Raw genomic sequence first — 72,089 nt, 5'->3', positions numbered from 1 at the left:
ATGTGAGGTCGAGGTTGTTAGGCAGCCCCCTGTGTTTACCCGTTCTTCCAGCTCAGCTGCATCCAGTCCTGTGAGGAGTCAGGTGAGCCGCTGACCACTGCAGCCTCACACGGGATGCCTCCCAAAGCAGTCACTCCAGTAGGAATGAGACACAAGGCACAAGACTATGGGGGAGGGAACTAGAATGGACAGGCTTTTGTCTTGCTTGATTTGGCTTTTGAGAGTGTCTCATATACACCCCGTAATATATTTCATTTGTTTCTCCTAAAATTTATGGAGAATATTTTAAAAATTATTGATGATTCCCTTTAAGGAGTAAGGGCATTGGGGACTTTTACACGGAGCTTAATTGTTTTATTTCTCCAGTTCCAAATCCCAAAACTTTAAGAATACACACGGGGAAAGAAGAATAGAGAAAATCGGGCAGGGGCCTGGAGAGACGGCTCAGCAGTTTAGAGCACTGGCTGCTCTTGCAGAGGACCCAGGTTCAATTCCTAGCACCCACATGGCAGCTCGCAACCATCTGTAACACCTGTTCCAGGCCATCTGATGCCCTCTCTGGCCTCTGCAGACAGGGAACAAATACAAGCAGACACATATACACATAAGTAAATGAAGAAAAAGGCGGTGGGCCGGGCGTTGGTGGCACACACCTTTAATCCCAGCACTCGGGAGGCAGAGGCAGGTGGATCTCTGTGAGTTCGAGGCCAGCCTGGTCTACAGAGCGAGTTCCAGGACAGCCTCCAAAGCAATACAGAGAAATCCTGTCTTGGAAAAAAAAGGCAGTGGGATAAGTGTAAATAAGTAAGAATCTAATGAACACCACACATTATTCTCTCCTCCTCTTGGTGTGAGCCTAGCCTTTAATGGCAGAGCCATCTCTCTAGCCAAGCTCCCACCCCATTTTAAGAATCTTTTTGAGACAGATGCTCAATCCTCCTGCCCCAGCCTGCCCAGTGGAATGACAGGTGTGTGTCCCCACTGTGAGCCTTTTGTATAATGTTGACATCCTTCTAAGTTTCAGGTTGTTTTGGAGCAAAAGGTGGTGGCCTTAGGTGATTGAAAGCACGTCATTTTTGAACAGTGCTTAAAGTGAGCAATTACAATAAATTTACCTGGACCTTACTTGCAAACCTGAGAAATATGGAGCCCGCCGGCTTTGAAAGACTCTCTTGTCCAGTTTGAGCACCGTGTGACAGTGTGTTCACTCACAGCTCCTACCAAAACATAAAACTAAGCAAATTCTTCCTTTATTTATTTTGCTGCATATATGCGGGCACTTAAGGGCCAACTCCCTGATTTTTTTTCTGAACACAGTATCTTCTATAATTATATATGGAATGACTCTGTTGTAAAGCTCATTTGTTTTAAGTCCAGCTATGATTACTAAATATGCAGAGCTGTTCACCCACCACCGCAATCCAGTTCTGAATCATTTCATCCCCTGGAAGCATTCCTTGGGCCCATTTTCAACACACTCTTAGTCTCTGTGCAGATCTTCAGACACACTGATCTGGACATTTTACAGGAGAGGAATCTTGGCTGGTGTGTGTGTTTTTATCTGGATCCTTTCACCTAATGGAAAGTTTCTGAGGTCCATCACCCCTGCTCTCTCTGGGATATGAAGTTACTCAGAGAATAAGCAAATAGCTCATAATTAGCCCTGGCAATGAAGAAAGTGACCCCCAAAACTTCATAGCAAACTTCTCACAAGTAAGCCTCCTCACCCAGAAGTCAGCCTGAGGAATTTTCTTACCCAGTTCTCCCAACAAATCCACACACACAAAATCAGGGTACTTTCTGGAACACCCCCGCCCCCAGAATGTGGGAGGCTGCCACTGCTCTCATTTTTAAAGAGAGATGAAGAAAACGTCCCGATGTGAAGATACCAGACTCGTGGGAATAATTTTGGAAGTTGCATTTGTTAGAATTATAAAGCAACTTGCAAACATGTGAATTTTCACTCTGGTAATCTGAGGATGACACTTGATATATATGTGATAATATCTCATAGCAATCAACATCTTCAGAGACTGGGTTTCTGGGATGAAAAATCAGACGCCAAGGCAGAGAGACGGAATTGGCGTCTCTGTAATAAAAATAAAACGTGGTAGCCAGGACCTGACCCAAGTGCTTGGGGGAATCTCTCCAGGCTTTTACTGAAAGTCAAGTGACTCAGTTGAGACGCATCCCGTGACAATATAAATAGGCTACAAATGTGAGTGACAAGGGACTCGAGACACACCTCATGAAAGTATCATACAAGTCATACTGTATTTGCCATAGTTTTGTAGTAATTTGGAGCATCAGGTTGATTAAAAAGGGGGGAAAAAGCACATTAAGTTCAAATGTCTCATGGATAAAATTTCCTTGCCGGTTCTGATAACTTGAAAATGAATTTGCAATGTAATGTAAACCCTTTCCTTACAATGAGAAAAGTGTGCTTACCTATAAACACACGTGTGAACATACAATTTTACTTTCCAGGGAACATGTTACACTGCAGCGGGAGAGGAGTCTTCTGCCAGTCTGTGTTGCCATGGCTACTGAGGGCAGAGGTTGAGCTGAGCTGGGAGCTGAAGGGGCTGAGGGCAAGGCTCACACCCATTCATTGGCTCTTGGTTTAATCTCATCTTCTACCAGCAGGGGGCTCAGACTGAGCAGTATCTTCCATGACAACCGTGAGGTTTCCCCATCCTGACCTTGTCCTCCAGGCATCTGTTTTTGTTGCCTGGCTTTGTCTGCACGAAGCCACTCTTTTGGGCATGTGCAGTCAGTCCTGTGATGTCCTATGCACATCACAGGCAACCGGGCCTTAGTTGCATCAGTGTGACATCCCAATGACAGAGACATTTCTGTGGTCTGCCACTTCGTTTATTTACTTATTTTGAGGCAGGGTCTCATGCATCCCAGGTTAGGCCTCCAACTTACCATGTAGCTGTCAATGACTCCGAACACCCCCCACTCTCTCCCCCTGCAGTTACAAGGGTGTGCCACCATGCTAGGATTGTGCTGGGCAGTGCTAGGGATTGAGGCCATGATCTTTGTGCACACTGGGCAAACACTCTACCAGCTGAGCTCCCAGTCCTCAAAAGGATCTATTTGGGTGAAAAGATCCAGCAGAGAGAGCTCTACCGTCCGGTGCTGCAGCTTTCAGGGACATAAGCAAATTCTAACCAGATCTAACTTTTGCTCATCTGTACCCCACAAAGCACAGAGATCAATGGTAGAGAGGGGATTAGCTAAACTAAATTCAACAATATTTCCCTCAGTACTCAAGGGTTTACATGATTGACATCCCTCTGGATTATAGACTTCTCAGGTGGAAATCAGAAGCCAGGGCAGATCAATATCTCAAGTTCAAGTCAGTTACGTTCAGCCCAACTCCAACCCAACCATGTGGCCATGGTCACTTTCCTCCACATGTGACATAATTCCTGGAGACAGAAGCAATGGGCTTATTGGCACCCGTGGTGGGCCTTGCCCCACCCCATGACAGGTGCCCTGGAGGATGAACGACCCTGCCAAATGGGCCTTGTCTCCATGACAACTGGCTCCCTTCTCCACAGAAGCAGAAGCAGGATGGGGAAGTAACACCAGTGTGAATAAAGCCAGGATGCATGGTCGCCAGGGACTTCTGAGGGACCTTGGGGGGGGCAGGGAATCTCTTCATCAACCTTTCCCCCTGCTGAGGATGTCACAGGGGCTCATTTAATTCCCGAGGCAGTCAAGTTGCCAACGAGGAACAGCCATCCCACTGGCTGTGTTTAGTTTTCTCTCTTTGCCCCTTCCTTGTACATTGAAAATGTGCAGTGTTCCGAGTCACCACCGTGGCCACTGTGACTTCAGACATGTGTGTGTGTGTGTGTGTGTGTGTGTGTGTTTGCAAAAGTACATGTGGATACACACACCCAGAGAGAGAGAGAGAGACAGAGAGACAGAGAGACAGAGACAGAGAGGCAGAGACAGAGAGACACAGAGTGAGGTACTAGAATCATTAACATTAGGAAACAGCACCATTTTCAGCAAGAGAGAAAAAACCGATCTGAAAGAAATCTGTCAGCTGCCTTCTCCCAAAAGTCCAGGGAGAAATCTGGACAGGCCTGTATGTTAGCATCAGCTTGCCAGAGCACTCATTTCCAACAACCCTCTCTTCTATGTGATGTCCCAGGAAGTGGTATAATAGTAATGGTAGAAATCATAGCAATGATCAATATTATGTTACTAAAAGAGAGTACTGTTTTAGGACAGTCCTTGCTTTTCTATTTTGAATTTAATGAATTGACAGCAACTGCTTGAAGCACAGTGTTGAGATTGGATTCTGGGACCATGGTGGAGATAGGGAGAAAGGTGCCGTGATTGATTAATGATGTCTGCCTTGGGAAGCAATCACACAATGTATTCATTTCCTGTGTGTTACATTGTTGATAAGGATAGGCTATGATGAGGCACATGAGAGGACTAGAACACTGTGCTGCTTAGAACAGGGATTCAGGAAAAACATGAAGAAGAAGAAGAAGAAGAAGAAGAAGAAGAAGAAGAAGAAGAAGAAGAAGAAGAAGAAGAAGAAGAAGAAGAAGAAGAGGAGGAGGAGGAGGAGGAGGAGGAGGAGGAGGAGGAGGAGGAGGAGGAGGAAGAGGAGGAGGAAGAGGAGGAGGAAGAGGAGGAGGAGGAGGAGGAGGAAGAAGAAGAAGAAGAAGAAGAAGAAGAAGAAGAAGAAGAAGAAGAAGAAGAAGAAGAAGAAGAAGAAGAAGAAGGTAGAGTGTGTGCTGTGGTGGAAGGAAGAACTTGAAAGGCCAAGTTGAAAGAAGAGAGATGCTCAGAAGGGAAGGGTATGACCGAGACATGGAGGGATAAGCGTGAGGGACAGCTAGTGCTTAGGACCTGCCTGGCACTGGGAAGGCAGAGTGGGGATTCGCTGGGAAGCAGCTTGGAAGGGAAGCAGAGGGTTTGCACGTTGACTGAAAATGGAAGCAATAGAGAGGTATTTGTTATTTTCCATTCAGTGGCTATACATAATGGGCGTTTCTCAAGGATCATTCTAGAAAATGACACATAGAGACGCCGCCTGACTGTTGCAAACAGTGTAGTGATATCAGGGGGTAGAATGAGCTAGCCTTGGCTTACCAGTTGATTTTAAAAGTCATTAATTTTGGGGCCCCATGCCAAGTGAGATACTGTAGGTACTGCCAAAGCTACCCAGCAATCTTACTCGGTGGGTAGAGGACGATAGCACACTTTGCTTACCTAGGAAAATCACTTCGCTCTCATTTCTTCTGTGAAGAAATCAGGCTGCCTGCTGCCTTCCAAGGACTCAGCAAATGACCCTGTCTGTGTCTCATTGTCCAATAGCAATAATAAGTATTCCTGCGAAATGAACGTTCCAGCAGGTCACTGTCTTCAGATTTACAGAATCTAGGACTCCAATGGGCTGCAGATATCAGCAGTCCAAGTCAGCCCAGCAGACAGAGCACCCACTAACTGTGCTGGTGCAAGACCTCTGATCTGCCCCCCCCCAAAGATTCCTGTGTAACCTTAGGCTTCCAAACACAGCCTCTGTCAGTGGGCAACGGTCTGGCTACTGCGGCTTTAGTATCTTTTCCAAATGAATCCTTTTCCTTGACTCAGCAACTTGTTCTCAAGGCATCGATTTTTTTTGTATATTGAGCAATAGATGTGGGTTCTTGGTTACCACACTAGGGAACCAAATTTCTCCAAAAATGTCCTTGGTTTTGTGCTATCTTTGGAAAAGAAAAACAAGTGAAATTTATGTTTTCTCAGAGTCATTGTGTTGTAATTTAAGAAAAGCAGCATGTCAGAGAAAGACACCGTGTGACAGGGTTCAAGCAGAGGGTTTTTATTTTATTTTTTTAATTAGGGAAAAGAATCATGAAAAGGGGAAAGGGAAGGGGGAGACTGGCCTCTGGAGACAGGAACAGCAGGAGAGAGGAGAAAGGGAGGAGAGAGAGAGAGGGAGAGAGGGGTACAGATAGAGGGAGGGAGGGAGGAGGGAGGAAAGGAGGGAGGGAGGGAGACAGATGGGAGGTGGGCAGGGCCCCTTTAAAAGGGAACATAGTGAATATGCACAGGAGGTGCTCTTGGTGTCTGCAGCTGAGGGCATGTCCTGTCAGAACCCCAAGACAGGATAGTATGGATGTCTGAATCATAACACACTGTTCTCTTCTCTGCTTTAAAAGTTGAAACATACAAAAGACATGGAGAGGAGTTTCTTGAACTTTTCCCACTTGTGGCCCCCTTCCACTCTAGAGATTCCAAAATTATTATTTTTAAGTGTGTGTGTGTGTGTGTGTGTGTGTCCATGTGCACATGATTGCAGGAGTCAGCAGAGTCCAGAAAAGGGCATTGGATCTCTGGAGCTGGAGTACAGGCAGATGAGGCTTCTGGGACACAAACTTGGGTCCTCTAAAGAGCAGTGCTGAGACACCTCTCCAGCCCACTCCTTAGAAGTTTATATGTGATGCCAGGCATATAAATAAATGGTTACTGATAATTTGTTCTGAGGTGATTTTGCATACATAATGTCACTTTAGAGATGGAAGCAAATGTGGATGATGAGGTGAACGCGCTTGTTTGGTTTTACACAAAGAATCACATCTTGGCTGAATACTTGCTAGTTCAAGACATAGAGCCTCCCCAGTGATCTTCAGAGTTTAGCTATGTTTTGATTGTATGGCCATCAATGAGAATCGGAACCTTCCCGAATGGGTATTTGCATGTTTTCCTGAAAGCACACTGTTGCTTTCAAAGGACGCATTGCGTGTCACCTCAGGGTGCATCAGGATGGAGTCTGGTGATTTTCACTTACTTTCCTCCCCACTTTTTCTTTGTACTGGGTTCTCTCTCTCTCTCTCTCTGTGTGTGTGTGTGTGTGTGTGTGTGTGTGTGTGTGTGTAAAGGTCAGAGGACAACTTTTAAGTCAGTTCTCTCCTTCCACTATATGGATACAAGGATCAAACCCAGGTCCCCAGGCTTGTCAGTGAGTGCCTTAACCCGTGGGACTGTCTTGTTGGCCCCCATTGTTTTTTCAATATTTCCATGTATTTTCTATAATTACTGGAGCGGTAGGGCAAGAGAAGCCATGCGGGTCAGAAACCAGAGAAGAGTAGAGAAACGGAGGGAGAGGGAAGAGACAGAGACAGAGAGACAGACAGACTGAGCCAAATAAAAGGAGAGAAGGAAAAAGACCGGACTAAAGGCACTCCTCAACTTCAGTAATTATGTGGGTGCAATTATTATCTGCATATATGCGCCAAGAACCTTTAAAGTAGACAAAAGTATTCCTAGTTAAAGGTCCAATGTAGAGAGATGCCTTTTCCTTGCCAGCCGCTTTGGTTCCCCGCCCTCCCCCCCGCCGTCAGTTGCCTGGGCTCTGCTGCGTTGTAGTCCCCAAATAACACACAAGATGTTGTATTAATTATGAAGTTGTTAGCCTTGCTTGTTTCTTACTGGCTAGCTCTGACTTAAGTATTTACCCCATATTGTTAATCTAAGTATTTCTCTTAGCAGAGAAAGGGGGTCCAGACTTCTTCCCCTATGACAGCTACAGCTACGTGTTGACTCCCTGTGTTTCTCCTTCCCAGAATCCTCCTGGACTGCTAGTCCCACCTATCTTGCTTCCCTATTGGTCAACAGTGCTTTATTGACATATACACAGGACTTCCCCATCAGTCCAATAGATCATGTGACTAGCTGTCATTAGTCAGGAAAAATGCTCTTTTAACACACCATAGAAAGAGAAATAATACTAGAATATACAAAGAATACCAGTAGACCAACTGCAACCAGAGGAGACAGTGGTAACCCAGCCTATGGATTGGAAATCTACAGGAGCACAAACGGAAGAGACAATAAACAGATCTTAAAATGGGTGATCTCACTATCAACCAAATGCAAATTAAAACAAACTTTTGTGTTTCCTTAGAGTGGGAAATATTTCCACATTAAACAATGTAAATGTTGGCGAGGTCTCTCATGGAGAGGGTGACTCTGTAAACCGAATCTGGTTTGGATTGACCCCTCCCCTGCCTTTTTATACAGGGCAATTTGCCAAACCTTTTAAAAGTATGCTTGGTTTCTGGGCCTGCAGTATCATGTCTTGGTGTCTACCCAAGAGCAACAGGGCCACATGTGTGTGGAAGATAGGCATAAAACTGTTCCCTGGAGGATTTTTATACAATAGTTTTTTTTTTAATCCAAATTTCCTTATTGTTGTGAATGTTGTCAATTAGCAAGCCATCTCTGGCTGTCTCCTTCAGGGAACTGTTTACCTTAAGAAAACCACTGGGTAAAATCTCCAAGAGAGATTGCGACCATGACCAGTTTCCATCACTTACCCCTTTAGTGGAAATCCAGGGACGTCAAGCTGGTGCTGCCACCCCTGCGGGCTAGTGTTCATGGTACTGTGAGGAGAAGGTAACCACCAACCCAGACACAAATGCTGCCATCTGCAATGGTGACCGGGTGCTGTTCACGCCACACGGGTGCCATAGGGGTGCAAAAGCTGTGAGAGTAGCCACTATTCGACTGGATCTGAGGCCTCCTCCACTGGAGGGAACCCGTGCCTGATACCACGTAGGCGGCCAAGACCCTGAGACTAAATAGTCCAGGGGCCCAGGGGAGAGCCAGATGCTGTTCTGCTAAAGGAACGTACAAAAAAAAAAATGACTCCTAAGGGCATCTAGCCGTACTCATTGATCAGAGAAGCTTCCTCCTGCAGCAAACGGAAACAGACACAAAGAGTTCGCCACTGGACAAGGCGTAGAGAGTGAGAGACCTTGGGATGCTCAGTCCTAAGTGGGATGTCCCATCAGTTCCCTCCAGTCAAGAATCATGTGGAGGAGGAGGAGAAAGTTTGTGAGAGCCGGAGGGGACAGAGAACACCGAGGAAACAGTGTCTTGGCCACAGAGAGATTGACGCACACACAGTAACTCACAGAGACTGTGATAGCACACACAGGGTCAGCAAAGGTCCAAGCCTGATGGGGGTTCCAAAGGTAAGAGGGAGGAGTGCACAGGATCTCGCACCCCTAACCCAGAAGTTACCTCCAACTGACTTCTTGAAAAGAAAAAAAAAACCTAGTTGTTCCTCTGGAGTCTCACTAGCTATACACACCCCGCTGAAGGGCAGACCCCTTTGCACAGCAGTAGATGGACAACACAGAGCAAACTCAATGGAACCTTTGGAGATTTTTTTAAAATCCCGTATTGCTTTGTTTGGGCATACTTTACTTGTACATTATTGTTTCTGTTTTTGTGTTTTTATGGTGTATGCGTATGTGTTTCTCTGGCTTTTTGCTTTATTTTGTTGCTTGTCCTTTAAAGAGGGAGAGAGAGAGAGAAGACGTGCAGTTGGAAGGATAGGGAGATGGAAACAATCAGGAAGGAAATGAGGGAGGGGAAACTGTGATCGGAACATATGGCCTGAAAAAAAATCATTTTCACGAAGAAAAAAAAATCATACAGCAGCCTTATTTTGTCTGCTATAGTGTTTGGTGATTTAAAAAAATCAGCCTTCAGGTGTAATTTATACACACCAAAGGATATTCTTTTCCCTTCTTCCTTTCCATCAGTTTCCCTCCTTACATAAAGGCACGCATGCGCATGATTGCACACGCTCATGCTCATGTGCACGCTCATGCATACACTCATGCTTATGCACGCAGGGCCCCCTCCTAACAGTAAAGACGAGATCGGGCGCGTTCAGGATGGTATGGCCGTAGTCCTATCAGTAAAGAAAGCCAACCCATAGTTGACACTATACATGGAGGTGCTGAGGGTTCTTGTAATTTCCTAACCTCTCCTACCTCTCCATTCCCAGCATTGTCCTGGGGAGGAGGAGAGCCAGGGTACAGACCTGGTGAAGACACTTGCTGCCCCCGCCTGCCCCCTGCTTTGTGCACCAGGGTGCGCAGTGTTGGCCAGCATCTCTTTCTCTGAGCCCGATTTGTCTGGCGCCTCCTCTCGTGGCCAGACCCTGAGACTGTGGCTGTTGCTGAAAGTGCTTATGTGTTTATATGACCACAGGTATGTGCCCTCAGTGACAGCACCGCTTGGTGTTGTACATTCTGCCAGGCAGAGGAACGTGGAGGAGGGCAGTGGGAGCAGGGAAGGCAGAGGAATGTCCATCCGATGGAGAATCCCTGGAATATAGAGCAGGGTTTTGGGGGAACAAGGTGGACAAGCTCTTTGGGCATGACACGCTAAGTTTAGCTGTGATGTTTCAGGAATGTGTGGAGAAGGCCTGGGTGGCCAGGAAGGAGCTGCCACTCTTCGACTTCAGCAATGCATTTTCTGAGTGTGGCGAGACCCTCTGCACAGCCACAGGCTCAGAGCAGGTGGGACAGCAACTTCTGTGCCTGCCAGGAGAATTTTGTGCCTTGAGTACAAAATATATATTAGAAACATGGGCTAATAATTAAGTCAGAGCTAGCCATTAGGAAACCATAGCAAACGGCTAAAGTTTCATAATTAATATAGCGTCTCGTGTGTTATTTGGGAGCTGAGACAGTGTAGGGACCCAGGCAGCTGTCGGGAAAGAATATACATTGTATCCTCTGGTAACTAACATGCTTCCTCCAGGCTGCGGCAGGAGGACAACCATGAGGAGCCAATGGACATAGGGGCCTCGTTCAGCCACAGGCCTGAGGTATGCGCCGTGGAGTGCTTCCCTTTGGTGGTTTTCGTGCTTGCAAAACGAGGACAGGAATCTCTTTGTCGAAGACAAAGAGGATGGTGTGAAACGCTGACCCTTCTAGAAGCCTGCGGGTAGATGACGTGGTCTGTACTTAAACAACGTCAAAATCATGAACGTTGCTAGTTGGGGAACTGTTAGTGACGTTACCCGAACCACAAAAAGGGCTCTGCCAGAAGCTTTCTGCAATGACTGCTTTCTAAACGAGAGCACACCACCGAGCCAGTGAAGGAAAACCCATCATGGTGTTGCTGAGTGGAAAGAAATGTGAGGGGGCCTCTCTCTCTCTCTCTCTCTCTCTCTCTCTCTCTCTCTCTCTCTCTCTCTCTCCCCCTCCCTCCCTCCCGCCCTCTCTCTCTCTCTCTCTCTCTGTGCCACTCCTGGTGTAGCTCTGCTGGCAGAGCAACCAGAATTTTTGAAGCAATATTGTTGATGAAGCAGGGAACAACAAAAGCTTCCCTAGATGTCTCAAGCCAAGAGACAAAGGATAAAGGCACTGGAAAGAGACGGTGAGGGTTGTGCAGTTGGCTCCTGGAGGAGACAATCCCCTGATGAGGGAGGGTTAGGCCAAGACGCCTTCCCCCTCTTCCCATTGCACAGCTCATGGTACCCATGTCTGCAGACCACTCCAAGAGGAGAAGGAAGAAAGTCTCTGCCTAAGGCCCCACCCTGCTCCTTTCCATGGCTCCCATTGGCTAAAACCAAAGGGACAACAGCCAGGGCCACACCTCTGACGGAGGGCCCACCTGAGTCACCAGAGGAGGCTGGGAAAGGAGAGAACAATGGGGATGTGTGTGATGATTTGAAAGAAAATGGCCCCCAAAGAGAGTGGCACGCGTAGGCGGTTCAACTTTGTTGGGGGTAGGGGTGTCCTTGTTGGAGGAAGTGTGTCACTGTGTGTGTGTGGGGGGGTGGGCCTTGAGGTCTCCTTTGCTCACGATGCACTCAGTGTGGGTGCCAGCTCACTTCCTGCTGCCGGTGGATCAGGATGCAGAGCTCCTTCTCCAGCACCGCGTCTGTCTGCATGGCACCGTGTCCCACCATGATGGCAACGGGCTAAACCTCTGAAACTGTGAGCCAGCCCCAGTTAAATGTTTTTCCTTTACGAGAGTTGCCATGGTCATGGTGTCTCTTCACAGCAATAGAAACCCTAACTAAGACAATGCTTGCCTAAATTATTCCCATTCTGAGAGCCCCATGTTGGTCATAAGACCAGGCACAGGATGAGGATGCAGATGCCTCAGATGTAGGAGTTTTGTTCTGGGCTCATTTACAAGGACTTGAAACAACAGAATTGGGAAAATACTGTGCAGTTAAAGCACGTTCTAAGATTGGTGATCTTGCTATCATTGTTTTAAGGTTTCAGGTTCAAATTCAGGTCTGTGCAAGACATTGTGCTGTTTCACTTGCTTAGAACTGCACGTCTCTAGAGAGACCTGCTGGGTTCTCTGAGCGTCTTGTTGAATAAATTGCAACATTGTAACCAAAAGAGATATGCATTCTTAAAACCTTCCCCAACATCAACCATTGCTTTCTTTATAGACCTTGACAACAAGAGATGCCCACATTATATTTAGATATTATGTGTCTATCATCAGTCAGTCATCTATCTACCTATCCATCTTCCTTCCTTTATCTATTTTTTTTTGAGACTAGGTATCACATAGTTTAAACTAGCCTTGAACTCTGAGGATGTAGCTGAGGGTGACCTTGAACTTCCGACTCAAGTTCCTACCTCTCAAATGCTAGGATTGCTAACCTGAGGCACCAGGGTAAAATCTGGGAGAGACTCCAGGGTTTTGTGTGTGCTAGGCAACTCTACCAACTCTACCAACTCTAGGCAAGCTACATTACCCGTCCTCTGTCATCACCTCTTAAATATAAGTTAAAGAATCTGAGGCCATATTTCTAAAACTGTATAATGGAGGAATGGTTAATTGTATTCCTTCTTAAATCTACTAATGAGTTGTTGGGGTTTGCTTCAAATGATCTTGGAGTCATGTTCAGAGAAATATATTCCACACTATTTTATTACCAATGTAATTTTCTCATAATTTAATTGGCTATGCCTAATTTTTAAAATATGTCTAACTTAGAGCCTGTGTTGGCACAGGCATCAAGAATTGCTTCAATGTCCACAAGGAGGGGGCAGATTGAGCAGAGGGGGGTTGGGACATAGCTGGGTCTCCTGCTGAGGCTGCCCCCCTGGAAAGCCAGGTTTTAGCTGCCTGCTGAGCCCAGGCATTCCAAGGGCCCTTGAGAAGTTACCCAACCTGCTGCTGTGTCAGACACACCTCAAGAACAGCCACACAGCTGCTGGAGATGAGGGCAGCAGCGTGAGCTTTCCTGAACTCTATGTTCGCCAGAGCTGCAGTCCGGTGTGGCTCTGTGCCTGTGACTGAGCCTTTCCCAGGCTTGTTAAACAATACCAGATTTAAGTAATACGCAGAAGGCAAAGGCAGGCTTCTTAGCCTCCACTGATGAGCAAGGATGTATCCCAGTCTTCACCTGCACCATAGTTTCTGTGGATCTGAATTTTAATTTTGACAGTGTCTAATCCATGCTTTAAATTGCCTTATTTAAAAAACTGCCGGGCGGTGGTGACGCATGCCTTTAATCCCAGCACTAGGGAGGCAGAGGCACGCATATTGCTTTGAGTTCAAGGCCGGGCTGGACCAACAGCCTCCAAAACAATACAGAGAAACCCTGTCTCATAAAACAAAACAAAACAAAGCAAAATAAAAAACATACAATTATGTTGTGATATACACTTCACATGTCAGATAATGCAAATGCTTTAAACATACAGTTTGATGAGCTTTAGTAAGCTTATAAACCGAGATCCCTTTGGAAAAATCCCCTCTTCTTCCTCCTCCTTCTCCTCCTCCTCTCCACTTTTGACGGGAGAAGTGTCCAGCACATGGGATGATCATATGTCCCCAACCAAGCCACACTGACTGCCTGTGTGGTTCTCCCATCTTCAGTTGCCTCCTTTCCCCTTTGACCCTGCTAGCTGCACACCTTTCACGCCACAAAAACAGTGTTAGCCCTGCATTTCCCAGGGAAGCTTTGCTACTCAGCAGCTAAGGGCAGGAGGAGTCAGCCTAACTTCGGGACACAGGGGCAGGACGCAGGGACGGACACTGGAGGAGATGGCTTCTCAGAATTCACAAAGCTTGTTTATTTTGCTAATTTAATAGTTAAATCATTTTTCTTAGTTTCTTATCTTATTTCTTTTGTCTGGCTTTGTTTTTTGTTTGTTTTTTAAAGAACCGAGTGCTCTAACTGCTCACATGCATTTTAGAGGAATTGTTGACTACATACAAAAAGTGAAAAATGTCTTACTATTAAGTCCCCAATAGGTCACTGTGGTTGCTGTAAATCTCAAAGGAAGGATCTATTAACTAAACGCTGTAGCCAGCTCTGTCCGATTTAAGGCTTTCATTACCTCCTGCATGAGGTGTAATGGGTTTATCAAACTATTTTCTTCCACAAAGGTCTTGACTTCACCTCCTCTAAGTCAGTTGCAAGTTGAGATGGCTCAACAGTCTTACCTGAGTGAGTTTAATTCTGCAGGGATAATTACTCGGCTTTCCACTCAAGCTCCACCATGAACTGTGGCTTTGGGAAGTGTTGTCAGAGCTCTCTGCACACACCAGCAAGGGGAGAGCGCCCACAGAGGAGAACACCTGGCGGTTATGTGGCTCCTGGTGATCGAAGGTCTACGAACTTCCCTGCCAGTGATCTGAGGCTGTTTTTGTGAAACATGGCTGGTTTAGCACTGCAAATCCTCCTACTCAGAGGTTGGGAGAATAGAGAGGGGCAGCAGCCATCACCTGGCCCAGATCACTTTCTAATGTAGCTTTAGGTCTAAGCATGCTTCTTGATAAACTGCATGTTTTACACCTGGATTTTTTAAAAAATGAAAATAAATGTTCAAGTTCTTAACATATCCAGGTCACTAAAAATGCCAAGTATAGTAAAACAGAAAGTTTAAAACAAAACAAAACAACCCCCCAAACAAAAATGAACAGTCAAAAAAATCACAAAGCATAAAGAGATGACCACTCACAATTTACCTGGGGTAACATTTTAGTTATTAAACTGGACAGACTGTGCCCGTTGAATACAGTCTCTCATGAGTGCTAACTTTTATATTATCTCCCAGTATCAGCACAGATCTTTCATCAGGTGAGAAAAGACCTTACACAGAGACCTCAGAATGTGGATTTTAACATCATCGATGGGCTTTTTATTTTAATTTAATTTATTTTATTTTTTGCTGTTTTTTTTCCTTGGCCTTGAACGCACTATGTAGATGAGGCTGACCTGGACTTCATAGAGGTTCACCTGCCTCTGCTAGCACTAAATGCATGCACCACCATGACTGGCCGTAGGTGGATTCTGAAGCTAATCGTAGACTTAACTCTGTTTCTTCTCAGTATGCCTGTTATAAACATAGTTGAGATAGCACAGCTCATATTGTGTGCAACTTGAACCAATAGTTTGTGGCTTTGTGGTTTTGTTGTCATTTGAGATTGAACCTATGTTAAGCAAGTGTTCTACAATTAAGTTGTATTCCTAGCCCCTTTAAAACAGACAGACAGATAAATAAATGTATGCAAATGTGTAGAGAGCTGTGAAGTGCCGCACCCTTAAGATGGTGCTGGCTTCTGCCTTTTGCTAGCCCGACAGCAGGTGCTCTCTGTGATAAACAACTCCTTATTTGGTCAAGGCTGGATATCAGGCTTGCTTCCTCATATGTGGACCTATCTGCTGTCGCCACATGGCTTACCGGGGTTGGCCGCCCAAGGGCCTTTTTAAGCTGTGGGCGGGCACTCCCTGGGGTCAGAAGATTTGTTCAAGGTCCTGAATAAACTGCTTGTGAGAAGGAAAAAAAAATAAAATAAAATTGAATACCACCCAAAGGGCCAAGAAAAAAAAATAATACCCTTTGTTTCACTTTTACTCCGTCCACTTTGACGTGGCTCTACTACTTTCCCTTTAGTCCCGTCCGCTTTGACGCGGCTCTGCTGCTTTGCTTTCCAAGCTGTGGGCGGGCACTCCCTGGGGTCAGAAGATTTGTTCAAGGTCCTGAATAAACTGCTTGTGAGAGGATTCCTGAGTCGCGTCTTCCTTGCTGGTCGAGGTGGTCGTGACAATTGGTGGCCCGTACGAAGAAAGGAATTCAGAACTCACAGCGGTCAGGGGGTGCACCAGTAAGTCCCCAGGTAAGGCGGGGATCCGCGAAAAGAGCGGGATTATTGTTCTCACCCGTAGAGAAGGGGAGAACGGTCAGCAGAGCCGCGTCAAAGCGGACGGGAAAGCAAAGCAGCAGAGCCGCATCAAAGCGGACGGGATAAAAATGAAAGTAGAGCCGCGTCAAAGCGGACGGAGTAAAAGTGAAACAGAGGGTTGTATGGATTATTATTTTCTTGGCCCTTTGGGTGGTATTCAATTTTATTTTTTGGGTTTTCTTTTCACTGTTTGTTATTAAAACATGGGTAATTCCACATCCCGCCCAATTTTTCTGGCACTCAACGAGTTGCTGCGATCAAAGAATCTTAGATTAAAAAAGGGACCACGACAAGAGCGGGGCAAAAAAAGGACTGGGACAAGAGCTGTTGGTTTACTCCTCTCTGTAGGTAAAGAGAGAGCAGGACAAATGGTTCGTGGAGCAGCGAACCAAAAGTAAAAACATTGTTAGCTTGGCTAGCAGGGAACCCAAAGTAAAAGCTAAAAAGAAACATTAGAAGCTTAAAAGAAACATTGTTAGTTTGGCTAGCAGGAACCAAAAGTAAAAACATTGTTAGTTTGGCTATGGGCGCTTCTCATTTGCACCCAATTTTTTGGCTCTAAATGAGCTGCTTCGTTCTAAGAATTTAAGATTTTTGGAAGTTAGGGAGACATGGGACTGAGGAACAATATGGAAAATACACAAACATTCTGGATACTGTATACTATTGTGTTTTTCAGTTTTTTGATTGCTCAGGAAGGAACAACTGCTAAAGTACACTTGATGATAAATGCTGCTGAATTATTTCAAATGCTCAGAGGTGGTGTTCGGCCTGTCTGGAGACTAGTAAAAAGTTCCCTTGAGGATCAGAAATGTAGTGAGGCAGTTAAAAAGGGGAGAAATGCTTTAGAACAATTACAAGAGGAGAGATCAGAGCAGACAAACGGTGAAAAGGGAGGAAAACAGAAAAGAAAGATGTACTCAGCTCTAGAAGACTCAGAGTCTACGGACTCCGAGGAGAATGAGGAGGAACTCCAAACTATTATCATGATCCCCATGGTATGAACAGTGCCCCCTTCCAGCAATGAAAAGGTAGATTTACAAACATGCAGACAGGATATCCAGGACAGGTGTTTGAACAGGTGGATCAGATAGCCATTAAGGCTTGGAAAATCACTGCCAAATTAAGGAGAAGTGAGTGGCAATCTTGGCACCTGGAGGCTGCAAATGGAAAATGCAAGGATTATATGTGTTCCTGTTCAGTATGCCAATTTTACAAAAGCTACAAATTTGTCCAAGTATTTGTCCAGTTTTCTTTTACAGAATTGGTCACTTAAATTTGAAGATACTTTAAAGGAGTTGAGGCTGGCAGTGGTCCATGTGAATTCCACCAGAGTGGACCTTTCCTTTGCATCGGGATTATCGTCCTGGCTGACTTCTACAATGAACCATCTTAAGGAGTGGGTGGGTATAGGAGCATTAACAGGTCTCTTGGTGTTGGTCTCCCTGGTTTGCTTGTGGTTTCTATATAAGGTTAGAGTCACACAAAAAGACACAATGCAGCCATGATCATTCAGGCCTTTACTGCTATTGAAGCAGGACAGTCCCCCACAGGCATGGTTAGCCACCTTAAAAACTAATTAAATATGCTCAGGATGCGAGGCAGAGCACTGCACTCTGAGTCAGCTAATAATGACCCAGAGAAGAGCATGTCTGATTGCATGCGGGTTGGTACCCAAGAGTCCCGCCTCTGGAAAAAAGGGTATTGGACGGGTCTGATGTTTGTTGAGTGGATGACACCAAACAAAAATCAGTACAATGTCCCTGTCATTGTCAGAGATCAGACCTCTACTCTTGCCTGTTGCATTTTAAACAAAAAAGGGGGAACTGTAGAGAGCTGTGAAGTGCCGCACCCTTAAGATGGTGCTGGCTTCTGCCTTTTGCTAGCCCGACAGCAGGTGCTCTCTGTGATAAACAACTCCTTATTTGGTCAAGGCTGGATATCAGGCTTGCTTCCTCATATGTGGACCTATCTGCTGTCGCCACATGGCTTACCGGGGTTGGCCGCCCAAGGGCCTTTTTAAGCTGTGGGTGGGCACTCCCTGGGGTCAGAAGATTTGTTCAAGGTCCTGAATAAACTGCTTGTGAGAAGGATTCCTGAGTCGCGTCTTCCTTGCTGGTCGAGGTGGTCGTGACACAAATGTTTCCCTTCCTGTTGTTCTTATCATCTCAACAGGCTTTCTAGCTCTCATTAGCCAACCTGTCACTCTGTCAGTCTTTCCAGTATGGTGACTTCCCATGAGCACCATTTGTAATGGGTTCATTTTCCTCATAAAAATCTTAATAAAACGGGTCTGGACTGACTTGTCAGGACCTAACTAGGTGAGTTTGGCTGCCTGGCCCTTGGTATTTTAGAACATTGTTCACTGGGGGGCTGCCTACTAGAGAATTAAAGTTGTCTTCAACAGTTTTTTACTTCCTGCGGAAGCCAGGACTGACCAGACATGTGTGAGAGATGCATCACCTTGTCTTTCTGTCTCCCCTACCAACTCTCTTCTCTGGTTACCTCAAAACAAACAAACAGACAAACAAAAAACAAAAACCAAAACAAAACAAAAAAACAAGTACTCAGCATGGAATGGAGCCAACAAGCCAGTACTTTGATAGTATCCAGTTGTATGTGTTTTCAGTCGTAACCACTGCTGACATTTAAAGGCATGTTCTCCATCTTTGTCTTTGCTTTCCAAGTCTTACCTATGTATGCACTTGCTACATACATCATCTTGCATAAAGGAAGGGTTGGATCCCGCTTCTCTTCTTAAAAGTTCTACCATCAGCACCATGTACGTCAACAAATAAGTAGAACGCATCCTTTGATGGCCTCTTCACAGCCATGTCTATGAAAAAAAAGTGTAACTGTCAGTGTCATGCCTGGTTTTTGCCAGCGTGGTACCAACCTACCTGGGAAGAGGGACTCTCAGCCAAGGAATTGCCTTGGTCTGCTTTGCCTGCGGGGCATTTTCTCCATGACAGTTAATACAGGAGGGCCCCGCCCACTGTGGGTGGTGCCATTCCTGGGCTGATGAGAAATACAAGAGCAGGGAGCAAGCCAGCAAGCAGCTCTCCTCATGGTCTCCTCTTCCGTTCCCGCCTCCTTAGCTTCTGACTGTGGCCTGTCAGCAAATCAACCCTTTTCCTTGCCAAGTTGTCTTTGCTTGGCGTTTTATCGGTGGCAAGGAGCCATCCACTCAGCATATACTTGTGTGAACACATTAGTAAGGCGCCATGTGTGATGGACATATGTCAATTAAAATTCAAATGAAAGGAAAAACATGACGGGAAAGGAAGACATAAAACCAAGAGGCAAGATAATTGTTCTGGAATGAAGGCCGGAGCATGGGAACAAGGGAATGTCTTGACTGTCACAGTCAGAACTTAAAATTAAACAGATTAAAATGACCCGATAAGAAGTGTGAGCCTTCTTCATGTTTGGACCACACATTTGTGTAAATTAAATGATGATGAATGGAGGAAAATTTGAAGTTTTCCCCAGAAGTTTCCAGCAGTCGACATTTCCCTTGCTGGAACAGGAGAGTTCAGTTTCATTGCTTCTGAAATCATCACCTTTGAATATCTCACCATAATCATTTTTTTGTCACTCAGAGAATCGGTGATGCAATGTGCAATTTCCTTCTATGCCTGTGCCTTCTGACTTTGTCCTTTGGTGTTGTGTTAGGGGGTTTCTAGTTCCCCTGCCTGTTTTCTCTGCTGCCTCCACACGCCCAGTTCAGGACAGGGGGAGAGCTGTCCAAGCCTGGGCCGTCAGTAGAAGTTCTGACCCCTCTCGTCTTTGCTCCCATCCACTTGCAGGCAGAGGGACCCGCAGTCTTGAGTTGCTGGCCCAGCTCACCTTCCTCCATGCATGGTCTGCTAGACAGGGAGGGGAGGGACTTCCTTCTGTCTGTCTGCTCCACTGCCTGGTGGAAACATGGGTTACTAGAGAGCATTATTAGTGAGTTACAACTAAGTTGTTCAAGCACTTTTAAAATTAGAACCTTCCCCTAGTGACTTTTTAAAATATCATGTCCCCTGCCCATTACTACTACTTATATAGATGATATTCTTTTTTTGAAGTTTTTAAAAAATTTAAATTAGCAACAAGCTTGCTTCACATGTCAATCCCAGCTTCCTCTCCCTCCCCTCCTCCCCCACACCCCCAACAGTCCCTCTAGCCCCCCACTTAATCCCCACTCTGTTCCCCAGGGAGGGTGAGGCCCTCCATGGGGGATATCCAGAGTCTGTCATTTCATCCAGGGCAGGGCCTAGGCCCTCCCCCAAGTGTCCAGGCTGAGAGAGCATCCCTCATTGTGAGAGGGGCACCCAAAGTTAATTTATATGCCAGGGATAAATACTGATCTACTACCCAAGGCCCTACAGATTGTCCATGCCTCCTCACTGACACCCACATTCAGGGGGTCCAGTTCAGTCCCATGATGGCCTCTCAGCCATCAGTCTGGGGTCCATGAGCTCCTCCTTGTTGAGATCAGCTGTTTCTGTGGATTTTACCAGCCCATTCTTGACCCCTTTGCTCATCATTCCTCCCGCTCCGTCACTGGGTTCCAGGAGTTCATTTCAATGTTTAGCTGTGAGTGTCTGCCTCTGCTTCCATCAGTCACTGGATGAAGGTTCTAGGATGGCGTATAAAGTAATCATCAAACTCATTATCAGGGATGGGCATTTAAGGTAAGTCTCTCCACTATTTCTTAGTTTGCCAGTTGGCATCATCTGGAAATCTCATTATTGCCAGATCTCTCCTCAAGCCTATAATGACTCCCTGCATTATGGTATCTCTTGTCCTGCTCTCCTCTATTCTTCCCCTGACTTAACCTTCCTGCTTCCCCATGTCCTCTTCTCCCGTCCTCTTTTCCTGAGGGAGCCAGGAGAAAAATAGGTAATATTCTTTACATTACTCTTCCTTTTAAATCTGGGAAGATTTTTTTTGCCACCCCAGAGATCATGGCAGCCATTCATATCCCACATTATGTAAAAGCAGTTTGTACTACAGATGGTTTGCACAGGGATTCCTACCTGAGAATGAATCTAGGGTGGGGGTCAATTGTCTGGCTGGCTGTGGAAAAGCTACAGTGTTCATTCTCCACTGTGACCCCACTGTCTCCTCTGTACATAACCTTTATACTCTGAGATTTGCACAGTCATTTCACACATCCAAGGACAAACAGTAATGCTCTCTGAAGCATCTTCTATGAAAAGAAATTCCCCATTTGCGATGGAGAGATGGCCAGAGGTTATGGGCACTAGCTGTTTTTCTATAGGACCCAGGTTCAATGCCCAGAACACACATAGTGGACCACAAACATCTGTAACTCCAGTTCTAGGGGATCTGACATACATGCAAAAAAAACACTCGTATGCACATAAAATAAAATAAAATAATACAAATTTTAAAAAACCTCCCAGTTTTTAAGTTTGTAAGTGAAGATACCATCTACAATTCTAACTTTAGTTGCTGATAAAGATCTTTCTTCTCGTATTTTATTTTCATTTTCCTAAGTGCTGTTGCAAAGGTATTCCAGTTCCCTTGGTTTCAAAGGGTGACTACATTTGTTTTTCATCTATTCTGGGAAGAATTATATCCTAAGTTGTTAATGATCTTCGTTTCCAAACACTCCATACCATCCTCTTGGACAACCTGTATCCCTTTTCATAGTCATCTTGGAACTCTTTCTCTCATTCCCAGAGTTTTCCTGGGCCCAATATACATGAACACATACACTCTTACACACACACACACACACACACACAGAGTCATACTCATGCACACTCATATTTACACACTCACAAACATACACACACACTCAGACTCCCACACACAATCTCCTGCTGTACCTCCCTACTCTTCTGTATTGCTCTGAAGAGGTGACCCAAAATGTCTGTTCGTGTTGGGCCCCCATCTCCATCTTCCTGTGGCTCTCTACATCTTTTGAACCCATGACCCATGACTTGACATGGAAGCTGTCTCCCTCCTTGGCGTGTATGACTTTTCATTCTGTTTCCAAGGATGGACTGTGACGCATGCAGACTGGATAGAGTCCAGTCACACATGGTTGTCGTCATTAGCTTTCTGTGCCAGGTGGTCAGTGTTCAAGTTTCTTTGTCTACTATCTGTGTGCACAGCGTGGCACATGTGAGACCACTGCTCTAGCAATGTTTTTATTCGCTCACTTATTTATTGATTTAAGTTGCTAGGCTGCTGTTCCGTTGGAGCCCAGGCTGGATCTCTCTCCATAGCTCACGCTGCGAGGTAATCCTCCTGCCTCGGTTGGGATTGTAGGTGGAAGCCACCATGCCTGGCTGCCCTAGTTTCCACCCAGCGGCTACCATGAGAGCCTTGTTACATGTAGGAAACTGTTGGAACAAGGTCAGAAATGGAGTCATATGAGGAGAATTCTGAGTGTTTCAAGGAAGCAAGGTGAGAGGCTTGTGGTCTCAGTTTCTTCAGAATATGGAATTGTTATGGAATGTGTTTTTCCAGCCCCTCCCAGGTGTAGCGGTAAGAGTTAAGTTCATTTCAGACTATTTATTGCAACTGGCTGCTGTTGTTTGTTTATATGCCTGTATGGATAGACATATTTTTGCCGTGTGTAGCTTGTCCTTGTGAGTGTATATAACTTGAACTCATGAGAACTCTACTCATTTGACTGTTTTAACCCTCAGAGTATAAATTGCCTGAGACTCTGAATAAAGTTGGCCATTGCGCAAGACTTTAGTCTGTCTCCTTTATTGGGTCTGTTCTCCCAGACCCCACTGCCTCTAGAGCAGTGACAGGTGTCCATGCTGGGAATGGTGGACAGGGCATCCCGTGGGATCTACAACTTCCATAGGGAGCTCTAACTGTGGTGGGTTTTAACAGGGAAAACCTAAGCCAGCTGAAGGAAGACACATGATGGGAAGACCTGGTTTCTGACTGGAGAAGATATGGGGATGCCCTGAAGAGAAGCCGCTGAGCTGCAGTGGTTATGGGTTGGTGGGGCAGCTAGATGTTAGAAGAGATTCTCATAGAACGAGGGCTCTAGGGAAAGAGGGAACTTAACAGGCACAGGGGATGGAAAGGAGCCACCGTGGACAGTGTTCAGGAAGAGGTAAGAGGAGACCCCACCATGTGGAGCTTGCAGAGCTTCATAGGCCATGCCAGGATTGATATTTAACCCTAGAACGCCTGGGAGCCACTGAGATGCTTTTCGTGCTTGTGTGGTAGGAGCTACCAGGATCTAACAGGCATCCTCCCCTCCTGGAGAGGCTCTGGGACAAGGTCATGGTGAGCGCAAAGAAACTGCCACTTACCTGTTCTGTGTACTGCCTGCTCTTTCTCTCCTCAACTCTGAATTGTAGACTTTAATGTTTAGCTCCCTGCTGAACGTGCCCACCTAAAGACTGTAGAATATCAAACACACCCTTCTATTTAATCTCTGGTGATAGAAACACATCCTTATATTTAATGATGGAACCAATGGAGAGTCTCTTCCCTTCCTCCCCCTCTCCTGACCCTCGTATCTAATCAGTCAGCAATCATATCTGGTGGGCAGGGGGCAATAAACAACACCCCCACAAGGACTTCCTGGGCCATAACAAGGCTGCGCTTCTGGTCCTCATGCCTTCCGCTCCATGCTGCCACACCCGCTGCTGATGCTACCAGACGAATATTCCAACAAGCGTCTTCACGGATGCTTCCCTCTGGCTAGCTCTTGATAGTCTTTATCTGCACGGGACACACTTGAATCCAGGGGTCCACTGTCTGACGCTGCTTCCTTGACTCTGTCCGCGGTGCTGCTATGAGCCCCCCATGCCATGCTTCATTTACATGTGTATGTTGGGACCTATTCGTTTTTGGTGTCTCAGAAGAAACTCGGCTGTTGACAGGAGACCTTCATATACTCCTCCAGTCTTACAGGATGCTCCCTTCTCTGATCCCTCTCATAGTGCATCACCCTTCTCTTTAACAGTACTTGTGTCACCGGTATATTTGTATGAGGTACCACTCCCTATAGAGGGCTCACCCAGGTAGAAGTTATAACCACCATATCCGTGCCTTGTGCAAGGCAACTATGCTCACATCAGCTGTGTGTCAGATCAGTTTCTGTTATGATAACAAATGATGATTGTGTATTTGTAGTTTGAACACGTGTGTCTGTTCCTTACCATCATGCTTATTGTATCATTTCAGGGCTTTGGAGCAAATGATTATTTCGTTATCATCACCTATCCAGTCCGCTATCTCATTCTCATCTCTAGGTACACAACGTGAGTAAGGAATATTTAAAACACGCTAGGAAGAGAAGAAAGAGCAAGGCAAACTAAACAACCCCTTGTATGTTTCACCCTGGTTAGGTGCCAGTGTAAATGCTTGTGCTAAAAGAGCAACCGTGTTTCTGCCGTGAAGCCTTGGCTTGCCTATGCTGAGACCCCCTCTCCACCACGGGCTGTCCTCAGAAGGCTATTTAACCCCTGCTTTGAGCCAGCAAGCTAGATGTGGGTTTCTTAAGTAAATTATGGGGTGTTTCACCACATGTAGTTTTTGCAGTTAAGTGTTTCCAGCTTTCAGAGTATTCTGTGGGAATAGCATCACATTTTTCCTCCAACCTGTTAGTTAGCATAATTATTTATCATCCTTAAACCACAGCTTGAGTGTCTTAAAACCACTAGGTCCAGATCTAGTCTCCGGATGAAGCTAGCTCTGCTGTAGAGAAAACTGCTCAGCAACGGCAAATTTGAGGGTTAGTGGGGGTCGGGGTGGGGGTGGGGGGAGGGGCGGGAGTGGTCACACACTCCCGTTCCCCACTTGTATCTTGGGACTCAGCATCGGCGCTTGGCGTGTGCCTCCAGGTGTTGGCTGCACGTAACCAATAACCTGACATCAAGCCCTATTTTTTTTTCCCAAGACTGAAGGATTGGGCCGTGGGACAGACGGCTAAGTTCCCGCCCAGCTCTCATACTTGAAATCCGTCTTTGTAACTCTGAAGGGTGAAAGCCATGACGCTTCCTTCGATCTCTCCACCCTGCTCATCCCGTCCCTGTCCAGTCTCACAGCAGTTCTTTGGAACTACCGGGCTCTCCTCCTTCGTATGGAAATTAAATGCACACACACCGGCAGTGTGTGAGTGCTTAAACACTTGAGGGCCACTTTGAGCAACCCCTACCAGGAGCCCACCTGCTCTGGAAACTCCGCCCACGCACTGCTGCCCCGTAACTTAGAGGACTGAGTGGGCTCAGAATGAGAGTTGCAGGAGGCTGTGCCACTCACAGAAGAGACAGGGGACAGGCGGGCGGGTGGAGCAGGCATCGGTGGGAACACTGGGGGATCTACGTTTCCTCCTGTTCCTTGAGAGCGGAAAAGCTGTCTTTGGAATTGAGCTCCTGCCTCCACTTTGGGTTTTGCGAAGGCAGCAATTGGTAGCTTGCTGTGAATTCCTTGTGGAGTCACGGTGGCTCCAGGCTGGACCAGAGTTAGAACCACACTCCAGTGTGTGAGTAAAAGTTGAACCACAGAATGTTTGGATCTGAGTCCAGTTCCCGGAAAGGCGACCCCGTCTTGGAACTTCCTGTGACTGTACACTCCGCGCTTCTTTCAGTTGGGTGAACCATTCCAGAAAACAGTGGCTCATTAGCACGTTAGGGTTCACCCTCGAAACTCCCGACCACAGCCCAGAGTCCGCAGAACCCATCTATAATGACATCTTCAGGCAGGTTCCCCAAGCATGGACATGTTTAGTGACTGTTCAATCAGCCAGAAATTTGAAGGGAAACTGGAAAGATAGACACCAAGATGGGAAGGAAGTAGAGGAGGGGGAGGAAGAAGGAGAATTAAAACCGTTAGCACCTGCCTGGTGGAGAAAGAGATGCCGCACAAGTCTCCCCGTTCAACGCACCTCCGTGACTGCCAAATTCTTCTGCTGAAGGAGGAAGGCAACCAAACTCAGTGTGCTTGCCCTGGTCTCCATTGTGAGTCCTGAGAAGGATTTGCTTTACCTGCCTATATCACTCTGCTGCTTAGCACCCAAAATATCAAGTTTTGTCTCTCCTCCTCCCAATGACCTACTGCTCTCTCTCTCTCTCTCTCTCTCTCTCTCTCTCTCTCTCTCTCTCTCTCTCTCTCTCTCTCTCTCTCTCTCTCTCTCTCTCTCTTTCTCTCTCTGTCTCTCTGTCTCTGTGTGTGTGTGTACACTCATGTGTGCACCCGTGGAAGTCAGAGAACATAATGTGTCATTCTTTAGCACAACACACACACACACACACACACACACACACACACACACACAACCAAAAAAAAACCAAACAAATAAATAATGAAACAAGAAGTTAAGCCCTGTTGACAGATCACCGGGAAGCAATGGAGATTAGAACTCCTTTCTCCCTAAAGTCTGTGTAAGGGAAAAAGACACTTGACAGGTGCTGCCTGTTTACAAGGTCATATGGGAACACTGACACACAGGCCTCAACAGGGAATATCTGATGTTCTGTGGAGATGGATGCTTGTGTGACTATTGCTTTACCAAGATGACTGAGCTGGAAGACCTCTGTGCAAGAGAGAAGCAAAGAGCCTGTTCTACTAGGAACGGGAACTACAACTGCTGAGCTAGCTTCTGGCACGACTAACTCCTCCTGATGAGCTCGGTGGACCTTTATACCTTTCAAGCACACATACCCCCCCCCACACACACACCTCTGAACTCAGAAAATTATAGCTTGACAACACAGAGTCTATACATTAAGCTACTGCACTCAATAAATGCTTCCCATTCCAGAATTCAGGCCCTTAAAAACCCGTAGCTTCTCCCTTGTCCTATCAACTTTAGAAAAAGGCTCATGCATCCTCCTGATAGCTTTCCTGAATATTTGGGCGTGTCCATCATTTTCATAGACACTGACAATCTTAACGACACAGCCAGGCTTGGCTTATTTTGCATCTTTATCTTGATGTCGGTCTGTTGGTCTCCCTCCAGGTGGACAGACAGACATCTGTGTGAACTACTTCACAAGTTCTGCACCTCTCTTCCACCTGTATGTTACTGACAACAGCTGTGGGAACCCGGCATATGCTCAGTAAATATACACGGACAGAATTCAGCTTAGCTTCGTGTGTCAGTCTTTGCTGCATCTCAGGATTCTCTGGATTAATATCTAAGCGACTCCAGACAAATCAATTAGGCATTGCATCTAAGAACAGAAGTCTTTAGGAAAGAATAACAGAGACCCGGAAATTCTGATATCACTGAGGGGGCAAATGTCTTATGTAAGTTGGAGAATCCTGCATTCAATCTTGGAATTTGCTTTCACAGTTTAGCTTCATTCCAAAATGCCACTTTTCTGCAGATCCTGTCCAGTCCCGTGTGTGCATTTCTTTTAAACCACAATTCCATATAATTTCAAAACAAGGGCAGATAAAGTGAGCTAATACACAGCAAGTCTCCACGCTGGCATTCACTGCAGAGCCCCCTTCCAGTGCGAACTCTTGGTTTTCTGTGGACTCAGAAATGATGGCTTTTGTTACTGGAGACTCCAGACTGGTGGTAAAAACAGGTGAGTGAGTCAGTCTTAGTCCCATGCCTGGGATTTCCTCTGGAAGCTCTGTACTCCGTGTGTTGAACATGTGATGGAATACATCTATGTGCATATTGTGAGATGCTTTAAAATAAGTGAACTTGTGTATTTTGGGGCAGCAATAGGAAATCCTTAGAACGTTCCTTTTAGTGTTGGTGGGAGTAGTAGTGGGGCTGGGAGTGGAGTGAGGGGAGGCGGGAAGGGGGGGTGAAGGAGACAGTGGTGTTAGAGGGCGTGGGGTAAGGTCGGGGAATATGGTGGTGGGGTTGGGGGGGGTGGTGAGGCTGGGAGAGGTGGTCATGGGGTTGGAGTCAGGGGTGATGGGAGTTGTGTTGTGGGTTTTGGGTAGTGGCGGTGGTGTGCTTTATGAGCGGAAAGGCTTTTCCCTTGAGCTGCAGGAGCCTACTCTGTGCACCAGACTATTTAGCATGCTGTGGGAGCCACAGCCCCTGACATCTTTAACCAGTGTGGAGTAGGGCTGAGGAAGGAGTGTGGTGGAGACCCAGCAGCCACAAGAGAGCAGGCCTGGAATGCTGGCTCTGACCGCAAATTGGCACATGGAATGAGTGTTTTTCATTAGAGCTGCTGCAGTAATGCTGGCTTCTAGCATTCCGAAGGATTTCAGACTTGTAGTAAATTAAATTCTCCCTTAAAAATCACTCCGTGTTGGAAGAACATAAAGGATCATACTGCAATCAAGAAAACTCAGGAAAAATAAAACTAAGGCTCACCCTAACATTGCCTATGCCATTGATTTGGACACCGAGTACACACGGCCATGGCTGAGTAGGTAACTGTAGTGCATCGAGAGGCAACTTCCCTTGGGGTTTTAACTGACTCCATAACTAAGGGTTTTCTTTCTTATGGATTACAGAAGACAATACTAAATGATCATAATTTGTTTATGCATCAGAGAGAAGCAAATGCATGCAAACATGTTTTACATTGTGCATGTACATTTATTTGTACAGTGTATGTGTTTACACACACATCTATATATCCACTGGTACAATTTACACCTAAAAGTCCAAAGCTGACTAAAATTAAGGAGTTAAAGAACCTGCATCTTACTTTAAATTAGAACCTCATTATTGTAAGTTCTCTCTACCTTTCTTCCTTCCAAAACACATGTGTTCATACCACATGTGTGCACACACACCCAACATATGCACTAGTGTTTCTGAGTTTATAAACAAGCATATGCATTAGTCAGCATAGGCCAAGGAATGCTGCAGTAACGCACAGCTCCCATTTTACAATGGTACAACTTGTGGTTTTGAGTTTTATGATGATACAAAAGTGACACCCATTCAACAATACCCAAACGATGGCTCTCTCAATGCCTAACTACAGATTACAGTATATGGTCTGAGCCTGTAGAAGGGAGGCAGAGCCAAGCTGGGTAGAATATAATGTATTTCAGCTTAGAATGTTCTATCTAAAGATGCACTGAGTCTAAGTAGAGGGGCATCTATAATGGATAATTGTATACATTCACGAGACCCTATCTGTCTGCCTCTCTCTAGTACTGGCCCAGATTACTCTATCCACATAACTTCCTGACTTTTGTCTTTAATCTTCCACTGTGCAATGCTGCCTTCTGCTCCTCAGGTGATCTATCCAACACCCCCCGCCCCCATGCTGAGCCTTTACATGGGCAGTCAGTGGATAAGAACACTCTTCCCTCCTTGGTGAGAAGGATCTCACCCAGAAAAATTTGTTCCTTCTTCCAATCTCAGTACAAACGCTGCTTCTTGGAGACACCTTTCTTGACCACAAAGGGCAGTAATACTACAGCTGGGACACAGGGCTGGAGGCAGTGGCCTGAGCGGTAGTTAACCCTCCTAGTGTGTTAGTTCCATGGCCATTCTCTCTGTTTATCTTGTCATTGCTTCTTTCTCTCCATCTCAGTGTCCTGAACATATTAGCAATGCAGCAAGCATTTGATGAATAATTGTCGTATTATAAAAAACAGTCTTTGCCAGGCGGTGGTGGAACACGCCTTTAATCCCGGCACTCAGGAGGCAGAGGCAGGTGGATCTCTGTGAGTTCGAGACCAACCTGGTCTACAAGAGATAGTTCCAGGACAGCCTCCAAAACCACAGAGAAACCCTGTCTCAAAAAACCAATACAAAACAAAACAAAACAAAAAACAGAAAGTCTTCATCTCTAATGTCTATGCAGCCCTATAGTAGCATCTCATCTTGCCAGTAAATTTGTGTTAGTGGCCACACCCCTTTGGGCATGGCTACAGGTGCAGATGTGAGGGGAAGGTAGAGAGAGAGGCTTGGGGTGGATTGCAGCTGTGAGGTCAGTCACTACATCTCCTGGAGCAGGGAACACCCTGATGGTTCTTTATTATTACCTGTGTAAGTTGTTCCCCAGTAAAACACCCATTTATCATTTATCTTGGGTCTAGCGAACTCATTAATACCCTGACTTCAATTGGTACCCAACTTGGGGTATTGAGTTCCCTTACATCTGTTAACTATGGAGATTGTTCAAGCTCGGGGACAGGAAGTTGAGACAAATGCCCCCTTGGATAAGCTTTAGTAGGGCAGCGGCAGCATCTTCACTTGAAGTGGGAGAGTGAAGCTCTGAGTCTACGGAGGAGCTTCGTTAGGAGAGATAAGCCGAGTGCTTCTGGGGGAGCCTTCAGTTCCCAGAATAGTAGAGGCTACAAGCATTATAACATGGGACGTGGTTATGTTAGGGCCCTCAAGGGAGAGATGGGTGAACCAGGTTTGCTTCTGGTTTCTGCTGAGGTCGTAATTTGCTATGTCACAGCCGAGCCAAAGGCAGAGATGCCACCGGTTCGTAGCTTAGTGTACATCCATGCTACCTGGGCATCAAGAGAGGCTTGAAGTGTAGACTCAAGCATGCTACCCTTCAGGCAGTGATGGATGCAAGAAAGAGAGCTGGGGTGACTCAGATGTGATCACGAGAGAGGAGACAGCAAGAGCATTTTACTTTTCAGAGCAAAAGCGTTTAGTTCTGAAGGAGAAACTTCACTATTTGTCTTTAAGCGATGTGTACGAAGGGATGCATTCTGGATCCCACTGATGTGCAGCACCCATGTGGACTGAACCAGAAGGCTGGCATGGGCAGGGCCTGCAGTCTACGGGAAGAGGTATGGCATCCTTGAAGCTTAGTGGACCCCAAGAGACAGAGAGATTTGGGCCAAGAGACTGTCAGGTACATCAGCATGAATAGAGAGCCCTCCTAGAATGATCTAGAAGACCTGGACTTCTAAAATTAGTCACAGGAGCATCTAAGAGGGATCCTCCATGTTTACTGAAATTGAATTTCCCACCAGTTCAGTGACATGGGATTTAGAACAGACTATATTTGATTAGGAATAAAAATACAAATGCATTTCTCTCACTGTATTATGCGAACATAAATTCCTACCTGCCCCCCCCCAGAGTGGCTAATGGATGAAGAGAGGTCAACAAAGAGTGACTGTTTCTCAGTGGTGGCCTTTGTGGCAGGGATGGATTAGAGAATGATGAGAGGGCTCAGCTGGATTTGGCTCTGTTTGTTTTTATTGTTTCTACCACTTACCAGAGTCTCATTAAGGTATTAATTACAGAAAACACAAATACTAGGGGGATAGACCCGGACATCTTGGTTAGATTGTGAAAACTATTCTTCATGGTGTTGCTGCTGACCTCCCCTTGGCCATCGGGGGATGAGAACCGTCCAGCCAAGCACAAGCTGTTTTCCACACCTGTGGGTTTCAGGCTCAGACTCCCACCAACCCAGGGTCAAACGCAACTGAAGGAAAACCTGGTTTGAAGTTGTAATGGGCATTTTTCGTTCGCATCCTTATCCTTTAAATTACAATGTTAACTATTAGCATAACATTTATTTAAACAGTCCCTGTACAAATTTGGTTTTGCAAAGCAACTTACAACATTTGAAAATAAGTATCTTTTCAGTGAAAACAAAGAAGAAAATACAAAAATAAACAAAGTAGCAAAAGAGAAGGTGAATTTCTAGCAGGACCTCCCAGGTTTTCCCACCGAGCAGCTGTGCACAGGCCTGGAAGTGGAGTCCATGGCTGGTGGCATCAGTGCCTGGAGAACCAGGACTTGCAGGTAGCCCTCCCTGCTATGCTGCATTTAATCCTTTAGGTTGGATCTTATGCTAACTCTACTTTTTGGCTTTTAGAGGAACCCCCCTTGCTGACCTTCCCAGCAGCGACTCTAATTTGCGTTACCATACACCGTGTGGATCTCTTCCCTGTGCTCCACAGCCTTCATTATTTGCTTTTGTTGTTTCCTTGACAATAACTATTTTGACTGATCTTTCTTTTTCTTCTTTTTGATAAGATGAAGTGTAGAATCAGCCTGGATATCCTTTAACTGGTGAGTGGGAAGTGAAAATGTGCTGCTATACAGGATAGACATTTTTTTCAGGTGTAAAGAGGAGTGAAAATCTAAAGTTTGCAGGGCTATTGATGATGTAATTGTAAAATATTTTTACCAAGCGAGGCCACCAAGACCAGAGAGCTAAGGAACCCTGTGTTCTTTCTCAGACATGGATCCTGTCTTTGAAAATCTGAATTTTTGTATTTAAATTTATGTATTTAAATCCATTTTCATTCAAACCACCCCAGGCACACACTTTGAATCACACTGTAATTAAAATTTTAACTTTTTGAGGACTCGCCATACTGTTTTCAACAATGGCTTTAATATTTTCTTCACATCTATATTATTTTCTGTCATAAATATAAAAAATTAAGTTTCTTAAATTCAAGTAACCATCATAATGGCTTTGAGACTGTGTCTCACTGGGTTTGTACAACAATGGTAGTCAGTCAGTCACTAGAGTAAGTCAAGAAAGAGTAGGGGATGTGGGTCAGACATGCTAGTTACTAATACAAGCCACCCTGAGTTATCTCAGGAATATCAAGGGAAGATTTCATGTTAAATAAAGTTAGAGTGACCAGTGGAGGGTGGAAATATTGTAATAAAGCCAATTATTTTACATGGGAACAAAAATGTTTATCATTCCATTTGTGCCCAAAATAAAAGAAAATAAGATACAGGAAGAAAAAGATTTTTAATCTGTTTGCTAACTGGCTTCTACCTGTAGCCTGGTTAATACACAGACACAGACACAGACACACAGACACAGACACAGACACACACACACACATACACACACACACACACACACACACACACACACACACCACAGATTCTACACTGGAGAGGAGATATGATATCTCCTTCTGTCCATTACCCTCTTGTATGTATGTCTCTCTACTGACCCCATTAGACATTCCATTTCCTTAACAGCCCTTCTTTTATTTTCATGTCATACGTGTGTGTATGTACCTAAGCATATTTATATTTGTTATATACCACACATGACAGAAATGTAATGCTTTTCTACTTCTGCTCATTTTGCTTGAAAAGAGGCCCAGCTTAGGGGGATGAAGAAGTGACTAAGTGTTTAAGAGAATCTACTGTTCTTGCAGAGGACCTGGGTTCTGTTTCTAGCATGCACAGGGTATCTCATAACTCTGTAATTCTGTAGAAACCCTATCTAAAAAACAAACAAATGAAAAAAAACACCCTTAAAATACAGGCCAATTTTAATGCTCAGTGAAAAGTGAGAGAAATGTGTGTGTGTGTATACCAAGTGCACATGCATGAATCCAAGTTAGAAGAAATAGATTTTACAATATGAGCAAGAACATACACACACACACACACTCTTACACACATATGCTCATGCATTCACACACATACACACACATAAACACACATTCTTTCATAGAACATAGGTAAGGCTGTAGTTCTCAGAGTCTGTGAGCACAGAATCTAATTAAATGTAGAGTCATTGAACAGTAGCTGTATTTTTAGTGGAGGAAGAGATTAAGAAATATCTATATCTCTATATCTGCAGTGATGGGGTGGGGGGGGAATGGCCGCATGGGGAGGGGGGGAGGCAAGCTGTATATAACTCCAAGTGCTGAGGTGGTTTGTAGGAGACTAGGTACATTCAGGGTGGCCTAGGTGGAGACAAGGTGGGGTTCAAGCCTGGTAAAACTTGAGGGGGTAGCAACAAGAGGTTAAAGCCATGATGGTAAAAAAACTAAAGGCAGCCAGGCAGTTAGTTTGATGAGCCTTGCAAAGCCCAGGGGGAGCATCTGTGCAAAGAAGCTTGAATTGCCTTGGCAAAGAAAGAGGTTACAGTGTTTCTCAGAGCTTGGGAGAGAGGTGACCTTTAGAAAGAGGGCAACTGGGTTGAGATTCATGTATTAAGTCTCTGAAATGCAAGAGAACTGCAACTTCCTTTAAGCTCTCCTATTGGACTCATCTTTCTCTGGAGACTTCTGGCCAATATAAACTTTCTGAAATTGAAAGTAGAAGTCTCTGCTGTTACAACTCAAGTTCAACCCAAGGTTAACGTGTCTCAGAACTGCTCTTCCCTCCTGCCTCCTCTGCCTCCTGGGAGAAGAGTCTACATGCTGTCTTCTGGCTCCTCCCATGTTTCTAAAGCACAGGAAACAGAGGGTGGGTAGATGATGTCATCGCCTCAACTGGGTGTGGTCCTGGGCAGCTGCTGTGCACAGGAGTGGCGTCTGGTGTGCTCCTTTATGTCTTCATGGATGGGTGACCAGTGATCTCGGGAGCGTAACTACTGATCCAGTTGGCCTTGGATGTGAAGTATCCTCTCAGAGCATTTTTATGAGAAGGTTTGGTCTGCAGTTGCTGTTTGTAGAGAAGTAACTGAATCCTGAGGACATAGATCTAATAGGCAGGTTCATTCCTTGGTGTGTCCCTGGCATGATGGCAGTGCTGACAGATAAGATATGGTTGGAGGAAGTAGGTCCCTAGGGACGGACATTTTCTTGGTGGCTATTAACTTGCCCCAGGTCTGTTTATGTTTCTCTCTGCTTTCTGGTCACCACAAGGTAAGAACAATCTGTTGACATGTCTGTAGTGATGTTTCTGTCCTTCCCAGGGTCCTAAGTCAGTAGCTGAATGTGGACTCGAGCCTCAAAGCCATGAGCCCAAATAAACCTTTGTGCCTGGAAATTGCTCATGGAAAGTATTTTTTAACAGAAATAAAAATGACAGCTTATGCTCCTCTCTCTGAAGTGTTTTGGGAATGACAAGGTCTTGCCAAACCTATAATACAATCTAGTTTCCTCAAGATCTTTGCTACCACCATGGAGGGTATCCTGGGTGACTAAGCTGACTTTTTCTTGTTTATATATCAGCTGCATCACTTGTAGAAGCCGTCGGGTGGGAACACCCCTCCAAGGCCACAGTCTGTACATCTTGCTCTTGCTAGCTAGCTGTGCCTGTGCACCAGTGGTCCCCACAGGACCACAGGGAGCCTGTGCAGACTTCCGTTAGTCGACCTGAGTTCCTTGGTGTCAGCCTCTTCCTTTGAGCCAAAGCCTCTGATTCGCAGGGACCAGGTAGCATCCTCATCAAAGTTTGCCTTCATATATCCTCGGCTTCCTGCTCACCCTCTTCAGTGAGGACTTCCTTTCATTTTGTCAGAGTAAAAGTTTCCTTCCCCATGTGCTTCTTCCTTTCTGTCTTACAGCTGTGATGATGCTTTCTGAGCATTTGAGGACTGGTTGGACAAGGGGAATATTATTGACTAGGGTTCCTGAGAGGAACAGAAGTTATAGAATGAGTATCTATCTATCCATCTATCTATCTATCTATCTATCTATCTATCTATCTATCTATTGTCTATCTATCTATCATCTATCTATATCTATCTGTCTATCTATCATCTATCTATCTATTATCTATCTATCATCTATCTATATCTATTTGTTATCATCTATCTATCTATTATCTATCTATCATCTATCTATATCTATTTGTTATTATCTATCTATCTATTATCTATCTATCTATTGTCTATCTATCATCTATCTATATCTATCTGTCTATCTATCATCTATCTATCATCTATCTATATCTATTTGTTATCATCTATCTATCTATTATCTATCTATCATCTATCTAGGGATTTGGTAGAAAGAGTTACAGGCTGTGGTCAAGCTAGTCCAACAATGGCTGCCAACAAACAGAAGGTCTAAGAATACAATAAGTGTTCAGTTCACAAGGCTGGATGTCTTAGCTGGTCTTCAGTATACACCAGAATTTCAAAAAGTAGGCTCTAATGTGAATGGATTCAACAAGAGTGAGAGCAAGCAGCTGAAGAGCCTAAGTTTCCTTCTTCCATGTCCTTTATTATGTAGGCTGCCAGCAGAAGGTGTGGCCCAGAATAAAGGTTTATCTTCCTGTCTCTAAAGATCTAGATTAGAATTCCCACTTCAAATGATTTACTTAAGAGAAAAATCCCTCATAGGTGTACTCGGTCATTTGGGTTTTAGTTAATTTAAGATGCAGTCCAGTTGATAGCCAAGAATAGCCATTGCTATTATTAAAGGTCAAAAGCACAATTATACAAAAAGAACTTAGAAAAAATGCTGTTGACAAAGTGTGACTTAAAAAAGTCAAAGAGCCATTCTATCAATTCAGAATGATCAGCTGATAATGTGACAGGGTGAGGGAGGACTGAGTGTGGGTAATGGGTACAAGTCGTGAAAGAGGATGTCAAGTTAACAGTTTGCACACTTCTGATTTTGTCATAGGTGCTTTTGTCCTGATGGTCAACAAATGCACAAAATATACTCAATACCGAAGGGTAAATATGTGGAATTCCATGATTTCCCTTCTAACTGCCGGTGCTAACTCTACAGAAGTTCATTGAGTGTATAGACTTTGGGTCTGGTTAATTTAGGTGTGTGATGCTTTCATTTATTCTTTGCAAGATTTTTTTAAAATAATAAAGTTTGTAAAAAGTTTAAAAGGGAGCAAGTTCTTATCCTAACTTACATCCTAACATTGTCACCACTTTTCTCTTTCCACAGACAGATCAGCAGTGACTCTTTGAAATGTACTGATAAAGTGGGGGTGTGTGTGTGGAGATTGGGGTAAGGGTGTAGTACTTGCCGTACAAGCATGGAGGCCTTAGTTTAGTCCCCTAGCACCCGTCAATGCTGGTTGAGTGAGGTAGCCTGCCTATAATCCCAGCGCTCAGAAGTGAGAATCCTGCAACAAGCTGGGTATTTATATGATCAAAAATCAGCACACTCTTGGTTCAGTTGAGAGACCCTGCTTCAGTACATAAGGTATAGGACAATTAAGGAAGGCATCAGACATAGGCTTCTGGCCTTCACATGCACACACACACACACACACATGCATACATGCATACATACATACACACACATATATACATGCATATATGTATATGTACATGCATACACACACACACACATGCACCTGCAAGTGTACATATGCCATGTGCCTGGGAACATGCATATACGTGTATGTATGCCACACATGTATACATGCTTATATAAATACTGTGTAACTAGCTTAATGAAATTGAAAAACCATTTAGATTTCCAGCCCACATTCAATGAGAACTCTGTGTAAATTATTGGTCTTCTGAAGATGCTCTTGTCGTTACTAATTTTAGAATGCATGCTGGCCTTTTCAGCTTTGACGGTTCCCATTTCTTTCCCATTTGGGACAACTGTCTTTTAGGAATCTGTGTATAGCAGGCTGGAGATGAAGGATGACAAACCAATCTAATCTCAGTGAGGAAAGACTTCATGCATTCATGCTAATAACAAGCACGTCTGTCTAGGACTCTTTACATGTGCATTTTGCCTTGTTTCATTTATCGCATAATAAAGAATTCTGGCAATATCAAAGACACTTCAGTTAGGAAATAGGCTCCTGGCCCAGGGCCACCAGAGTCTCAGATCCAGGGTAGAAAGTTCATTTCCTTCTGGCTTAGGGAATAAAGTCGCCCTTTGATTTCTTCCCCCAGGCCCCACTGGTTTCTGGAGTCTGGGACTTTCTCTTATGCTGTCATGTAGGTGGTTAATAGGAGTCCAGTTCTGGCCTTCACAGAGCCAGTTTCTTGCAACATACATGATATATCAGGGTATGGGGGTAGTTCATGGTGACCTCTGAGTACCTTGGTTTGGGTTTTCATTAAACTAGTTATACTCTGTGTGTGTGTGTGTGTGTGTGTGTGTGTAGTGTATGTCTGTGTGCATGTGTCATGTGTGTATATATGTGCATGTGTCATGTGCATACATGTATATGCATGTTCCCATGCTCATCTTATAAGGACTCTAATTCCATCATGTGACCTCCACCAACATGACAACATCTAAACATAGTCACTTACCTCAAATTCCTCATCACATTTGCAACATGCGAATTTTGGGAAACAGAAATACTTCATTCACAACAAGGGAGGATACTACAAAAAACATTTAACTATTAGAATGGAACCAGTTATTTCTTTAAAAGGAGATTTGAATGCCACATAACATTACAAACTTAGACAATTTATTTAAATGGAAAAATCAAGATGCGAGCATGCTAAACATTGATCAGTCGTCGTTGCTCAGGTTAGAAATCTTTGCAAATCTAGTTCAAACGTTTAACTTCTAATGTAAGAATTTGAGTCGTATTGATTTTTGCTGACAGCCTTGTCTGGCTTGCTTTCATTTCTCCTCTCTAGAAAGCAGAGTGATATCAGCCAATGTAGGGAAACACACTTGGGCTCCCAGGAAAGTCCGAGTCAGTGTTGAAATTATTGAGATCACAGAGCTATGGTGAGGTCCCGGATTTCTTGGTTCTGTCTGGATCTCTGTTTTAGTTGATTTAAATTCTGTGTGCTATCGAGTTCCTGCTTTCCAAGTTCAAAGAGAAGTGAATGATTCAGAGAGATGAATGTTAGTGACGAGAAGAGGACAAAGCTAGCGCCCAGACCATCTAAATGAAAACAACACATTCTGGTGCTTGGCCGCTAATGAAGGACTGCATCCGAGGTCACAGAAAAGATTTCAGCCCCAGGGTTTGTAAAGCGCTGACAATTTATAGAAGGCAGTTGTGGAAGACTTGTGTTTATAGAAGTAACTCATCACACCATTATTTATTCATACTTACCATGCTCTGAGACCAAGTCCATGGATGATATTGTTATATGGATGATACAAGTGAGATTTTTGTTTATTTAAGTGGAGTTGAAAACCTTAAGTTTTAGTGTTAGATTTTTTTTCATTTTGTTTTCAATAAATAAATTCTACAAGCCAAGAGATTCAATTTCTTTAGCTTGGTTCCAGCCTCTAACAATATCTTCCCTGGTTCCACAAATGTTTTTTTTTTTTTAGAGAGAGAGACAATAGTTCTTTCAGTGGATACAGATGAACCCATGGTTCATTACTGGTCAGTTTGTTATGGACACAGCCCCATCCTAGAATTAGAATGTCTCAGAGCAACTGCTTTTCAAGTCAGCCATGCTTGGTCCCACTTGAACACATCTCTTTCCTCTGTGAAGTGTGTTACTTGTGTCTATAATTAGAACCCAAATGTCTACTTCAGGAGGGTATTGAAAGAATTAAGTGGACTTCGGTAGGGGAGGCATTAGGTAATTGTACTATGCTCATTTAAATAAAGGATGACTGTTCTTTGGCTATTGAGGAAGGTCACTTATTCAGAGCCAAACATTATGTCAGTGCCCTTGCTACAGTTTTATGTGGCATCATCTCTCTTCCCCATCTACCTGCTGTGTCTTCATCTGCTTATTCAGAACACATCCCTCTGGCTTTCTTCCTCTGGATATCATTTCCCGCTTGAATTCCTTTCTGCAACCTCCTAAGATCTCTATAGGCTGTTGAGAAAGGGCTTTTATGATTAAAAAAAATGGGGGAGAGACATTATTTGATACATCATACCCTCATTTGTTGTATCTAAGATTTTGTGTGACTAATAAGATTTTCTTCTAGAAGGTTTATACTTTCATGTTTTGTATAATTTATAATCTATCCTGGTTAACATTTGTGTATGGTCCAAAGTGGAGATTAATGTTCATCTTATGGACATGGTAGAGAGCTCTCACAGACCTGTGTACTCAAAAGACGAACATTTCCCACCAAATTTCAGTGTTCTGAGGACGTGGGGGTCTCATTCCAATCTCCCTGCTCTTCCTTTACCGTCCTTATCTGCCAGTGCAGGAAGGCCGCGCACGCCATTTTGATTACCGCAGTTCTATCGTACGTAAGTCAAGGACCATACATCCTTCAGCCTTACTCCTTTCTCCGATGCTGCCGACGCTGTCCTAGGTGGATTGCATTTGCACGCTGGGTTGAGAGTGCGTAGGCTTTTATGGAAGTGGCTGCTTGGATTTGGGGAGAACCACGTCTCGGCAGCGTTAGAGCCCGCTGCGTGGACTCCGTGGCTCTTCCTCGGCCGGTTTCGGTGATGCTTGTCACTTTGTGACTCATTTCTTTCATCTCATGTATCACCGTGGAGTCAACTGTCTCGATACCACTGCAACGGTGTTTCAGAAATGTCCGCGTCATGTTGTTTAGAAAATTTTCATTGGTTCTTTACGCATGGATTTCCCATCCTGCCTCTTTGCTGCATGTGTTAATTAGTCCAGGTTGCCTTCACGTGTAGAGTCAGTGGAGTTTTCTTCAGAGACAGTGTCTTGTCTACAATACCAAAGGCACCATTGTTTCTCTTCAATCTGGACATCTTTCTTTCTCCCTGTTTGACTCTCTCCCTTACTACAGTGCTAGATAGAAGAGGTGAGACCACATCTCCTTTCCTGGCTCCCAGTTTTAGGGTAAATGCATGTAGTCTTTTATAACTAAGTTGTGAACTGTAGGCTTAAAGCAGATTTTTTTTTCTTATCAAGTTGACAACGTTCAGCTCTCAGAAGGGATGTATGTGGCCTTACATCACTTGAGATGATTAAGTGGTTCGTCTTTTTAAGTTTATGTTGCTGGATATTTGTGTACATTTTGTGAAGATTCATCAACTTTTTTTTTCTTTTTCTTTTTTTTTTTTTTTTTTTTTGCCTCACCTGCCCAAAGCACCTGATTGGTTTAATAAAGAGCTGAATGGCCACTAGGTAGGCAGAAGATAATAGGCAGGATTTCAGGGAGAGAAAGGAACTCTGGGAAGAAGAGAGGTGAAAGATGCCAGCGAGACACGGAGGGAGGGAGTGGTGATGGGGGAAATCCTTCTGTGTCTATGTAAATAAAGCACTGTTGCCCAATAGGGAAGGAAGACAGGTGTGACTAGGAGTCTATGAGGATTCTGGGAAATGTAGTGAAGGGAGTCGTCGCCCTGGAGGAGAGAACGCAAGCCTGGCTGTTCTTGGAAAGGTAAGTCCTTATAAAAATATATATTAGTAACTATGAGTTAATGATTAAGTCAGAGCTAGCCAATTAGGAACCATAGCAAACGGGCAACAGCTTCATAATTAATATAGCATCTCGTGTGTTATTTGGGGGCTAAAGCGGCAAAGGGACCCAGGCGGCTGGCGGGAGGACTACACCAGAGTGGGGCATATAAAATGGAGGAGAGGTAATAGGCAGCGTGGCAGAATGTAGATTAATAGAAACAGGTCGATTTGAGTTGTAAGAGCGATTTGGGAAAAAACCTAAGCTAAACGCCGAAGCTTTCATAATTAATGATAAGTCTCTGTGTCATTACATGGGGCTGGTGGGTACCAAAAGAAAGTCCAACAGCAAGTTTACTTTTCTGAGTTGTGAGCACAGCCTTATGCACACACCACCCCACACATGAGCTTCCACTCACTCACAATGCATTAGCTTTTCTGTATTATTCTTTGATTGTTGTTTTTTTGGTCGTATTTTTTTTAATTATTTCAATATCAGACTTGTGAGGGTCATTTTGTCAACGTAACACAACCTAAGGATCACTTAGGAGGAGGGAGCCTCAGCCTGCATCAAATTGGCCTGTAGGCAAGACTGTGGGGAATTTTCTTGATTAACGATTGATGTAGGTGGGCCCAGCCTGCTGTGGGCGGTCCCATCCTGGGGCAGGTGGTTCAGGGTAAGAAAAGTAGCTGAGCAAGCCGTGGGGAAGAAGCTAGAGAACAGTGTTCGTCTGTTCCCACCATGACTTCCCCCACGGATGCGCTGGGACATGGGAGTGTAAAGCCAAGCAAATATTTTTTTTCTCCCCAAATTGCTCTTAGCCATGCTGTTTATCACAGCACAATGGAGAATATTCTTCCTCTTTCTGGTTTTGTGAATGACACTATGTTTTAATAGCTGCATAAGGAAGGTAGAAGTTGAGGTCATTTTTAAAACACAGGCTGTAAATTTTTTCCAGTGTTTTTCGCCATTATCAGATATATTTCAGTTTGCTGTGCCTTTATTCTCACTAACTTAAAATATTGTTCGGTTCCTCTCTTTATTTCCTCTAGTGCAATAAGTTATTCAGTGACATGTGGCCTCTAGTAGTTTAGTCTGGTTTTCCTGTTCACCTCCATCATTGTCAGAGAAAATTCTGGGTGGACTTGAGTCTTAAAATGTATTTCTTCTGACTATGATCCTAGCATATGTTTCTCAGATATATTACACTTAGTCATTTGTTTTCATTTCCTTTTCAATTTAAAAATTACCCTAAATTATTTATTTGTGTGTATATGCATATGCGTATGTATGTGCATGGTCTGTGTGTGTATATGTGTGTATGTGCATGTATGTATGTGTGTTCATGGTCTGTGTGTGTATATGTGTATATGTGCATACATGTATGGATGTGTGTGTGTGTGTGTGTGTGTGTATCCACATGCCACCTCTCATGTATGGAAGTCTGAGGAACACTTTCAGGAGTAGCCTCCTTCCTTCTGCCATGTGGGTTCTGGGGACCAAATTCAGGTCATCAGTCTGGGCAGCAAGTGCCTTTACCAGCTGAATCATCTTGCACCAGCCTGATGTCCTTACTTCCAATGTAGGCTTTATGACAATAGGTTATTTTACATGGGGGTTTTATGTTTTTTTTCCATTCTGAGAACCTCTAGGTTTTAAATATGTTGCTTAGACTATTACAGTTTGTACTAGTACTGATATATTTGGGCCTAAATCTATGAGTATTAAGATAAAACCTGTTGTTTTGTAATTGTTTCATGTAGTCTCTGTTTTTGTGTTTCTCATATTGACTGTGATTTTTATTTCTTATATTTTGTGACATTTTTATGGTTAGAGAAAGGATCCAACCAGGGCTGGGTAACCCTAGAGACATCTTGTTGATGAACCTTCATTTCATAACCAAAACAACAAATCCTGAGTCTGTCTCTCTAGTCAACTCCTTCGTCAAACTCACGCTCATCATTCAAGATTTCCTTCCCACACCACCCAGCTCCAAGTACCAGACAGCTAGAAGCAATCACTGTTTACCAGAACCAGATGGTCTGACTCAGTTTATCCCAACCTGTGTCACCTCCCAGCTCTGATGAATCAGGTTGCCATAGAGGCTCCAATCTAGGCTTCCCCACACTTCCTTCTGCTTCCTGATAGACACCCACACCTTCCCAGTGACCTCTTGGGTAAGAATGTCCCCACCCTCAGGACATGGGAACACTGGATTTATTCTTCCAATGGTGTTAGCCTCTCCATGTCATCAATCAGCCATGTCCAAACATTAAGGTGGGCACAATGAGCCACATCGTCTCTTGCTCTGAGTCACGTGGTTTTATTGCTTGAGAGTTGTAAGCATACAACTGTGATGGGTCCTGATCTATCTCCAGGAGATGTCGCGCCATGTGGAATCTAGTGTCACAGGGCTGTATCTGCTTGTTCATATCCTGCCCTTCCCATCCTTCATGATAATTGCTAGATGCTTTAAGTGTGTTCTAAACCTCACATTTATGTTATCATCTTCATTCTTCTTTGAGTATCCAGTTGTGTTTTTTGCTGTTGTGGTTTTGACAGGGTTTCTCTGTGTAAGAGCTCTGGCTATCCTGGAACTCACTTTGTAGATCAGGCTGGTCTCAAACTCACAGAGTTCATGTGTTCCTGTCTCCCTAGTGCTGGGATTAAAGGTGTGCCCCACCACTGCCTGGTATAGCTGTATTCTAAAACAAATTAAATAATGAGGACTGGTTACTCATGTGGTTACCTTTTTTTGTAATTTCCTTTCATGGTTTCTTCGGGACATTATTTTGCTCAGTGCCTTTCTGTATGCAGGTTTTAGCTGTGGTATTTCTGAAAAAGACCTAATTTTGCCTTTGTTTAGAGCATATTTTCTTAAGTGTACATTTCTGGCCTGATGACTATTATCTATAGCTCTTTAACAATGTTTTGTTCCCATCTTTTGCCTTCTGTGGATGGAAATTCACTGCTGAGCTTCATGTCTGCCTGTCTTTAAGATATGCTCTGTTTCATTGATACATTTTTTAAAAAACATATTTTTATTGATTCTTTGAGAACTTTATGCATTGTGAACATATTCACTCTTACCTTCTCCCATCACCACCCTTTCCAAACACATTTCCTTCCTCATCCGACTTTGAGATTTCCTTTTGTCTTCTTTCCCAGTTTTTTTGCCCAGCTAGTCTTGGGAGCGAGAGTTGCCCAGGTGAGGACCTACCATAGGCCACATCACTGAAGAAAGCCAACTCTCCTTCTCCCAGCAACCACCCAACGCCAATGCGTCCTCAGCTAGGGTGGGATTCTGTGCCCAGCTCCTCCTTTCTCTGCTCGGATTGTGTCTGGGTGAAGCTTGTGCAGGTTTCATGCAATGCTGCCACAATCACCGTGAACCCACAGGTGCAACTGCCCTGCCCAGTCTGGAAAACATTTTATTTGATGTTATTGACCAGACCACATGAACACACCTGATCTCATCTATTTTATTGATTTAAAGAAATTTGATAACAGTGGGTTTTTTTTTGTTGTTTTTTTACTGGGGGATCGCTTGAAATTTATGTTTGTATTTCATGTTACACACAGAAACTTTTCAGCTTTTTTTCCTGCCCTCCTTTATTTCCAGCAATTCCATTTATGAGTGAGCTTGCTCTATGCTCACTGGCAAGCTACTGATCTTCTCCAGATATTCATTCTTCCCTGTTGTAGTGTGGGCTTGGTCAATTTGATATTTTTTTCTTACTTTTGTGGTTTATTATTTTTTTAGGTTGGGAATTGTAGTTTTTTATCCTTAGATGTTGGAATGTGCTCTTTGTTGCATTTTCTATGTCTACACTAAGAATTTTGGTCATTTCTTGGTTCTTTGAGACTTACTTTTTTATAAGAGTGTTCGCCTGCATGCATGTATATGTACCATATTGTGCAGTACCTGTGGAGGTCATAAGAGGGCACCAGATCCCCTAGAGCTAGAGATATGGATGGTTGTGAGACACTATATGCTGCTGGGAACCAACCTGGGTCCTCTGCAAGAGCATCCAGAGCTCTTTTTGGTGGTGGGAGGTGGGGGTGGGGGTGCCAAGACAGAGTTTCTCTGTATAGCCCTTGTTGTCCTGGAACTTATTCTGTGGTCCAGGCTGGCCACGAATGAATGCAGAGATCTGCCTGCCTCTGTAGCCAGAGCGCTTAGCTGCTGAGTCATCGCTCCAAGTCCCATTTCCTATCTTTTTTAAAATGAACAGCTTAACCTTAATTTACTTGTTATCATCAGGTTGTTTGTAACGGACTAGGTTTTCTCCTTATTGTATACTATAATTTCTTGTCTCTTTGTTCTATTGGCAGTTTTTTTTTAAAAAATTGGTTGTTAGATGTTGAAAGTCCACTTGATTAGGTCTTGGAAATTTTTGTCTTCCTGTAAATATTCCTTTAAAAAAATAAGACTAAGAATCTTTTAAGTTTTTAAAATGTATTTTAGTGTGTGCGTGTGATGTGTGTGTGGGTAATGTGTGTGCAAGTATGTAATGTGTATGTATGCATGAGTGCATGTGATTTGTCTTGCCATCTGACAACAAGCTGTGGGAGTTGATTCTCTCCTTTTACCACGTAGATCCTGGGCATCAAATCAGGCTGTCAATTGGGACTTGGGATATTTTTCCCTTGGGCTAGAGGAGGCAGATTATTGCCAGCTTGTCTGAGCCCCAGGAGTTTTCCTTTCTGTTCAGCATTTCAGTGGGACTGCTTGTCTGCAGTCTCTCTCTCTCTCTCTCTCTCTCTCTCTCTCTCTCTCTCTCTCTCTTCTCTCCCAAGCTTTCTCTCTTATGTGAAGCAGTGGCGTATTTAGGTATCTGGCTTATGTGTTACCAGCCAGAGTCAAGCAAACAAAATGATATACCCAAGTGAGTATCTTTTTCCTGGAGCCTTTGGCTGTATTTTCCACATTTTTGTTGGAGACAATGTTGCTTGCTGTGCTGCAATGCTACACCATAGCTATTAAGCTCAACTTCCAGGAGGCTGGGTTGAACCTTGAGGGAAGGATGTGTTAGAAAACAATGGGACCAGTCCTGTGGAAGTGGAAAAACACATCAACAAAACACTCACCGGGAATGAACTCTGAATTACCCCCAAGAATGATGGTTCATTATGCACTAAGTCATGTAAGGACTTTATGGATGGGAACTACCACAGACGATGAAGAAAAAGTGTGTACACAGTGGAAAAAAATCACAAATACAAGTTTTCACAAAACAATCCAGAAAGCATGAATATTATCAGGAAGGTATTGAAAGGTCATTTCCATGCACTAACGCGAGCAGGTAGCACCACTTACAAGGTTGGCCTTAAAATGACTAGTGAAGCCACTTGCACCAAAAAGGAGAATAACATATTTACCAAACAGAGCATGAAGATAAAGTTCTCTAGAAATGCTTAGGAATATTCAAGTCAATGCTGGCTCATTACATCTAAAAAATTCCTGTTTAATAAGTATTTAAAAGTCTATTCTGAAACATTTTACTTAGTAGCTAAAAACAAAACAAACAAAATCTTTTTCATACTGTGAGAGCCAAACTTTTGCACCACAGCAATTTGAAAAAAGTTGATAAACTTTGTGAGTGGATGCAGTAGGAGAATGGTTAGAAAGTATTGCTAAAGATGGAGAAGAATTCACCGAGATAAACAAAGTAGAGGAGATTTACATTGCAAAATATTCTTAATATGCTTATATTTAAAAGATGTGTTTGATTCTTTAAAGATATATTTAATATGTCTACTGTATTCTAAAATATTTTAAGGTTACATTAATATTTTGGCATATGATTTAAATATATTTATATGGATACTTTAAAATATTTAAGAGCTATCTAGGTTTATTTTGTGCATGTACAGGCAAGTTTTATGTGGGTCTTTTTCTGAATGGTACTGGGGATTAAACCCAGGGCCTGGCCTGGGCATGCACTGTACCGTTGAGCTACACCCCTAGCCTAACGCAGATGCACTTGCAGAGGTCAGTGGGCAGTCTCAGGTTTCTGTTCCCTGCTTTTCTCCTGTTGAGGCCATGTCTGTACTTGTCCACCATTGTTATGCCAGGCTAGCTAGCTCATTAGCTTCTAGGTACTCTCCTGCCTCTGATTCTACCTGGTGAATCACAGATGCTCACTGTTGCACCAGGCTTTATGTGGGTTCTTGTTATCTGAACCCCTGTCCTCACACTTGTTTAGCAAGCATTTTATCTGCTTTGCCATCTCTCATCTTGAGCATAACTGGTCTACCATTTTTTAGCAATCATCTCAGTAAAAATGATACAATGTAACTGAATGTTTCTCTCCTGCCCACCTGTTCCCAAATACCCAGCAGCTACTTCCCAAATTACCACACAGGCTTATACTAATGGTAAATTCGCAGCTGATAGCTCGGGCTTATTACTAACTAACTCTTACAACTTAACCCATTTCTGTTAATCCATGTGATGCCCCGAGGCTTGTGGCCTTTACCTCTGTCCCATTTTGTATGTCTGACTCATTCTCCATCTGGCTGGTGACTCCTGAGTCTGCCCTTCTTCTTCCCATTGTCCTTATTCTAACTCTGTGGTCCTGCCTGACTATTGGACAATCATTGTTTTATTAAACCAATTTGAGTGACAGATCTTGACAGTGACAAGAGGATTATTCCACAGCAGTACAAGGTTAAAAAAAATGGACAAAAGACACTAAAACTATAGGCCAGTATTTTACAAGAAATGAAATACTGAGATAATCCTAAACTGCCCTCCCAAATATTATTAATCACAAAAAGGAAAACACTGGAAATTCACAGCAGAGAAATGTAACAGCTGTCCCTTTAGCCACATAATTAAGTTAGCGCAATCACTAAGGAAACAAAATAACAGTGGGCACCTCTGGCTAAGACACTTGCAAAGGACACAGAACCCCTTTTAGCCTCTTGTCAAAAAAGCAAGGGGTCCCAGTTGTAACAACAAAAAAGCAAAGCCAAATTGCTTGAACTTTAAAATGTATCACAGTTAGGGGAGACAGACTCAGACTAAGGAACTGTCCCAGATCAAAGGGCACAGAAGAGGCTTACCAGTTAAATGTGGCTCTAGATTACTGCCTGGGTGGAGATTACTCTTCTGTAAAAGGATTATTGGAATGACCGGCAAATTTCCGACTAAGTTTATCAGTTGAGGGCAGTGCCCCTTGGTGCAAAGTACTGGTATTGACCATTGCCCTGTGAGTTTGCAAAGGAATGTACCCTGAACTGTTTAGACATGGAGGAGCAGACAGCTAATAAACAGCGGTATGTGTACATATTTAGAGAGAAAGATAATGCCAGTGTGGTAAAATGAAAACAGTGAAGGATCCATGTGGGGGATTCAAAGGCTCTGCGTATTTTTTCTATGACTATTTCTCAATTTAAAAAAAAGCAAAAAGAAAATGAGCTTTCTGTGGTGACAGACATGGCTAGTAGTATGTCACTTAGAAGACATTTTTTGGGAGGGGGGAAATGTACTCATTCTGCTCCATTAGAAAAAGAGACATTTAAACCCATGGGTAGTTAAGAGCAGAGCTTCTTAAATAGATACTTCTGTCTGCAAAAGAGCATTCTGGGAATGGTGTTTGAGAGTGTTTACTGTTGCCATGGCAAAAGTCGTAAAGAAGTGCTTGTGTCTGCTCTTGAAATAAAACCTGGGTCTAAACTTTTCTAACTTGTTTAAAAAGTCTTCAAAAATGTGTCAGTTCCATAGAATTGTCATACAGAAAACTATTGCATCATAAAACCACCACCGAAGTGAAGGGCTTAAGGGAACTTGCTATCCCCGTGGCCCGGGTGCAGACAAGAGGCTAAAATGCTCTCACTGAATGTTCTGCCTACCCATTCTGTCCACAGTGAGGGAGGCAGAAGTTGCCTGACCATCTCCACTCCAGGACTGGGGTCTAGACAAGGACTGGCCAGGCATCTTTTTTTTCCCTTCTCTCCCCAGATGCACTGTTGGGGTTTCTTCGGTGTCTCGGTGTGTCAGACAGGCAGGCGTGTGTCCTAAGAAGGCAGGGTGGCTGCCAATCTCCAAGGGGAACATCCAGCTATGGTGGTTGACTTTTCCAAGTTGCTGGGCTGCTGATGCCCAGTGTCTAGCTGAGCATTACTGTTGAGTGTGTCTGGGAGAGGGCTGACAGAGAGACTTCTCAGTGTGAGCGAGCAGGGACCTGCCAGTGCACGTAGGGCCTGGTAAGGAGGCTCAGGTCATCTGCTGCCTTCAGTGCAGGGTCCCAGGCCTTTGGACTCAGCCTGGAGTCTGTTCCGTTGGCTCTGTGGCTCCTGGGCCTTTCTACGCTACTGTCCTCCAAGGCAGGAGAACTGACTATGGGGCCTCCTCAGACCTTAGCTGTTTTGTTCATCTTGAGATCCCTGTCGGACACATGGACAGAAGTCAAAAGGCTCCCATGACAGAGTGTGAGGTCGGACGGTATTACTTTTATGATATTCCTCCGGCTGAAGCAGTGATGGTCCGTCTGAGGTTCAAGGGGACAGAATAGACACATGTCTGTGTTGTGTGATGGCATGTGTGTGGTTATATTTGCTACCAGAATTTTAAGCCTGATTTGTTATAAAAGAATTTAAAGTGACAATTCTGATTAATCCGTAGGAAAATTGCATTGGAAATGGGTATTTGCCAGCTAGTCTTTAGGAAAAGACTTTGAAGAATTGGGATATAGTTAAAACTAGGTGCCATAGTCTACTGAGGACAGTGGGAGACAGCCCTTAGGTCTTCCTGTAGAGAGGTCTCTGTGCTTAAGCATTTTAAGACATACATTTAGAACTAGAGTTTGAAATGGCTGTATCAAAAAATTAAAGTCTTTTTTTTCTCTTTTGAGACAGAGTCTCACTGTGTAGCCCTGGCTGGCTTGAGCTGACTTGAAGCCTGTAACTCAGAGATCTACCTGCCTCTGCCTCTCGAGTGCTGGGGTTCCAGTGCCCGACCTTTGTCGTGAGTACTGAGGATCTGAACCCAGGTCTCTGTGGTTTCAGGGCAAGCATTTTACCTCCTGAACTATCTCACAGTCAAGTTCATGATGCTTTTTAGAGACTGTTAGAAGGACCCGGGCATTAAGTTAGAGATCTTGTTTTGTTTTTGATTTTCGATAATTGGATACAACCTAGAATGGTGAAACAGGGGAGCAGGCGTTTTTGTTCTTTTAAGCCAAAGAGTACATTTCATCCATAACCACAATGGGGTAAGAGTTTTGTTTGTTTTCTAACTAAATTTACAGGCTCTTGTCCTACTCATTGTTGTTCGCAACTAACCAGTGACTTTTAAGGTAAGCGTTAATTTTATTAAGTGGCCAGGCAATAGACAGGGTCATTTCCACTGTGCAGATGTCCTGCTCCTGAGACAGTGTGAGCTCACTTATGAAGGCAGTGGGTGTGGTGTGCACAGGCTATTCTCTCTGGATGCTGCTTAACCAGCAGGAGATAGCAGGTGCTGTGGAGCATCCAGCCAGGGTCTCCTTGAGTAGAGAATCTACAGTGGAGAGACTCAGCAGAACAAACAGGGCTGCTGGGCTGCGGTGGGGAGTGCCCTTAGTGACAAGCTCCCCTCCTTTAATTTTCGATTAATTAATGGTGGAGAGAATTTTTTAATAACAAATGATGGAGAGAGTTTTTCTTTTTTAATAAGTATATGATATGATTAATGGCAAAACAGAAAAGCAGAGATTTGAGCGTGTTCTTTCAAACTTTCACAGTAAAAAAAATTAAAATTCTCAGTCTCACTGTGAATAAATAAAAATCAGATGAAGATGGTGACTGGAAAGACAGCTCAGTGGTTAAGAGCACAGGCTGCCCCTATGGAGGACCGGGGTTCAGTCCCTAGCACCCACAGGGCAGTTCACAAGCATCCGAAACCCTAGTTCCAGGTGACCCGATACCATCTGACCCTGTGGGCACCAAGCACGTCCATGGTGCTCATCATGTACATGTGCTGGCAACACACCCACACATATAAAATAAAATATATAAGCCTAAAAATTTTAGATAAATGGAAATGAAAACACTCTGGACTAATGCCCACTCGCAGAGAAGAGGCTGTTCTAGCTCCGCGTGTAGTCTAGCCTTGCTTCCTTGAAGAAAGCCATGAGAGAGAGAGAGCTCACACAGCAGGCTATTGAATCCGTACTGTGAATTGCCCCTAAGTCAGAATCACTTTTCGTAAATCCTGAGCACAATCAGGGCTTGAAATATAGCCCCACTGTATGCCTCAATTCACTGGCATTTCTCCAAAGAGACCAAACAGAACTTCAAATATTATTTCAGAACACTGACAGAGAAGGGAAGAAGAGAGATTGATTTTGTTTTAAATGACCAGCGCAGGGATCTCTGCATGGGATGGCCCTTCCTCTGCCTTATTCCAGTGGCTTTTGTTTTTGCCAATTAGGGGGAATCACCTGGATTCCAAAGTCGGGGGAAAACGTTCTAACGGAGCAAAGATGGAAGGAGATTCGGGGGCCCCTCAGCAGCTGTCCTGGTGTCAGCCAAAGTTACAGGCAGGAACAGCTGCACGGGGCCATGTGGGTCCTCGTCAGAAAGCAGCAGGAACGGCCCAGCGCCTCCAGACTCGGGAATGTCAGAAAAGAGGCTTGACCTTCTGGGGCAGCCCTGGTGTCTACAGCCAGGGGGAGTCTGAAGATGGACCACAACCAGGGTCACCAAGGAAAACCAGAACCAAATTCTTGAGACAGGGAAGGAGGCATCCGCAGTGTGGCAGGTGCCCAGGTCTGGGGTGGAGGTGGGTGTGTGGGATGGGTACAGGTCAGTCTTGGAGTCTGGAAGGCAGGACTGGAGGTCGCGCTGGCTGACTGCATCGCGTTCACAGGAAAGGGCTTGAGCAGGACAGCAGCGGATGGAACGGATCTAGTGCCGAATCCAAAAGAACTCTTTAAAAACAGCCAGGAGCCCCTGGGGTGTTGTGGGGGGCAGACTTCAAGCTCTAAACCTAGGTCACAGTAAAATGCTTTCCATTCTGATTGGTGTCCTCATAGGGATCATCAAGGGGTCTAACACGGACCCAGATGAAATGCTATCCCCACTGACATTAAACCTCTTTCTATTATGGGACAGATAGTAAGTAAGCCTTGTTAACTGAAACCCTGGGTATGTTTACCTCTCCCAGACTTTAAGGGACCCACTATGATAAAGCCCTGGGTTTGGATACAAAGGACAGTGTTCTTGTCTTCCTTCCCTCCCTCCCCCACCTCTCTCTGTGTCTGTCTCTGTCTCTCTGTATCGTGTGTGTGTGTGTGTGTGTGTGTGTGTGTGTGTACATGCGCGCACATGCATTTTCATGTACACGTGTTTGGCTGTAGTTTATTTTTTGCTTTTGATGGACACCATGTGGCTCAACAAACACAGTACATTAGCAGGCAGAACACCACGCCCCCTCCAATTCTCCACCCCCTCCCACCCTTGTCATCCGTTCTTTCAGAGACTCTTCATGTTTACACAAATACCTGCAAATTCCTGTGGCGATCTCTTTCTTGTTTACTACAAGTGACACCATGTTGTGTGCCGATGTTGCTATTTTTACTTCAGCATTTGTAGCCTTCCATTATATGGATGCATCATAGATCATTTACCCACAGTCCATTCGAGGGGGGTCCTCCCTATTCTCCCTTGACTGGCAACAGTGTTGCCAGGAATAACACTGTATACACTTAGACAGTAAATTGTCACATTGTCACAAGTGGGATCACATAGCTGAGCAGCAAGCATGTGGATTGGAGGGATGTGTGAACACCCAGTGTTTTCTGAGAGGCCTGAAGCATCTGGGAGAAGTCCCTGTGTCCTCACCGTCATGCACCTCCACAGCCCACAGCTTGTGTTCTCATCGCCCAGACAGGTGAGGAGAGTCGGTCTCAGTACAGTTTCATCGACCACAAGTGGGGTTGGCGTCTGTCTTGTCTCTCCCGGGGTCTGCACCACCCTCTGCCCACCCCCCTGTTTTGTTTGTTTCTACCGTGGAGCCTGTCCAGCCACTTGAGACCTCCACTGTCACATTCCTCAGCTTTAACCCCGCCGCATCTGACTCTTCCACACGAGTTATAATTCTTTGGCGTGGTTTTGTGTGTTCCTTGTTTGTTCCAAGTGTTAATAACTTCTAAAAATTTAAGCATAGTTTTAATATCAATTCAGAATTCTCATCAGACTGCTCTGTCAACTGAGTCGTCTCAACCACCTTTGGACCCTACACTAGATGACTGCTGTTTGATTTCAGTTGACAGCTCATCTTCCTATTATTGTGTATTCTTTAAAAAAAATCATACATATTGCATTTGTACCATCTCTACTCCACCTCTCTGCCTCCAACTTCTCTGTTTTTCCACTCCCTCTTAAATTTATGATCACATGTATACATACATACATCACACACACTGCACACACACACATACACACAGGTATATACATGAATGATCATACATCATATATAGATGTAGGAGGCACGGTTGTTCTTGTGCTCACAGACAAGCAGTAGGGGACCCTGACATGTTAAACACACAGGGTTGTTCCTTCAAATGAAGGGATGTATACCATGTTATCTGCCCAGAAGTCTGGGAAAGGATGTAGTGATTATCCTAGTGACCCTTGCCCTATCTGAGAGACTAAAACCACATTGGACCTTCCCTGAGACCCTTATCGTGAGCTTGTTTTTCTCAGTCTATACAGCCCGTCTTTATAGAAGGTGTCTTGTCGTGGTATATTTATGCACTGTGTGAAGATGTATTGCTGTGGTTGGGGTGATAGATAACTGGATGACCAATAGCTAGGCAGGATTTCTGGAGAGAGAGGGGGAGGGAGGGAGAAAGAGAGAGAGAAAAAGAGAGAAGGAGAGGAAGAGGATGAGGAGTCAAGGCATGTGGATTACATCATCCAGACAGCAGGGAGATACTGATGAGGTCAGACATGCAGTATAGAGTAGAGGTAACTGAGCCACATGGAAGAATATAGATTAATAAAGGCAGGTTAATTTAAGTTGTAAGAACTAGTGGGACAAACCTAAGCTAATGGCCTAGCTCTCATAATTAATAATAAGTCTCCATGTCATTATTTGGGGGCTGACAGTACAAAGACTCATTACAGTGTCACATGTACTTTATAAAGAGTATAAATATGGTCACCGCCATTATTTACTTGGCTTAACTCAAGAAGATATATGTATGCTTATATGTATGCTTTATTCTCCCATAAGATTGAGTTAATAGTCACCAGGAAAGTTTTCACCAAATTGTTCCGTGTGCTTAAATATGCCTAAAATAAATGACTGAGGGCCAGACTCCCAAAGTTTGTACTGACACCAGCCACTTAGTTGAACCAAACCCCTGCACATGTCAAGCTAAATCCCCTTGGTGGTGTTCTTATGCATACATGTTTAGGGCTGATAACTTGGAGTGGGATAACCTATCACACATCTTGTTCCTGGAGAAGAATGACTCTCTCAGAAGCCGTTAATTGCCTATTCTTTTTCATCTAGGCGTGGGACTTTGTGAAGTTCCGCCATCCAAGTTGACATGTCGACTGCTATCATCGTTGTCTGGGTCTTGTTTGGGAAGCCGTGGGTGTGGCTTCCTGTCGTACATAGGAGACATTTTCTCCCAGCAGATATCCTGGTCCTCTGGCTCTTACACCCCCTCTCCTTTCTTTGATGTTCCATGAGCCTTAGACATCCTGGCAAGCTTGCAGAAAAAGAAATATTGAGCCCTTAGTCTGTCCTGCCACTCCATGCAACACCTCGAGTGGCTTGCTCTGCACCAAGGTCTCCAGTCCTTCCCCAAGTCTGCCTCTTTTGCCGTGGTCTTCTCTTTCTCTCGGGTCCCCTGATAACTTTTCGTGTCCTTTAGGGATTCCCCAGCAGCCCAAAAGCACCTCATCATCAGCGGTTGTTGTAGTTAGTGAAAGGTTTCTGTACCCTGTTAATAAGTCTCCTCTCCACAGGTGCGGTAAAGCCAACTCAAGCTGAGTTAAAGATAAAAGACAAGGCATACTGGGCAAAGCATTCCCTGGTGATCTTTTGTGCCCCCTGCCCCAGAGATGAGATGAGGGAGAGGAGACTGGGGAAAACTAGGTGCTTGCTCCCTGGAAGGCAGTTTAAAGACCCTGTAGGTGTGGTCCTCTAGGGGAGGAGCTAGCTTTCTGAGAGGGGCAGGGTTTGGGATGGGGTTGGAGTCGGGCAGAAGCAGAGCTTCCAACTGAGCAGTTAGGGTTTCTACTTCTACGATGAAACACCATGACCAAAATCAAGTCGGGGAGTGTCTTAGTTAGGGTTTCTGTTGCTGTGTAAGTGATACCATGACCGTGGTAACTCGTATAATTGAAAAAACATTCAATTGGGTGTCTCTCTTACCGTTCAGAGGTCCAGTCAATAATCAACATGGTTGGAAGAGAGATGCAAAGTCCCAAGAATGATTATCCAAAATGTTCCCCCTTCTCCATGCTGGGGTTTTGTCTGTCTTTTAGGAGTTGTACAGACAGTACAAGGGAAGGAGGACCTGGGGATAACGTGACTTCTCTACTTTTCTTTTCTGCCCTGTGGAACATTAGATTCTCTTTTCCTGAGCTCTCTTTGTTTATGGACTGAGAATGCGTTTGTTTATTAAGCTAATTAAATTATTTTTGGAACATAAACAATGCTAGATAAGGGACTCAACACTGTGAGCCGCTCTGTCTCTCTCTCTGTGCTAACAAACGGTCAGTGTCGTAGTAAAAAGCGCATCTCTGTCTAAATAAGGCAAAAATGATGCGGTCCCCATCTGATGGAAGCAGGGTGCAGACAGAGCACCCAGCCGCCTCTGCTGCCCCCAGTGCACACCCGGGACCTGCGCAAAACCCCCTTTATGCAGCAGAGACCACATGTTCATTTCAAACAACAACAGCAAAAAGAACAGCTTTTATACTGGCTCAACACCCACAGTGAAGAGAGAGGTAGGTCCAGTTGTGAGAACGCCAGGTGGAGCCTTCTTCAAGTCTGCCTCCATATAAAGGGCCAGCATACACGTCCTGGGAAAACCAGCTTGAGTTTCTGCTCATTACATAGAGCCCTGAAAATCACCTTCTAGAGCAGTGGTTCTCAACATGTGGGTCATGACCCATTTTGGGGGGAAATCACACATCAGATACTGACATTATGATTCACGCAGTAGCGGAACTATAGTTATGAAGTAACAACGGAAACGACCTTGTGGTTGGGGGTCACCCCAACACAAGGAACCGTATCAAAGGGTCGCAGCATCAGGGATGCGAGAACCACTGCTCCAGAGGATGAAAGAGCAGTTCATAAACTTTTAGAAAATGGATGTTCCATCTAAATGTCACGTTGCATTCTTTGGTTTGCGACACGAAAGCCAGGGCTTTGGTGACTTGCGTCAACCTCTCTGAATGCACACACAGGAGTCTCCAGAACAGTACTGAAGGTAAATGATAGGAGGAAACTCTTTTTTATCCTCCGAGCGTACTTCCACACACACTCGGGGCCACGTTGTCTTTTCCTGCGTGTGCACGTGTGTCCTGTATGCACGCACGTCTGTGGGCCGGTGGGTGTGCGGGTGCAAGTGTGTAGGAATACCTGTGCAGGTGTTTGGAGACCAGAGGGCAGCATCAGGTGCCTTTCTTGATGACTTTCCTCCTACTTTATACATTGGGCAGAGTCTCTCATCTTAACCCAGAACTCACCAAGCCCAGCTAGCCATCTTGCTCTGGAGATCCTCAGCCCTTCCATCCCGATTTCTAGGATTGCAGTTGGGGATGCTACACCACCTTGCATTTATTATGAGGCTGGATCTGCCTGCCTTTGCCTCTTGTGCCCTGGGACTGAAGGCATACACTACCACGCCTAGTGACCCCCGCGTTTTGAAATCTACTGTTTGTACTTGCTTCCTGTTGGCTTCCCTGGTTTGTTAGTGGCTCTGTGGGGGAAGTGAGGAGGATCTATCTATCTATCTATCTATCTATCTATCTATCTATCTATCTATCTATCTATCTATTTTTTATTGTCTCTGGGATACAAGCCTGAATGTATGAAGACACAACAATACTTTTAAAGCTTTATTTACTTTTTACTCTTTATGCATGAGTGCTTATCCATGTGTATGAGCATGCCTGGTGTCCATAGAGGCCAGAAGAGAGTGTGAGATCCCTTGGAGCTAGAGTTACAGCGTGGATGCTTGGAATGGAACCCAGGTGCCCCGCAGAAACAATCTATGGTCTTAACTATTAGGCCATCTCTCGAGTCCACACTGCACAGTTTCTTTCTGCTTTTAAAGAAGTAACTAAAACAAGCTACTCAACTTTGAAGTTACTTCTTTGGGTAAAAGAGATGAGAGAAATGGCCTCCAGGCCTGTTTCAGCCATTCCCCCACGAATTTCTGTTTCCTCCTTGTCACATCCCCTAAGCAGCAACACAGTGGGTCCCCCCCACCGCCACCCCTGTAAAGGGCACCCACAAGAGGGTGGTTTCACCAAAGTGGGGGAGTGAGACATGGCTCCTGTGCTCTCTCTGGCCCTCCCTCCAAAGTGCTACCAACCAGCACCATGTTGGTTCCTAACATCTGCACCCTTCACCCTCTTCATGGTCTTCTCTTGTCTTTATATCCAGCCTCTCGCCATCTTTCTCGGTTGGCCTTTCTTCTCATTGCCAAAGGACAGCGGGAATTGGCGTGTAAGGCAGAGCTATGGAATTCCATGTTCGTGAGGAAGAAGGAGTGCCGGGGGATGGTGTGAGGAAGAGACAGGAGTGTGTGTGTGTGTGTGTGTGTGTGTGTGTGTGTGTGTGAGAGAGAGAGAGAGAGAGAGAGAGAGAGAGAAAGAGAAGACTGTGTGTGTGTATGAGAGAGAGGACTCTGTGTGTGTGTGTGTGTGTGTGTGTGTGTGTGTGTGTGTGCGCCAGAGACAGGACTATGGTGAGAATATGAGACAGAGAGCAGTGTGTGTGTGTGTGTGAGAGAGAGAGAGAGAGAGAGAGACAGAGGAGAGAGAGAGAGAACTTTGTGTGTGCATATGTGTGTGTGAAAGAGAGAGAGGACTCTGTGGGTGTGTGTGTATCAGAGGCCTGTGTGTATGAGAGAGAAAGACAGAAGACAGAACTCTCTGTCTCTGTCTCTGTCTCTCTCTGTCTCTGTCTCTCTCTCTGTCTCTCTCTCTCTCTCTCTCTCTCTGTGTGTGTGTGTGTGTGTGTGTGTGTGTGTGTGTGTGTGTCAGAGACAGGCAGGACTGGGTGGCTCATGGATGACACCAGCATGTTTCTCATGGCTAGGAAGTCCAAGACCACAGGATCTAACTGAGGTCCACTTCCTGCTCCACAGACAGTGCCTTCTTGCTGTGTCCTAACGGAGGGACAAGGCAGATGTCTCGGTTCCTCCCTTAAGGGTACCAACCCTGTCCCTCGGGACACCGTCCTTAGTCCCTCATTGCTTCCCTAAGTCCCAGTCTCCTGACACCATCGCAACCGGTGCTAAGCTTGAGCAGACGCGTTCGGGTGGAGGGGCTGCGTTGGCTATTTTCCTCGTTCCTGTGGCAAAAACACCCAGCAGGGAGCAGTTTCAAGAAGAGATGCTTTATTGTGGTTTTTTCAGCTGGAGAGGACACTTCTGTCAATGCCACCCGAGGAGCAGGCCAGATGGACACAGTGCATCTGCTGTCGGGAGGCAAAGCATGAACAGGAGGTGCAGAAACGGCCGCGCAGCTGAAAGCACTGGCTTCTTTCACAGACCGGGCCTCGGTTTCCAGTACCCACAGGGTTAGATCACAACTACCGTGAAGTCGCATCTTCTGGCCACTATTGGGTACTGGCTGCGCGAAGTCCACATAAACTCACTCGGGTATTCACACACAGGTAAAAAAACAAAACTAGACAATAAGTAATCTCAAGTCCTGTTTACTTCCTCTAGGAGTTCCACAACTTCCCCCCAAGCAGTGTAGCCATCAAGGGGCCGAGTGTTCAAACACACAAGCCTGTGGGAGACATCGCACGTTCGAAACACACTGGAGGCACAGCGTCCACAGCCTAGGATCCTGCTGCTCATTCCCCAGACCCTCCCTTGTCAGAACCTTCAGCTTCATAGATATCCCAGGGCGAATTCCCAGACACGTTGGGAGGCCCAATCTGTTTCTCCGAGGCTCACAAGCATATGACGGCGTGCTGTGGTGCTGTGGTGCTATGGTTGGACGTCAGAGGAGCTGACGGTCAGGGGAAGACGCTGATGGGAGAGCAGAGATGGGGTGCAGTAGACCCTCAAGTGTCTCTAAGGCAGTGGTTCTCAACCTTCCTAACACTGTGACCCTTTAACACAGCTCCCCACGTTGCGGGGACCCCCCCCAACCAGAGAATCACATCGCTGCTAATTCATACTGTCATTTTGCTAATCTTAGGAGTTGTAGCGTAAACATCTGATATACAGGATATTTGATATGTGACCCCCCCCCGAATGGGTCACGACCCACAGGTTGAGAACTTCTGCTCTAAGAGCTTCCTTCAGCAGAAGATGAGGTCACCAGAGCCACTCGGTGGCTGGTGGCAACGCGTTGTCCCCCTTTTGTGGCAGCCAAATGCTGGCAGGGACTGACATTTCTCACCTTCACAACCCTCCAAGGAAAAAGGAAACTTGGGGTGGTCAAAAGGTCCAGGCAGACCCAGCAGGCCGTGAGGTGAGGGCCCCTCATCAAAGCAAGCACTGTGCTATCCCAGCTTGGCCTGAAGGATGCCCTGCAAACATCTGAACCTGAACTTGGGCCTGGAGGCTCAGGTCCTGGGGAAGCCCAGGGGGCTCATCTTCCCATCCGCCTGAGGCAGCGCTAATGGAGAAACTCTGCCAGGTGCCTGGGTGAAATGCCTCACAGACCGTTGTAAAACCAGGGTCCGTGGAGGCTGTCTGGGCCAGGGGGGCTGGCACACATGTTACTTTTTCCACTGCCACAGGCCAGGCAGGAGGCCGGGCCCCCCAACTCGGGCCTTGTTTCCGGTCCCCACACCTGTAGCCCCCCAGTTGTTAAACTGCCCACATGCCCTCCTGGGTTTATTGAGTGGAACCACGCTTAATACCTGGCTGGCATGCTGGAGGCCTTCTGTGTCCTATATCCCGAGTCAAAATGGTTCATATCTCCTGGCCCTGCTGGAAGAGGGGACCGAAGTGACATGCTGAATTCTAGGCCGCCTGATGACTAGCTTTGGCTGGGAAGATGTTTCTCCCCTTCCATCGTCCATCAACACTGGGTCTCTGGTGTACTGTCTGTCTGTCTGTCTGTCTCTGTCTCTGTCTGTCTCTCTCTCTCTCTGTGTCTCTCTCTCTCTCTCTCACACACACACACACCTCACACTCACACAGCATCTGAATTTTGGCAGAGGACGTTTCCATCTGGAGGGGGATGGGAGGCAGGCCAGGCCAACTCCTTCCCAGGCTACAGTCGCAGCTGGGATGACCTCATGACTCTTAAATGGCTGGCGGGACTCGGAACAGGGCTGGGATTGTATTCAGGGAATGGAAGGCAGCAAGTGTGGCAGATGCCAGGCCAGCCTCGACAGCCTGCTGCACTATTATTTCCACTATTAGTATTAGAAAAAAATCAATCTCATCTCCAGTGCGAACCCCCTGAGTACTTCTGCTGGCTTCTTGCAGCTGCTCCAGTGGTGGCGAGTGGGGGAAAGTCTTCCAGGGCCTGGGATGCAGTCAGGTGTGAGATGGAAAAAATGTTAGCATGGAACCACTTTTCAGATGGGTTTTAACTTTTATGGCAAACAGTGACTTTTTTTTTTTTTTTTTTTTTTTGCACGTGAGTGTCGAAAGGATCCCAAATCGGCTTGACAAAGACGTTTGGGCTGAAGTAGGGATGGTGCAGGTGACATTCCTACTTTACCCATTGGAACCACAAAACCGCCTAAAGCCCAGTGTCACGACTACCTCGACCAGCAAGGAAGACACGACTCAGGAATCCTTCTCATCAGCGGTTTATTCAGGAACCTTGAGACAGCGTGGAGGCAGCCACGGGAAAAACCCCTCCTGCTCCCTAAATAGCCGAGGCCAGCCAACCCTGAGCAGCCACGTGTGTGCAAGCCATAGGCTCACCAGAATGCATAAGCAATCTGATGATGATGGCGTGACCCCGGCGGGATGGTAGCAGGCCAAATAAGGAGTTGTTTATTACCGAGCGCACTCACCGTCGGGATGGTGGAATGTGGAAGCCTGCACCATCTTTGAGGCGCGGTGTGGCGCAGCTCTCCACAGTTCCCCCTTTTTGTTTTTATATAACAAAGGTGGGTGAAGATAGAGGCCCGATCTCTGGTGTGCAAAGCTGGGATAATGTACAGGGGACACCTACAGACTCTACGCCTGTGGTGACCCTGACCCATCCTGTACCTGTTTTCCCAGGGGAAGGATCTTGGGTACAACCTTCATGCAATCGGGCTTGTCTTCCGAGGGTAGCTTAACTGCTTACAAGCAAACCCTCGTGCAGTGCTTAGCCTTGCACCCCGACCGGAGAAAATTAGTTTTTAAAGGTAGCCAGCCAGGCTGAGGGGGACTAACCTTCTTCAATAGCAGCAAACGCTTGCATGACCATCATTGCATTACGGTGCTGATTAGACTGAGCATTACAGAAGCACTACAGGCATACCAGGGAGGCTGTGGCCATCAGGCCAAGTAGGGACCCTATCCCCGCCCACTCCTTTAAGTGTTCCATGGTGGCCCTGATCCAGGAGGACAATCCTTCTGCGATGCTGGAATTGACGTGGGTGGAGTTCACTGTCACTATGGCTGTGCGCAGTTGGTCAAGTTCCTTTTCAAATTCCCCTGACCAATTACCTAGAAGATAACTGGAAAGTTTAGACAAATTAGCAGCATGTATATAATTTTCAAACTGTACGCTGGTAAAACAAAGACTGGGATATTTAAAAGACCCTTATTCTTCCCTACCATATCTGGGGAAAAGGTGAATAGTTTATCTTCATTTGTCCAATTCACTTGTCCAGGGCCAGGCCTCCCCCTCAAAGTGGCCCCAGCATCGGGGTGCCCACCTTGGTTGAGTAGGAGGGGTATCATTACTCCTCTTTGCTACTACTGGCCATGAACCATTAATCCAGGCCACATTGGTAGAGTAATTTGTGATAAGATGCATCTGGCAGGTGGTGGAATTACAACTTTGACTCTGTCCGGATTGATATTTATCTTTATCAAAAAACCATCCTGCAGTATGGCAGGCTAACTTAATGCAGGAGCTGTTGGTCAAAATGTAAAACACAAACTTTCCTTTTCAGGAAAAGTCCGGTTTTCCCCTATAGGGGATGCCTGGGTATCTAAAGGAAGGGAGGGCAGGTTAAGCTTGCTTGAGGTGGTAAACAACCAAGGGAAAACTTGCGCATTATGGCGGACCAGCATCGGCATTGGAAAGGTCGATAGAATCCCCCAGCGAGGCTCCGCCACCTCCATTGTCATTATCATCATTATCATTGGAAGGCATGGGGTGAGTGGCCTGAGTGGCATTTGCATCATTTGGATCCAGCGGCGTCTGCGCCTTCCTCACCAGTCGTTCTGGAACCCACACGGGGTCTTGTTGGTCCTGTGGAAAAACACAAACAGAACCTCGTGCCCAAGTCAGCACGGGATCAGGCCCATGCCATGTGCCTGTCAAGATGTCCTTCCATTTTACCAAGCCTTTGCTTGGACCATGGGGGTCTTGATGCCTGTCAGCTGCAGAGCGACCTTGAGCATCCAAATTTAAAAAATTTATAGTAAAGAGGGCGAGAGAAAGCCTCTCTTTTGGGGTGCGGCCATAGCCTATTCCCCCTTTTTGTTTATTTAGACATTCTTTTAGAGTGCAATGGACACGTTCTACTATGCCCTGACCTTGTGGGTTATATGGCAATCCATGATGCAGTTGAACCTCCATTTGTTTGCAAAAGGAGGCAAAGGACTGAGTTGTATAAGCTGGCCCATTATCAGTTTTCAGCTGCCTGGGTTTTCCCCAGGCTGCCCAAGCCTCCAGGCAATGGGTGACAACATTGCGAGCCTTTTCGCCTGATAGAGGGGTGGCATGGATAATTCCAGAGCAGGTATCAACAGATACATGGACATATTTTAGACTGCCAAATTCAGCAACATGAGTAACATCCATTTGCCAAACCTTTAAGGGGAGCAATCCTCTAGGATTTACTCCGAGACAGGGCAGATGATGATGGACGGCACATTGAGTACAATCCAAGATGACTTGTCGTGCATCAGCCCAGGAGAGATGAAACTTCTGTTGTAAGGTTTTGGCATTTACATGAAAATTTTTATGAAAATCTCTGGCTCTATCCAGGGTGGAACAAAGGAATATATACTCCATTCTGGTCCATTGATCAACTTTATTATTGCCCTCACTTATGGGGCCCGGGAGGCCCGTATGTGCTCTGACATGCTGTATGAAAAAACAACACTTTCGATGCCAGATCAAAATTTGAAGCCTTTGAAACAGGGTGCAGACCGGACTGCTGGACCTAATAGGGCCAGCAGCTTCCAGTACCTTTATAGCATTAACCACATAGGCAGAATCCGAAAGAAGATTAAAGGCAAAAGAACAATTTTCAAAAACCTTAACAACAATCTCTAGTTCTACTACTTGGGGAGAGCCGGGTTGAAACTGTATCTGAACGGGTTCCGAAGAGCCCACCATATAGGTACCACATCCTGTTTTTGAGCCATCTGTGAACACATTGGGGGCACCTGGGACTGGAGCATTGGAAGTTATTTTTGGAAAGACTACCGGGTGCTCCTTAAAAAATCCTATTAATGGATGTTTTGGATAATGATTATCTATATCCCCTTTAAACCCACACCTTAAAATGGCCCAATCATCAATAGTGGTGCAAAGGACATAAATTTGATCATTGGTGTAGGGCACAATGATCACTTTTGGGGCTATGCCAAAATGTTGTAAGCATTGTTGGATGCCATTTTGAGCCAATCTAGCCACCACGGTGGGATAATACTCAATAGATTTAGCAGGGGATATGCTTGGATAAATCCACAATAAAGGTCCATCCTGCCAAAGCAGGCCCGTAGGCTGATAATATGTGGGAAGTATACATACAAAGACGGGTTGTCCCTCCTTGCATCTTTGTAGGAAGGCATCTTGTAGTCTCTCTTCCACCCTACGTAGGGCGAGCCTTGCTTCAGGGGTTAACTGTCTGGGGGAATCCAAGGCTGGATCTCCATTTAAGAGATCATTCAAGGACTTTAAATCATAATTAGGGAACTTAATAAAACACCTAATCCATTTTATTTCTCCTAGCAACTTTTGAAAATCATTTAAGGTTTTTAAATTATCTTTTCTTAACTCGAATTTTTGTGGAATAATATGATCTCCGATAACCTTTGTGCCCAAATAATTCACCATTTTTCCTTTTTGAATCTGTTCGGGAGCCACAAGCAATCCCTTATTCTCCAATAAAAACATTAATCTAATAAATGCCTTTTCTAAAAATTTTTCTTCCTTGGCAGCTAACAGCACATCATCCATATAATGAAAACATCTTAGGATGGGGAATTCCCTTCTTAATGGCTCAATGGTCTGTCCTACATAGAGCTGACACATAGTGGGGCTATTGGCCATTCCCTGGGGCAACACAACCCATTCAAATCTCTGATCGGGCTCTTCATGATTTAAAGATGGGACAGTAAAGGCAAATCGTTTACAATCCTCCGTATGGAGAGGGATAGAGAAAAAACAATCTTTTATATCTATTGCAATAACATGCCAAGACGCCGGTAAGGCAGAAAGTAACGGCAGCCCTCGCTGTACAGGGCCCATTGCTTGCATTTGGCTATTTATGGCTCTCAAGTCCTGTAAGAGGTGCCGTTTTCCTGATTTTTTTTAATGACAAAGATGGGCGTATTCCATGGCGACAGGGACGGCCTTATGTGTCCCAAGGCAAGCTGTTCAGCGACTAAGGTTTTTGCTGCACTCAATTTCTCGGAGGAAAGTGGCCACTGAGGAACCCATATAGGCTCCTCCGTCTTCCATGTAATGGGAATACCTCCCTCAGCAGCCCCTAGGAAAAACCCAACCCTTGCCTCGGGTGTCTCTGGTGTGCTTGAACAGGCCCCCTATTTCCTTGTAAATATTTTCCTAGCCCGAAACTTGGATGGCATCCCATGTCCCTCATCATTTGTTGAGAGGCAGCTGAAAATTTATTGCTTAGCTTAAAGCCCATATCATTGAGCAAGTCCCTCCCCCACAAGGAGACGGGAAGATCCAGGACATAGGGCTGCATAGTTCCAGAATGACCCTCCTCATCTTTCCACTGTAGGTGTCTAGCACTCACATCCGGAGCCTTAGCATACCCTAGCCCCCGTAAGGTTTGAGAGGAGGCCTGTATAGGCCAACCCGATGGCCAGTCCTTTTTTGCTATAATGCTTTTGTCTGCTCCCGTGTCTAGCAGGCCAAGAATCCTTTTTCCATCCACATTAAGTGTTAGGACTGGTCTTTGATTTAATTCCAAGGACAAAAAGGTCAGATCTGTTCCTATAGAGCCACAACATTCCTTTCCTCTTTCATTAGACCGTGCTGGAAACAGCTCATGTAGGCTGGGCAGAAGCAGAAGCTGGGCAATCCTGTCTCCCAGGGAGATAGCTACTACCCCTCTAGGTGACTCTACCATTATCTTTATTGTACCATTATAGTCAGGGTTGATTACCCCAGGATGTACCTTAAGACCCTTTAAAATAGTGGATGATCTTCCCAGGAGGAGACCCACTGTGCCTGGGTTCAAGGGTCCTTGGAGGTCTGATTCTATTAATTGTACCCCCATTTGAGGGGTCAGTAAGAGTCCGGAGGCGGAACAGAGGTCCAGTTCCTCGGCACCTGCAGTGGCCCTGCGAGGTTTTTGGGGTGCCGGAAGGTCGGCCACTGTTCTAGGCTCGTCTCCCTCAGATTGGGATTTTCTGTTGTTGAGTTCTCCATGGCCCCATATATTTGTGGGCCCTGAGGCTTGGGGCCCGGTCTCCCGTTTTTTGGCATTGACATATATGGGATGACATGACCGTTAATGTCCCTAACAGACCTGCACTCATTCGCCCAGTGCCTCCCTTTTTTACATTTTGGGCATAATCCTGGCATGGTGTGTTGAGCACCTTTAAAGTTTAAAGCATCCTTATTCCTTGGCTGGTCTCTCTGTGGGCAATTACGCTTCATATGCCCCGCTTTACCACAATGGAAGCAAGTTCCGGGGTGGCCGCCTCCCCTGCTTAATTTGATGGCGGCGGCCGCAAGCCCCTCATTAGTCAGGGGGCCGCCTATTTCCCTGCAGGCCCTCATCCATTCCTCAAGTCTCCTATGCCTAAGTGGAGTGATAGCCACCCTGCATTCTTTGGTACATTGCTCAAACACAAGTTGCTTTATTAGCGGCATGGCAGTATCAGTATCGCCGAAGATTTTTTCTGCGGCCTCCACCAACCTGGCCACAAAGTCAGAAAAAGGTTCAGAAGGCCCTTGTAAGATTTTTGTCAAATTGCCAGTTGTTTCCCCTTTATTGGGGAGAGCCTTCCATGCCCTAATGGCGATCTGATTGATCTGGTCATACACCAATGGTGGATAAGCATTTTGTTGAGTGGCTTATTGACCCATGCCTAGGAGCATTTCCGCATCCCAAACAGCCTGGGGCCCTCCGGCCGCGGCATTAGCCGCACTCTGAGTAATTGCAAATTCATTGAGATAGGCCTTCCAATCTAGATATTGACCGGGTGACAAGCATGCCTTTGCAAGATTCCGCCAATCAGCCGGTGTCATGGCAAATCTATGTAGGGTCTCTAACTGAGCAACTGTAAAGGATGCTGTGACCCCGTAGGTTCTAACTGACTCGGCCAAGGATTTTACGATTTTAAAATCCAGCATTTCATGAAACCTGTTCCCTTGTGGGTCCTGGAAGATCGGATAGGCCAGAGGCATCTCTGTTCTGACCTGTCTCCAAACTTCTGAGTTGAAGCAAGCTCCTCCTGAATTAGCTGCAGCCTCCAGATAGGGAGGGGGAGCTGAAGGGACTATGTCAGTCCTTGGGTAAAGTCGGCTAACTTTCTTTCTTCCTAGCTGTAATTTAGCAAGCAATCTTCGGGCGGACTGTAAAGGTGCTTTATGGGGGGCCTCCCGCTCCTCTTCCGACTCAGACTCTTCGGTGGAGGTAGGGGCGGCAGAACTATTAATATCCTCCAAGTCTGACAGGCCAGGGTATAATCTATTCCCTTCTTTCTTCTGTTTTGGTTTTATTTTTAGATCCAGGGTATGACCTATGGGAGAGGCGGCCTCAACTGAGGCAGCCGACTCTGACCTCTCCTCCTGTAAAAGTTCTAGGGCCGCCTGACCGTTCCTTATAGCTTTAATGCATTTTTGATCAGTAAGACACCCGCGAACTAACGTCCAAACAGGCCGAACCCCGGGAGCAAGGACACCGTGCTCCGCAGCAGCATCTAAATCTTTGCCTAATTTCTTCCATGACAAGAGTGTCAAGCTGCCAGATACGGCAAACCAGGGTGCCACAGTGTCACACTCCGTCAGGAATCTTTCCAAAGTACTTTTCTTAAGTTCAAGGTTTTTTGAATGCAGCAACTCATTGAGCGCCAAAAAAATTGGGTGGGATGTTGAATTACCCATGTTTTTAGCAAGGTTGATTCCCTGACTGACCTGCCCTAGTACAATCCTTGCAACAAACAGTGAAAAGAAAACCCAAAAGTAAAATTGAATACCACCCAAAGGGCCAAGAAAAATAATACCCTCTGTTTCACTTTTACTCCGTCCGCTTTGACGGGGCTCTACTACTTTCCCTTTTGTCCCGTCCGCTTTGATGCGGCTCTGCTGCTTTGCTTTCCCGTCCGCTTTGACGCGGCTCTACTGACCGTTCTCCCCTTCTCTACGGGTGAGAACAATAACCCCGCTCTTTTCGCGGATCCCCGCCTTACCTGGGGACTTACCGGTGCACCCCCTGACCGCTGTGAGTTCTGAATTCCTTTCTTCGTACGAGCGTTCCCCATACGGGCCACCAACTGTCACGACTACCTCGACCAGCAAGGAAGACGCGACTCAGGAATCCTTCTCTTCAGCGGTTTATTCAGGAACCTTGAGACAGCGTGGAGGCAGCCACGGGAAAAACCCCTCCTGCTCCCTAAATAGCCAAGGCCAGCCAACCCTGAGCAGCCACGTGTGTGCAAGCCATAGGCTCACCAGAATGCATAAGCAATCTGATGATGATGGCGTGACCCCGGCGGGATGGGAGCAGGCCAAATAAGGAGTTGTTTATTACCGAGCGCACTCACCGTCGGGATGGTGGAATGCGGAAGCCTGCGCCATCTTTGAGGCGTGGTGTGGCGCAGCTCTCCACAGCCCAGCCCTACTAAGGTCCAGGCCCCATGTAGTTTGGTTGTCATGGAGCCTGACAGTTCTGTTTGGTGGCAATTGTCCTAGACATGCCTGGATGTTAGGACCATATAGATGTGAGCCATCAGATGTTGGTGAAAAAAGGGCACAAACTAAAACGCACTTTCCAAGGTAGACTTCACACACACAGCACTCAAAATAATTTTGTGAGATCCACTTGGATGAGCCTGGGATAACGATTAAAGGGGGAAAAGCAAACGAGCCCTTGGCAGGGTGACAACTCTGATACGGAACTATTTCCGGATGAAAAGGGAGAGGAGGAAAGAGACGGAGAGGGAGGAGAAGGGGTTTGGAACCCTCACAGTGAAACTGGGTTTTCTGTGCAGGAATGGTACAGGTACAGCAGCTAAAACAAGGCCAGCAAGGGATTGGGGAGACAAAAGCCCCCAAGTCAGCCCTGGAGTCAGTTTGGACGGATGGAGCGTCCCGGAAGCGTGCGCTCAAAGATGCCCGGAGGACAAACGTGCTGAGACTCAGAGGGCCGCGAAATGCCTTGCTTCTTGTGTAATTGAGGAGTCACCATACAATGGAGGAGAGTGGGGGAGGGGGGACGGTGTTTCACAGGCTTCTTCCAGCTCCATGTGGCAGAGGTGGAGCTGGGGGTTTTGACCTATTCCTGGCTAATCAGTGGCTTTAGTTCTTGGTTTCTTTTCCTTCTGCTGACTAACAGGTGAGACTGGGCGTGGGACGCCATTTGCAGGTGTCCATTCGAGAGTGTCGTCCATTCGTGGGCGTCATCCATTCACGGGTGTCCATAAAGCATCAGGCGGTGTGGTCAGGAGAGGTCACCTTTCCGTGAAGTCATGGGAAGGTCATCATTGTTTTTTTTTCTGATCCAGGGTCTTCATCCTGTCTGGCCAAGCAGAGGGGTTGGGCATTTCTTCTCCAGTTGCGCTGTTCAGAGGGGCAGAGAAGCCACAGCATCCAGGCCAATCCGGTCTGCACACAGATTTACCATATGGCCTGCTACCCAAATTTGGAAGATCTTTTCTCTAATTATAATAATTACATTCTTATCCCAGAAAACACAGCAGTCAAAGACACACACAAATGACAAAATTTAAAGCAGACAGACACCAGCGATATTTTATTTTTATGTATGCTATTCTGTCTGTTTGTGTGTCTGTCTGTGTGTCCATACACCACATTTATGCAGTGCCTAAGGAGGTAGGAAGAGGGCACCAGGTCCCCTGGAACTGGAGTTACAGATGCTGTAAAAGTCACTATATTGGTGCTGGGAACAGAACCAGGGTCCTCTGGAGGAGCAACCAGTACCCTTAGCTGCTGAATCATATTTCCAGTACCAGTGACTACTTCCTGATAATGAGATTATAAGTATTTTTTTATGATATTGTTGGGCGGTGTGACTTTTATTGTCGCACTGACATCTGGGAGTTCCAGACTCGAGGAATTTCCTTCACATCATTTTCAGGTCCGGTTCCTATCACCGGCGCCTGGGTAACCACTGGTTTAACCTGTCTCCCTCTGGGGTTGTCTTTTTCAGAGTGTCATACAGCTGGCATCGCACACAACACACCTCTGTGTGACTGGCTGCCTTCGGCTAACACCCTGCTTCTGAGCTCGTCTGTACAGCCTTCGTGCCACGAGGTAGCAAATGCTCCGCCGTGTTGTTACTGTTGCTGGGCGGGGGGAGGAGTCCACGGTCCTGCTCACACCAAGCCCCCCTACCCTCTGGGTGATACCCCCAGGTAGGATGTCTGTTTCTGCTGCTTAAGAGAACCAGACTGTATAGCTATATTGGCGTTTGTTGATCTACTTATGGTTCTGTGGCTTTTGGAACACTTAGAATCTGTGGGTTGGCTCCTTCATCTCCTTTGGGAGACACTTGGACATCATTTGCTCCAAGCAGCATCTGTCCCATCTCAGCTTCCCTCCTGTGATACAAACTGAAGTTGTGACTGAGTTTTCAGTTGGGTTCCCCTATCCCTTCTGTCCTCCTGTCTCACCACAGGCTCCTCTTTGGGGGCTCATTTTGGATCTTTTTAACGTCGCCGTGAGCCCCGTGCCAGCAGATGCCAAAACATTACCCGCATTGCTCTTTGCCTGGTGCACTTAGCCACCATCCAGACTTCACTCTCTAGGGGAGAGTCTGCAAGATAAGGACAGATCACACATTTGCAAAACAGCGTGCTCCTCTCCCCTTGACCAACAACCAGAGCTGCGGGATTTGTCCACCTTCCCCTATAGACTATAAGTTCCACACGGTAGGTTCGGGTCTCCTTTACTTATCGGTTTGTTATTTTTTTCCTGTCTATTGTCCGTATTGTGTATCCAAAATACCACATGACTCCAATCCTTTCAAATGACTACATGAGTCCCTTCCAGGTACCTGGAGACCTGTCTCTGGAGTCTCCATGTTGCCTCACCACACTAGTATCCTGTTCTGATTCCTCCCGTGTACTGGGGTACAAAGCTTTGCTGTAACCTGTGTACAGAGTGACCTGAGCTCGCGAGCGGAGACACGGCACCTGTACAAGTTTACAAGGAGAAGAAAAACAGAGACCGGGAAGGTGTTTTCTTAACTTGGGCTTTAGTTTTAGGGAAACTAGACCTTCAGACATTTGTACTTATATGTGCACTTTCATGCCCCCCACACTTAAAAGAATAAAGTAAATCTTTTTTTAAAAATGAGAACAGCATGGTCAGGTCTGACGGACATTTTGATAACCCAAGAGAACCCAGACATGCATATTTTGATCTATTCTGTCTGTGGGTCTTAAGGATGCCAACTGAAACAAAGCAGGCCCAAAACTCTCCGTGGGTGAAAACCATGCAGAGCCACGCACACACACATCCACAGACTGAACCTGATTTGTCACAGGCCAACTTGGACTTTGCTGTGTGGTAAGAGTGTGATGTCCTTTCCCTGCTTTTGCTCTGCAATGACACAGAATCATTAAGTATAAACCTCTCACTCTGTGAAGCAATCGGCATGCCAAGTCTTTCTATTCATTTGTCAGGATCGAATATAAACTCCACACAATGTATACATTTAACTCACTACAGTCACACCCATATTTGGCTGGACCCACCTGGCTTTCAGGGCTGGTGATATTGTAAGCAAACCGTGGGCTTCCCTTCCACACTCACAAAGGGGACGTATCTTAATAAGTACCATCTCATCGCGGGCTACTAGACTAATAGGTAGCTGAATCAAATCATTATTATTTTACCGTGAGTGCGTGTGTATGGGGGATGGGTGTGTGGGGGCATGTGCGTCATGATGCACGTGCGGAGTTCAGAGGACAATTTTGCAGAGTCACTTCTCTCCCTCCACCTTTAAGTGGGTTCCAGGATAAAACTCGGGCAGTAAGGCTTGCAGAGTCTGGGGTTTAAGTGCCCTTGCTCCCTTGTCCATCACGCAGCAGGTCCGTGGCATGCCATGGTTGCCAACAGCAGTCACCGGGTTGCTAACGCATGCTGTGTTAGCCACTCTTCCCTCTGTGTACTTCCTGGGGGCGGGGGTGGGTCATCTCCTGAACAGATGGCACACACTCAACCTTTGCCACCAGATCCCCTTTAGTCCCAGCCCACGGGGTAAGTCTTAGTCAGGCCACATTTTCCCTCTAAGGTAGAACGAAACTCAACCAACAGTGGCCCTGAGGCAGAAGACTCAGGCGACAGCAGTATGGGTCTTGGCTGGGGAGGCAGACAGGGATATAGCTGTGTCGGGTGCTAATTTATAGCTCACACACACACACACACACACACCCAGACTGAGGCAACCTCGAGCTAAAGCAAATGATGCAGCCGAAAGTCCGTGCCGGCCTCACAGCCGTGACCAGCAGGCGGTACCCACCCCAGGAAGC

General features: G+C 45.5%; 1 long non-coding RNA gene across 1 annotated transcript; it reads left to right on the top strand.

The window, feature by feature from the left end:
• The first annotated feature begins 34,143 nt into the window (after positions 1 to 34,143).
• Positions 34,144 to 64,302, top strand: LOC110342513. Its single transcript, XR_002384618.2, has 4 exons — positions 34,144 to 34,278; positions 40,710 to 40,815; positions 58,437 to 58,696; positions 60,636 to 64,302. It is a non-coding gene; the product is annotated as an uncharacterized LOC110342513 (long non-coding RNA).
• Positions 64,303 to 72,089: the final 7,787 nt, after the last annotated feature.

The sequence above is a fragment of the Mesocricetus auratus genome, unplaced genomic scaffold, assembly GCF_017639785.1.
Source record: "Mesocricetus auratus isolate SY011 unplaced genomic scaffold, BCM_Maur_2.0 Super-Scaffold_100013, whole genome shotgun sequence".
NCBI classification, from domain to species: Eukaryota; Metazoa; Chordata; class Mammalia; order Rodentia; family Cricetidae; genus Mesocricetus; species Mesocricetus auratus.
This window is presented reverse-complemented; position numbering and strand designations above follow the sequence as displayed.